Here is a 72089-nt window from a genome sequence, read left to right on the forward strand (position 1 = left end):
TTGGGATTCTAAGCTTTTATATCTGGAGTCACTCAGGAAAAATTGCCATCTCAAATTTTCAAGAATGGGTACCTACAGAAAGAATCTACCCATAGTAACAAATCTACATGAGCAAACCTAGCGTCTTTGTTGTTAATTCCTTAGACACAAAGAAAATTCACTGTCTTACAGGAGCAGGCCATCACACCAGCCCACATAGCTTAAGAGTGACTGAGAAATACCAACTACACCTCACAGAGGAGAGTGCATGCTTCACAGTCCTGGATTACTCCCTTTGATGAAATATCTTTCTTTGCATCTAGAGAAAGTGAGGGGAAAGCAAGGAGATAGGTTTTGCAGTTGTGGTAACAATTTCATACTTTAACTCTTTTTTGCTAGACAGTAGATGCATTTGCTGTGTTGAGGCCACTACGTAGCCATATAAATGTAAAGATTCTTTATCACCTTTGACTTGGGTCAAAGGTAGTGACCCAAGTGACAAGTTACAAACAAGTGACCTACAACTGAATGGCTCTGCTTTACATTAACAAACCTTTGAAACACACAAATACCTCACACCTTCATTTCCTTTCACTAACTGTGAATTCCTTACTGTAAGCATTTGCATTCACAGTGGCATTTATTTATGATAACAAAAGTGTCACAGAAGATTAAAAATTTTCTGCCTGGAGATGCTTAGAGAGATAGCAGCAGAGTTATCTTTACTTAAGAGAAGTTCTAAGAATCCATTAGGAAAAAAGAAACAACAATCTAAAAAAAACTCAAACATTTTCCAATAATGAAAGGAAACAATTGTTCCTTAGTTACACATGCCTTTCTTATGAAAGAATAATGAGATTGTTTCCTCTTATTTCCTAGGCAACAATTGCATAAATAGAAATAAATACCATAGAATTTTTGTGAATAAGCCTTAAAAAAATAGATTAAATATGAGTATAATCTATATCATAAATCAAGCTGGTGTAAAACTTAAGTGTAAAATCTGAAGGAAATAATAAGATGTTAGTACTTGATAAGATGCAGCTGAGAGCAAACTGTACCACCTTAGCAACTTAAAGGGAAAAGAAAGGGTTTTTCTTTCCATTCAGTCTCCTTCAAATACACTTGCTGCAGAAAGTAGGACTTGTTAACCTTATAACACTGACATTTAAAAGGTAGAGCTAATTATAAACAAGGTGAGCAAACCCTACCAAGCAAATGGGTTTAAGTGGAATACTTATAAGGTCTTTCTCTTTTTTTTTTTTTAAAAAAAAAGAAGAGCTAAATATGTGCTAGACATCTTTAATGAGGCAGCACAAGCAGAAATTATCTGAAAAGACATTCAACCAGAGATAACACTATTCAATTTCTGTTTGGTTCATAATTTCACTCACAGTAGCAAACACTTATTCTGTTTAATTAAAAGGAATATTCATATAAAGAACACGAGGTTCTTTACTATGAATTTAAATGTAACAGTCTAAGAAAGCAGTTAAGATTAAGAATGGATTGTAATTCTAAATGAAATTATGTGCAATCCCTATACTTCAGAAAGTTCAATAGCTGTACAGACATAACAAGCGCTGAATTCAAGATATCAGATCTCTGCTAATGTAATCTGTTCAGATCAATTGATAGGATGGCAGTAACTGTCTGTGTATAAGAAGCCTAAAATTATACGTACTGGAGTTGCAAAAACCTTTAGCTACATGTGTAGTTATATGATTCCTTCTACCACAAGACAGCATGCAGTGTTGGTTTGTTTGGGTTTTTTTTTTTAAACTACCAGGATAAGCCTGGGTAATGTTAAGAACAAAAATGTTCCACCATACTTTGGAGCATTGATACCAGTTTCTCATATTTCACTAAAATTAGCTGTAAAACTTTAATTTCTTGTTTTCTTCCAAGCACATTAAGATCAAAAAGGTGACTGGGAACAGTCAGATGGAATTATTGAGAATTAATTGTGCTTGGCCAACCTGACTGCCTTCTACTAGCCATCCAACAGTTGTGATGAGTAATAGCATGGATGATGGAAGAGCTGTGGATGTTGTTTATCTTTGCTTTAGTAAGGTCTTTGATGTGCTTTTCTATACCAGCCTTATAGCTAAATTAGAAAAATATAGACTAAAAAAAACAGACATTGAGTACAGTTGAAAATCACCTGGATAGCCTTGCTGAAAAGTTCACCATCAGGATCAGTAGTACAAAGTCCACCTAGTGGCCAGTAACTAGTGACATCCCTCAGGGACAAGCATTGGAACCAATAATGTTGAATGTTTTAATAATTACCTGGATTATAGAACAGAAAGCACTCTCAGCAAGTTTGCAAACAACTCTAAACTGGGAAGAACAGCAAAATACATTGGACATAAGGGCTTCAATTGAGAAGGACCTCAATAAGGTAGAGAATCTCATCAAATTCAACAAAATCAAAATCAAAGCCCTGCACCTGGGATGGGACAACCTTCTGCACAGGCTTACAGGAATGCCTGATCAAGGAGTACCTTTGCTGAAAAAGACCTTTGGTTCCTAGTGGACAAATTTAACATGAATCAGCAATGGGCCCTAGAAGACCAACATAATCCTGGACTAATAGAAGTGCAACCAGTTGTTCCAAGAGAGAGATCCTTCACCTCTGCTTGGTATTTGTGAGACCACACCTGAAGCACTGTGCAGTTTTGGGCTCTCCAGTACAAGAAAGTCATTGTCATAATGGAACAAATTCAGTACAAGACAACCAGAGTGGTCCAAAGTCTGAAGCACTTGACATATGAGGGTGAGTTGAGAGATCTGAGTTTGTTAAGCCCAGAGAAAAGATATGTCAGGGGATATATTGCAGGATACAGCTATTTAATGGCAGGCAGTAGACAGACTCTTCTGAAAGACGCACAGTAGAAAAAACAGAGGTGCCAGGGACAAAATGGAACAGAGGAAATCAGACACCAGGAAAAGTGGTGGTCAGGTAGAGATGAATAGCAGTCTAGAGAGGCTGATGGACCTCCATCCTTAGAGTTATTCAGATCTCAGATGGGAAATCTTGTCTAGCTGACCCTTTTTTCAGGGTCTAGACCAGCCAGCCTCCAGAGGATCCTCCAAACTACATGATGACTATGATTCTGTGATTCTAGCTCTGCAGACTCAGCAAACATCATAGAGGTAAATGAGGTACCTCCTCTGCAGGCGTCCCACATGCCTTGGTGTTTCCACCTAAAAGGTCTACAGAACTTTCTTCTAAAATTCTTTTTGGTTTTACTTTTAGAAATCTATGCTGTCTACTGAAATGAACACCAGATCCTCTTTAGTATGCTGTCTGATCATATGTTATATATCTTCTTACTGCTGGCTCCTAACTCCATTAAGATGAAGGGTACCAATTCATCACTCCATCATAAGAACGAGGAAGACTAACATGAAAAGCTTCAGACATGCTCCCAAAATCACACAAGAAAGCCTGAGGAGACCTGGGAATTCCACATGTGCTTCTTGAAACTTAGGGAAATCCTACACTTTAAGGTATTGGTTTTCCTTGGTGCTGAAGGAAGAGGATTTCATTCTACAAAGGTAAAGCAGCTTTTGAAAAATCCACAGCTCTCTCAAATTACCCAACAAAAGTAATATGGTGGTAGATTACTGCTGGTGACAGCATGTGACTGCCACGGGCAGGGTGCAGGGCTAGAAAATGGGAGGTAGGAATAAAAGTAATGCACAAGTAAGGTCTAAGAAATGACATATGACACTGCAAATGTGCAAAGTCCCCGTACCATGCTTCTAGAGAGTCTAGACTCATTCTAAGAGTTATATATTGAATCAGCCAACCAGTCAAGGGTGCCATTAATTGAATGCAACTCTTCTAAAACTAGAAGCCATGGTATTTGATTCTACCTTTTAAAGGGATGAGTTGGCCTAGCAAAATGCACATACATCCCCATGGACAAGGCCACATCTCTTTCACTACACAAGATAATGTGGAAATCTCCTTAACTTGTAACACAATAAGCTTCTAGCTGTTAACTAGCAGTGATAAATGTTTTGAGTGCATTACCTGGGATGTATTATCTTCACCTTTTGATTCCCACAATAAATTAAAAACTGGAACCATTTGAATTGTATGTGTGCGGGGAGAAAGCTCAAAATCAGCAAAGTGTGACTTTGTTCTAAAGTTGAATATGTAGGTAGTTCTCATCTTAAAGTTTTATGGGCTTGCAAAGATTAGATAATATGTCAGAACAGTTAAGAGGGGATTGGGAATCCTATTTGCAGTTCTTCTCCAGCAGGCTTACTTCTCAGGCTGACCTGCTAATAAAGGTAAGCCCTGGACCACGGAGAGAACTACTGAAGCAGAGCAAGGTGTAATGGCCAGATGCCATGTTAATACCAGTTGTGAATTACATATTATTTAGGCTAAGCTGTAACATAGAAAAGGATATTTCCAGTCCTGGCTAAATGAGAAGAGAGAGAAGGAAATTGCTGACTTAATCCTGACTTGGTATGCTGAAGGAATGTTTCTCTTACTCTGAACAATAAGGAAAAAAACACATTTCTCATGTAAAATTATTGGTATGAAAATGCAGACTAAGATCTCAATAAATATCAGGGTGATACATCAAAGATTGGTGAATTATTTCAACGAGGTGTTTTAGTAGGAATTCAAGTAAAGCAAGACAGAGACAAGAAATTGTGGCAAGTGGAACCAGGATAATTAGGACAAAGCTTAAGAGATGTATTCTCATTTAAATACCTGCAGTGTCCATTATATACCATATAAACCACATGTACCAAGTATACATGATGTTAAGGTTAGTCAACACTGTGAGGACTTGCAATGTGTCTCAGCATTTATAGAGGCCTGTCCAGCTTGTGGCTGGAAACAAATGAAACATCATATAATGAGGCAATTCACCTTAGCATACCTCACACCCAGGAAACATGAGGGTCCTCTAAAAGTATGGTCTTTGTGTTATACTGTGTTAGTAAACTTGCAAGATTCTGTCCATTTACAAAAAAGAATTGCTTAGAGCTGGTTTTTGGTTTTTTTTTTAAGTCTGGTGCAAAGCATGCAAGATAGCAGAAAAGCCATAGGATAAAGATTTGAAACAGTGCACAAAGCAGCAAAAGCTATAAAATCCTAGTTAATATACATGAGAAAATAATTAGTATGCACTGAAGCCTTGGGAAGAAAGCAGATGCACAAGCATTTTTACTGTAGATAAATGCAGTGTGACTGCTGCTGAATGTAAAATACAGAAGATAACTTTTTTGTTCTTATTCTTAGTCATGCTTGATGATCTTGCAGCAGTTTGGGATGGTAATTAGTAGCAAACTCGTGGAAATTAATGTTTTACCTAGTCCATTTAATCTCATTTCCAGGATGTGACTGTACGGGATGGAATCAAGTATCCCTGTGGCACCTCTGTTGTCTGAAGGCTACTACTGCCATATGCTGAGAGAAAATGCAGATATAATGATTGTCTGTATCTAGGATATGAGAAAATTGTGGGAATGGCATGGAGACATTCTGTATTAAAGACCAGTAGCTAGTCCTGGCAGTCACCATCATCACTATAAAAGCTAATAATAATTTCCTCTGCATTCCCTGCTTTCTTTGCATTTACTGCTTCATTGAACATGTTGCTCATTAGCACTCTTTTGTGGGTGGCTCTTGAAGTCTTCCAGTTTTTTGAAAGGCGGTGTTTAAGAGACGGGTGAATGTTGCACTTGGGGAAATGATCTAGTGGTCAATAGGGCTGGGACAAAGGCTGGACTCAATAATCTTAAAGATCTCTTCCAGTTGAAACGATTCTATGATTCTATGATTCTGTAAATCACTCTAGCACCATAAAAACCTATGGAGAAGGCAATTTCCATTTTTATTCCCAGAAAATTAATGTCCAGACTACACCATGAATAGGTATTTTGAGTAGGTGCTGACATCTTGGTACTTGAGCTTACTATAGATATTCAAAATATCTGGGGACAAATATAAACATTCCCATTTCTCTTAACTGTAACTATTGCATCTATAACTAAAAAGTGGTTAAGCCACTGTAGTTTTCTTCTCAGCTGGCACTTACAGAACACGCTAAGCTGAAGAAGGATTTAGATCATTTCAGGATTTGAAGTGCAAGAAATCCATTGTGTGCTGTAGTAGAGGGAAATTTTAAAAGTAGATATAGATCCAGGGAAATTTTAAAAGTAGATATAGATCCATGGATGCAGCCTATGACACAATGAAATTCTCAAGAACTATCTAAGGATGACTTTTCTGACATGTATCATAAAAGGGAATTAAAGGTTTGTCCTCTTATTTGTAGTTTTTGAAGAGAAACTAAAGAGAAAGCATACTTAGGGCCAGACTGTAGCCAATGCTTCCAATTAGAGTGACTGATTTTTTTATCATTTGCAAGTACTTATGTTTGAACCTCAAATCAAGTCTTGAGGTGGCTTTCTTTGACTCTTTTCTGATGAGGCTGTCCAGCATCTAATACACCAAGAGCTCAGCTTTCCTCCTTCATGACTGATGGCAGAACACTGGAAGAAAAGTACAAACCATCAAAGACAAAGGGCTTCTGACTGCAGAAAAGAAAGTGATAAAAGGCAGTTCTGTGACAAGTTGTATAAATCTGACCATATTTGTAATTTCTTAGCAGCCCTGGCAAGGGGAGCAGCATCAGAATCTAAACAGAGGATATTGACCAGTCTTCCTGTGTAAAGATTTGCCAGTGCCACACACAGTCCTGCTGAAAATCATCTCAGAAACTCAATCACCCATCTTACCAAAAGCATCCTTTTCTCCACAGTAGTCCAAACCTTCCTTCTTTCTCTCCTTGTCATTAAGTGAACATTACAAGCCCATTCAGTACTTTGTATTGTTCTCAAAGCCACATTTTTGCTACTTATACAGCAGAAGCAGCACAAGTAGCCACATGTTCATCAACCATCTTAATTTACACTCCCTCCAAAAACAGCATATATCTGAAACCTCATCAGGTTCTACAGTACATTACACATCACTTCTGACATCAAAATTGAAGCAAAGCTCAGCAAGACTCATCAATTTTCAGAAAATACTAAATAGCATAGTGTGAGATTTCTAAGGCTTGTTTAAAGGGTTTTTAAAAACATGCATATAGAGGCCTTTAGCATATTTCATCATGAGTAACTAAAGGCAAAATGCAGTTGTCAAAATCAGAGAACAAAGGACATCTTTGGGATACATTAATATCTTGTGAGAAACATTTCACTAGCACACAGCCTATTACAGTCTTATCTTTCTGATATTTCAGGCCAAATTGTACCATAAAGGAGCTCAACTCTACTGTCATTTTCTGTGCCTCTTCAAGTATCAGGAGAAATCTGTCCTGCTGCTCTAGAGTATAAAGAATTTTCCAATACTTTGAAATAAAAGCTGGGGGGAAGGAAAAAAAAGGGCTATCTCATTGTGTTTGTGCGCATATTGTAAAGAAGAATCTGCAATTTTGATTCAAGTTATTGCCTGTCAGAATCAGATGCAACTGGAAGTCCAGAAGCTCTTCCAAATGTTACCTGCTTCACATTTGCTCTTTAGAAAAAAAACCCAAAAAACAACAAAACGCACAGCAAACCTACCTTAAAATATCAATGGAACAAGAAGATGTAGAGCACACATATTTAAAATTAGTGACTCTGCAGAGTCAGCATTCATTCCTCACATCTACACTTTAATTTGGGAGGTATCTATTTTCCTTTGGATTTAGAGTTACTTTTAGACTCTTAAAACACCGAAGGAGAACATTGAGAAGAAATTTCTGCCTGTTGTAGATGTTCCAATCAGATTCAGTCATAAGGACAAAGGATGCCTCTTCTGACATCCCTCAATTCTTTCCCAACATCTGATGCATGATGTCTCCCCAAAAAGGATGTTTTTCTCTTCAACTATACTCCTGAGTGCTGCCATTCCAAAGCACAACCCATTCGGTACAATTTGGATTAGCATTTAAGGTAACAGTCATTTCAGAGTTACACCCATATATGTGAAGTGTCATTCTAAGATGATGGACAAAATTCCCATCTAGCATCTAACAATTTATTTTGCAAAAAAAATTGTTTTATAAGCCCATAATCTCTAGGTATCCTTGAAAGTTAAGGTGGGAGGATACATACATTCATGTACTTCTATAGACATATATCAATTGGATGTAACCTCTCTTGTTTGAAATGATCTGTTAAATTAAAGATTTTAGTTTTGTTCTATGAAATTAGGTTCATAGAAGAAAAGGCTAGGAAGTAGCTACAGTTCATTTGGGCCAGACAGAATATTCTTCACTTTGGTCTGGGATTGTGTAACCAATTTACGTTGATTGTGCAACTTACACTTCACAGATGTAAGCTGCTCTAAAACCCCTGACGTTAAAAGAAATCTTTTGACCAACTTTAGTACCTTTGAATCCAGTTCATACTCTCCACTATAATCTGTATTTCTCCTTCAGATCAATAAAATGCAAAACAAAATATTCGCTATTGTAGTGTAATCCATCCTGCTCTGGGTCTATCGCAGACATATGAGATGACTTTTATTGAAGCTCACAATGAATAAATGAGACTTTCTGCAAGTTTTATATGTTCATCAATGTTCATTACTTTTCAATTGATTTTCTAAGGTCTGATATATTCTTCTACCTACATTTAATATATACCCTTACTTTAGTTTCTTTGGGTGCAATTGAAAGTCTCCTGTGTCTGATTCCAGGCTGAAAGTTCCCTATTTTTTTAAAAGATTAAATAGTGCTAATTGCATCCTTTGCTAATGAAGGGTGGATATATATATCTAACCTCATATAATAAGGTTATAGGTATATTACCTTATAACTCATTGAAAATGTATAGGCCAATGAATGTGTTTACTGAATTGAATATCTCTAGCAATAAAAAAATTCAAATTAATACTAAAAAATATTAACAGAAACCAGAACTTGAATCCAACCTTAGGGCTGCATTTCAGAAATCCCTTTTTATGAATTATGTGCATTGAATCAAGGAGTGAAAATGGCAGCACTATGAGTCACACAGATAATTTAAATTATCTTCAACTTTCAAAGCCGAACACTCAAAATAGCTATCTGACATGCTTTTCAGATCAACGTTTAGTTACAAGAATTATTGATTAATTATTTTGAAAGATACACTGGTTTCCACATTTTCATCCACTCACTAAACAGTTTGTAGAGGCCACTGGTAAAATAGGATGTCAGTAAAGACAATGATGGGTTTCCACATGAAGTAAGTGAACCTTTTGGAAGAGTGTGTGTTGTGGCCTGCAGACAATAAGACAGTCATGACAAGTCTCCAAATATGCAGCTCAAAAACATTCCTGCCACAAGTTGAAATATCTGTAAGCATCTTAAAAACTCCCAATGCTGCTGCTTGCCAAGGATTCTGTTTCAGTCATTTGTCCTCCTGGGAGTGCAGAGTTCACTTGAGAAAACTACCTGTAACTCATCAAGCTCCTTACCCAGCTGTACATTGCTGCTCCTGGTCTTCCTTTCATTTGGCTGCAACTAAGTTAAAATCTGTAAGATGCTTGGGATGTGGTTTCACCCTGACCCTAGGCCTTATCTCATCCTGAACAAGAGCACTGCTGAAATCTCTGGAATTAGCTGCTGTGACATCCCAAGTGCAAAGCAGCACTGATGCTAAAATGTGGGCACTGAAGGTGACTGAACACGTGGCCTCTGCTTGATGGGGAATGAACCTCTGGCAGTAAATGAAGATTTACACTAATCATGAGACTACAAGCAAGAAAGACATTACGAGGTTGAGCCAAAACCACTGGGAGCAATGCAGAAGCTGGAGGTACTGTTCAATCAGAATTTAAGCAACTGCTGCAGAAATTACTGGGAGAGCCTCCTGGGCCTATTAGGAGGATAGGCTACATCAGTATAGCTGATACTTGTTTCAAGCTCTCTGATTTTTGCTTTTTAACATTTTCAAGGGCTTCTGATTCATCTGGCCTGAAAAGGAGATAATATTTGTGACTAGTAATAGCAGCAATGGGGACAATATCTGTTCTCTTAAGTAAGGGGTCCCAATACATGGACTGAGCGTGTGACAGTGTGGTGCATTGGCTGCACCAGTGCAGCTGGTGCTCACTACAGATGTCTGTTGCTGAAATGGTTTGGGATGAGAATACTTCCCGACCACTTCATTGTGTAGTGGATCACATCAATGACTCAAGTGTATCATGCAGTCCTGGAACATGTATAAGAAGTATTAGAACAACTGAGGATGTGAACATGGGTAAGTTGAGCAGGCACTAGAAGACAAAGCCAAAGGCATATTTCATTGCACCCTTGAAGATAAAATCAGCCTCAATATATTACAGAAGACTAGACATTTTGTATATTTTGTCTTTTAGCCTAAAAATAATATTTCTCTCCAGATGGTAACTAATTAATACCAAGTAAACACCAACAAAGGTAGCTAAAATAGTTTTTGGAGCAGCCAGTCCACACACAAGTCACCTTTTTCAATCACAGAATCACAGAATCTTGAGGGTTGGAAGGGACTCAAAAGATCATGTAGTCCAACTCCCTGCAAGAACAGGACCTCCTAGAGCAGATCACACAGAAACTCATCCAGGTGGGTTTTGAATGTTCATAGAGAATGAGACTCAAGAACCCATCTAGGCAGCCTGTTCCAGTGCTCCATCACCCTCACAGTGAGGAAGTTCTTCCTTGTATTTCTTTGGAACCTCTAATGTTCCAGCTTATATCCATTGCCCCTTGACCTATCATTGGACATCATTAAGAAGAGTCCATCCTCCTGACACCTGCCCTTTACATACTTGTAAACATTAATGAGGTTACTCCTCAGTCTCTTCTCCAAACTAAAGAGGCCCAGCTCCATCAGCCTTTCATCATAAGAGAGATGCTCCACTCTATCATCTTTGTGACCCTGCACTGAACTTTCTCCAGTAGTTCCCCTGTCCTTCTTAAACTGAGAGGCCTAGAACTGGACATAATGTTCTAGATGTTCACAAGGGCAGAGTAGAGAGGGAGGAGAACCTCTCTTGACCTACTGCCCATACCCTTTCTAATACATTCCAAGATGCCATTGGCCTTCTTGGCCACGAGGGCACATTGCTGGCTCATGCTCATCCTGCTGTCCATTTGCACTCCCAGGTTCCTTTCCCCTACACTACTTTCTAACAGTTCATTCCCCAGCCTGTACTGGTACATGGTGTTACTCTTTCCCATATGCAAGACTCTACACTTGCCCTTGATTAATTACATTAGATTTCTCCAGCACTGCTCTATTACGAGAGTAAATCTTACTGTGATCTTAATTATGAAACTTTGACTGGAAACTCCACAGTACAAAGGAACTGGAAATTTTCAGGGGCTCACCTTTGGTGTTGGCTCAATGCTAGCACATTGGAGTCCTAGTTTCGGTTGGAATTCCTAGCTTTACAAGGAACTATAAAAATAGTAATTTCAGTAATAATAGTACCCTTATTGTGATTGACCTCAATCCAAGTATACAAGTCCCAAAGATACCAGAGGAAAATTTGAACATTTCTTTTTAAACAGTGCTGTTTTGTCCTGAAAATAGACTTACACAGATACTAAAAATACATTCAGCACAAGTCTGTGGCATAATGGTCAATAGTTTCTAGCATTGCTTTGGGAATCATTTTAGCTATGCTATTGACTCCTTAAAAGTGAAACAGATTTAATTTTACTTCATTTTGCTTCGAAATATTTTTCAATAAACGTATGGGGGGAGGTTTGTTTTTGGGTTTTTCCTGCCCTTTTTTTTTTAAAAAAAAACATTGCTGTTTCAGGTTTTGCTGCCAAATAATGCTGAACTCATTGAGGCTGTTTGCCAGAGTTAAGGTCACTGCAGCTTTAGTTTGACAAAGAACACCATTTTTCTGTTTCTGTGTTAATCTTGGCCTGAAAAGACCACACATTACCCTTCCCAACTGAACAGTTTAGCCTTTGTTCCTTTGTTTGGGTTGTACTATTAATCTGCTAGGTCGATAGCAAAAAATGTGTGAACTGCAAGTGTGCCAGATGATTGGCAGGCAATTAGCAGCTTCTAGAGAACCGTGCTTTGAATTCCACATATATGTGACTGCATTAGGAAGCAGAGGCTGCTGATCTGCCTTTTTTTGTAAACTTTTCTGCAATACTAAAAATGGGATCTTTAAAAGAACTAGTGTAACTAGTCTCAGGAGCTTCAGCTGCAGGAGACCCACAAAATTGAATCAGAGATAAGAAAGGCTTTATTGTAAGCAAAGAATTAAGCTGAATCTATTCAGATCTCATAAAAAATAAAGCTTGCAAAGCAGCATTACCTTTAAACTTTACCTGATAAGCAGGAAAAATTCCTCATTAAAATATGAATTTGAGAAAACATTCTCTGATTGCCTTTTTTTTTTTTTTTGTGGGAAAGATGTATAGTCCCTGAATAATGAAACGTTTACACTTTCTAGTTTTTTTGTGAGATTCTCATTTATTCTTCCTGTTCTTAATTTTGTACTAAGATGGCCACATACTTTCTCTTCTGTTAAGCTGTGCTAAAAAATAATAGTATGAACAGCATCCTAGAATGATATCCCTGTACTGTTCATTGATATATATTCTGATTTCAAAGGCATATATGTGTGTTTGATGGTATCCCACTTCTCTTTATATAGAATAAGTGTAGGATATTAGTTACATATCCTTCCCTGCCAACATTATAATGTATTTTATTTCCTGAGCACAATTTTCTTGTGCAAAATGCTTCATTGTTTTCAGTGTGTGAGTATAGGTCATTTATTACAGATGCATGTATACCAAACCACTGATCACTTAGTGACATTTCAGTTATTTTTAGAAAGATTGGGACTTGATCAGCCACCATCAGGATAGTGACTTTTACTTATTCACACTTTATGCACATAAATTTTCACCAACACAAGCCGAGAGACAATGTGACAGCAGATGGCCAAAACCCCTCAAATTGCCCAGAGGTGCTGAACTGCACAACCTTCTGATCTAGAGAGTTGTTACCCACAGACATGCACAGGCCTGAATATAACTGCAGGAAGAGAGCAATAATTTGTAAGAAAATTGAAATGGCTCCTTCCCAGCCTCCCTTTCCACATCTGCTGCAAAGATTTTGTATACAGACTGAACAGTCAAAAGCTTCAGGATTTAGCTTTTTTTCCATGAGACTCAAGAATCACAAGCTGCAAATAGCATCAAATGCACTTTGCCAGGATGAAGGCATGAGCTGATAGTTTGGATTTGCACCTTTGGTTCCCAAGAGAACTGTCATTTTAAAACTCGGGGCCTAAACCAACATGTTGTCACACTCTTACAGCTTTAAAAACAGCTGTGAAATTAAGCATGTTAGAATTTCAAGTTGTTTGGTAGGGAGTATAATGTCATTGCACTTAAGTCAGGTAAGGGTTGATTTCAAACAAATGGAGTGCAATCTGTTCAAACTTACACTTCTCAGAATACCTTTGCCCATTTCTTTTGCAAGTTCCATGATCTTTGCTGTTAAAAGGTTTATGTGTTACAAAAATCAGAATAATTCAGTTTTTCTTTTAATTCAACAGCTGCAAAGCTTTTCAGAATTTCTGTAGTGAAAATTATTTTCTTCAGTTAGAAGTTCCTATTTCATTACATGAATCCCTTTTGGCTTCCCCTCAAGCAAATTTTATTGATGTAATAATTTCAGTTGCTTCCAATTAGGCCTTGGAAATTAGATATTCTAAACATTTCTATTAAAAATTCTTGATAGTACTTTAACAAGCACTTTGTCATACAGCTTTACAGCAGGCATGCTCACTTCAAAAGAAGATAACCAGGACAAATCCTGAAATAAATGTTTCTTTTCTTGTAGCACCAAGGGAAGAAATAGGAACGAGTTTGTGTGTTAACGAAAGAGGGGATATATTTCTCAGTTGCTATTAATTTAGCTTTTTCTCATTTTCATTACTGAACCATTGGCTGATAGAGTTCAAATTAGACATACTTCTCCCAGTTCCTTTATTCCAAGACAAACATAATGTTCAGCCTTGCTTTCCTATTCTCTTAACTTGCAAGTGGCTCAGATGTTTTAGCTTTTTTTTCCCTGTTGACGTGAAAAATAGATAAGTAATTGAAATGGCAAAAAAAGAAACCAAAACCTAAACTAGACATAGCAGCTAAGAAATTACTTTAAAAGAGTTGAAGTTTCACAACCTGAATACATTTAAGTATTTCAAATAATTCAAATATAAAATCCTCTGAGAAAAAAGCATGACTTGATCCCAATGAAAAGACTTAAAGATAATAGCTCTGATTCTGTATCCTGTGATTGCTTTTAGAACAGCAACCTGGAGACAAAGGTGTGTATTTAGGCCCATAGCAGCTCTGAGTCACTCAGAAAATATTCCTCTTATTTAGGAAGGCATTTATGAATCCATTCATCATTGTTATATACCAAGGCTTGTCTGCTACTGCAGAAATTCTTTTGTACCCTGCTGTACCATTACGATTTATCTCAGTTACAGCTAGTTTCATATTCACCAAGAGACACGGCTGTCTGCATCTAATCTTGAAGAGTGGCAGGAGTGGGATCATCCCAAATCCCACTGTGTCCTGCCCAGCTTAAGCTTTGTTGCACAGTGAGCCACATCTCCCTTCAAGACAGGGTTTTCGTTATGGGTCACAGTACAGTACAGAGAGGCACTCAGAAGGTACATAGTGACCAAAGGCACCTACAAGGGCAAAAGCATCGTGAGAAGCTTACAGTGGTGGGAATGTGTTCAGGGTTTGAGCTGACAAAAGCCTACAAGTCTGGTTTGCAGTCCAGCATCTCTCCAGAGAACTGAAACTAACTCCACAGATCTTTTAGGAGTCTTGTAGTGTTTGTCTGGAAGCTTGGCTGTGGGTTTGTTTCCTTCTGCAGGCAGGAAGGTCACTCACTTGTCCCAGGTGTTTCCCACCGTGATGTGGGACAATGGGCTCCCTGTGCTCTTGTTCTTATTGTTCACTTTACCCTGAACTCCAAAACCTTATCCATGTCAAGTGTGCCTAGTTGACCACAGAAAAGAGCAGTCTCTTTTCAGAAGAGGCTTAGATCCTACCCAGAGTGCAAAAGGTAAGCAGATAACACCTCTCTCTGTTGCCTCATTGTACAATGTCTTCAGTGTAATATGACATATATGGTACCACTATGGTGACCCCCAATCAATACATGAAAGTTCTGCTGCCTGCCTCAATACTCAAACTTCAGGTGTTTCAGTCATATCACTTTATAGTATCTTTGACAGAAAGGTGAGGTTGTGAAGTTGTGAGTTGCCTTCAAAACTGCCTGGACACTTTCCTGTTCAGCAGGGGGTTGGACTGGATGATCTCTAGAGGTCCCTTCCAACCCCTACCATTCTGTGATTCTGTGTGAAAGGTGCCAAATGGTTGCCTTCCCTCTCAGAGGTACAGGGGAGGAGGCTGCAAGGCAGAGGATCTGAAATGCAGTCAGGAACCAAGCCCTACTCAGGATACTGCTCCTGCAACATGGAAGTCAGCATTCATCTGTCCTAGGACACACAGCTTCCACCAAGATGAGCCCATCACCAGTGATAACATGCCCCTGGCTCCTGTCTATCATCAACATCTGCTGCTTAGATGTGTGCATTTAGATAGTCTCTTGCATTGGCAGGCCTACCATATTCATTCATTTATGTATCAAATCTTAGAGTTCAACAGTATGATATCATGAAAAAGGCAAAAGAAAACGGAATGAGAAAAGAAGGTAGGAGAAGTAAAATAAGCAATAGCAGATAGCACATATTGTTGACTATACCTGTTGTGATTTTGCTATTGCCATTCAAAACTTAGTTGAATACCTATATTCCACTCACTAACAATTCATACATTCCTCATAGAAATTATGGACTTCTGTATACCAATTAAATCAGTTGCTCTAGGAGCAGACAACGGCCTACTGGACTGCAGATCCATTTGGTTTATTGTGGGTGAACTATGTACAATAAAACACGCTCTTAATGAGACACTGAACTACTGTTTCCCACCTGGTTGCCTGCATCCAGTGTTTCTCCTCCTTACAAATCAAAAAACTCGCCATAAGTATTAATTGAACAAAAGAAAAATAAAAAACTCAGCCTGGCTTTTTAAGGTTCCTGGAAGATTTAAAGTCCTCTTCAAAGCAATTGGTTGTTGGAAACACCCAAGAGTATTGTCTTCCATCAAGAGACTGCCATGAAATCACTAACACAGCAGAAAATTCTATATCTCCAAAATCCTACCACACCTATACATTTAACACAGAAACATTGACTTAGTATGTACTCCTTCAAGGTATAGAAGTAAGAAAGCACTACCACTCCCTGTCCACAGACAAAATGCCAAAATATTAATTTTAAAGAAGATTCTGTAAAGTCACGTTGAATTTTGCTTTGTCTATGTTCACCTAAATTTGTACACAGCATCACTTGCAGGCCTCAAACCATTTGTTTCTACTGAGGGCTGTGAGGCTTGCTCATGTTCAAATTGTATTTTGGTAGGAACAAACTCCTACTCGTACATCAGCTTCCACACATTTTCTCTTGTTCACAACATGCCGTAGACATCCAGACACCCTTCATCTGGTTCAGCAGCAGAGTGTAGGCCTATATTTATGATGGATACCAAGCACACAGCGAGATGGTGCTCAAGACTGTCAAGTCTGCAGGAACATCTTTCGTACACTAAAGGCATGCCAACTCACACCAGGCCAATGCTTCTATCATTCAGCATGTTTGGATAGACAAGGTTTGAATAAGGTACCCTCACTCTATGCTTAATTTCTTCCCCTAGTAAGCCAGTGGGCCCCTCTGCCCTTGTGCCAACATGCAGGCACATAGACAACCTAAAATGTTGGCATTAAGCCGAGGTCAAACCCACTACATCCAGAATTTTAATGCAGATCTCAAGAAATACGCCTTCCATCACCTCTGGCTTGCTCCCTCACTCCCCAGTGGCTGCAGATTCATAGTTCTCTGTGAACTTTTTCCCTCATTGTACTTGCACTTCAAAAGAATATAAATCTTCAGATGCTCCTGCATCTATCTGCACCCCCATCATACATGTTCCCCGCTCCTCTTCCTTTACCTGATTTCCACTCTGTGCAGCCCACTCATGCCTGCACTTGCTCACTGCAATAGTCCACTGCAGCCAAGGCTTCTACCCTCCATTCTCCAATTGTTTTCTATTGCCAGCCTCTTCTTCAGGCTGCTTGCTGCTTGCTGACATGAGAGGTACACAGTGATGCAGAGGAGGTCAGTACATTATCAGACAGTATAAACACCACAGTATTGTGTCTTTAGTGTTTTAAACATGCTTTTCCATCTGTGTAACACCACATTTCAGGTTCAAAACCAGTATCCTCTTTTTTTTTTCCCCAGGGTGAAAAGCAATCCAGCTTTCAGAATAAAAATGGAAAAAAGTATTAGTTATGGGAAACATGAAAAAGAAACTCATATAATGAATAAATTTCCCCACTGGTACAAGGTACTCAGTATAGATTCGCATTTCAACATACAGCCTTGTTATTTACCACATTAAGATTAATTTGGATTTCTGATGTTAGAATGCTTACATTTTTATAAAGGCAGTATGGTCTCTGTGACACTCAGACACCTACTCTATTCTACTTGTCCTATACCAGGTGAAATGGAGGGGTTACTTCTCCCTCTTTCCTCCTGTATATTTTGATATGGCTCCTTTAGTATGCTAACTGACTTCCTGATGTGTTCATCAGCCTAAGCAGATTGCTCACTCCTTCTCAGCCTGTCCGAAAGAAAATCATGCTGTTTCAGCTGCAACCATATTCTACTCAGAGCAAAACAGGCACATTTGGTTAGTGTAACAATTCTTTTATTTCAGTTATTTTTTCACATAAAACTTTATGTAAGCTACAAAAATCGTGAAATGCAGAAATGGTATTAAAACTGCAAACTTAAAAGCTTTGATAAAAAAACATGTGTCTTTCCCTGCTAACAATGACCATTTAAAACAAAACATATTTTGATGGTTTCATTTAAAAAACATACCATACACTTCTCAAAAATAAATAAAGAACAACATCAGAAAAACCAATACCATCAACAACATGAAGCATTTAGTTGTCTTTTTTTTTTTCCTTTTAAAGACAGAAATGAAATTTCTAGGCACAGTTTTAGGCATTATAGAGGACACAGAGGCAATAGGTTAGTGTGCACTGCGCTGTACAAAAATACAGTCTGAATAAATTACATTGCTAGCCATAAGATTAGACTTCACTTACCAGTCAGTTCATTGCATGTTTAATAATATACAGTTACATGCTAATCCATATATATCATTTATATTTCAAACACATAGGTCTCTCTATATTTGTTTTTAAAATTTACAAAAGCTAAACGAAGTTGTGCAAGAAATCCAGAAGAGGTGCTAGGTACTTGTCAGCACCGGACGGTATACTTTAAGCTTAAAAAATACAAATAACTAGCCCTGCTTGCAAGTTTGCTATGTATATATTTATTCATATATATTTGGAAGGAAACCAATGGAGTTGTTGTGTGACAGAACTATCCTGCCAGTGAGATAAAGCCAAACAACTGGAATAATGGTGGCATGACACAAGCACAACATACAAAATGATTAATTTGTCGTATGTACACTAAAGACAGAGATATGTATCCTTTCTGTGACTAGAGAAAAAAGAACAGTCAGCATAATGTTGTATATACTTTTTGTTCAGTGCTGAGAAACAGAACACTTGCCAAAACTGGCAATGGTAAGGAGGGGAAATAACAGAAACGGCAGTAGCAACATAAAACTAAAGGTAAGTACCTAAACCCATATACTGGATGCCCAAACAGAAAGAAACTGAGGAGTTCAAGAGCTGGATCCTAACAGATTGCATTATCTTCAAGAGGAAAAGCAGGTGTTGAGATTCAAAATCAGATCTTTGACTCAAAAATTAATGAAGAACCTTGTCTTTAGGCATTCATATTTGTAAATTTTTTGTCTGAACATCCTCCATATCAACAGCAGGTGACTTTCAGAGCACATGCCATTAGTTTGCATATGCCTTAGGCCTGACAGCTTCACTCATACTCTACATATAGAAAAAGGATGTGATAAATTAGTGGATATGATATGGGTTCAGAACTGTACCCTCTTGTCAGCAGAGGTGACGTGCTATGAAATGTCAGCAACACCATTCTCCTAGAAAGGTACAGACATCTCCTCACAGTGGGCTTCTCAAAACTAACCTAATTTCCATGCCAAACTACAGTGTTCTCCATGCTGCTAAATAAAAGCAGAACTACACAGTTGTTCAGAAACATACAAAGTTAACTATATACTGAATATCTGCCTGTAACTCAGTCTCAGGAAAAGAAAAAAGCAGAGGTACAAATGCTCCCTGGTGCCAGTGAAACAAGTAGATATACTTTTTCCTCCCATCCTTTTTGTTCTCCAGGCATTGTCATACAATATCTTCTAAATCAAGCTACCATTTTCTCTGTCTACTCTAATTAATCAGCATTGTTTCTGAAAAGACTGCTGATATGGAATATTTTGCCATAGTAGTAAAGATTTAACTCCAGAGAGCCCCAGAGTTTTATAAACCATCTCTGTACATCAGCACTACTTTCACAACAACCTCCTAAAGGCAGCCCTGTGGTCCCATGGTTGCTGCAGAACCTCTGTGCCCTGCAAACAGTGGCAGAAGCGTAGATGAGGTCTTTACACTGAGTAATTCAGCAGCCTTTTCCGTGGAAACAGCAAAACCATTTGTGTAGAGGTGGATGTGCAACCCCAGCATATCTGCTTCTGCAGAGGTCCACATAGAATATATTTTAAATTTCTCCATTAAAAAAAATAGTTCTTTCTAAAGATTAGAATTGTATAAAAATATGTTCATAATTAAGTGAAAATATCCAAATAAGCAAATTTTAAACAAAAATAAAAGTGATGAGGATTAAGTTCTCCCTATTATATCTTGAGTTTCATTTCATGAGTACAGTCTCTGGATGTTTTAAGTGGGAAACATACTAATCAAAAAGTAATTAGATGTACATAATCATCAGCCATTCCATTATAAACTCAGCTTTTAAAAACAAGATATTACCTCCTGAAGTGCTAACGTTTTAATATGGACATGACGTGGTCTCAGCTGTATTCTTGACGATCAGAGACACGACTTAACTAGATTTTTAAAAAATGGCAGTTTTCTCTTTGTAACAGCCTTATAAAAGAATGTCCAGTAAGCAGCAGATTACACATGGATTAGCAAGCAGTTTTGTTCAGTTCTACCTTAACGTGAACTTTTAAGCGTTTCCCCATAACACAGAGTCTGTACAAGGGCACACACGGGAGACAAACCATTTCATGTTTATTTTGTAACACCAATCAAAATTGGGGGCATCAATCCAAGACTTTTAAGAATGTGTACAAAGTTAGTATTTTCACCACTGCATCACAGCTCATATCACAATTTTCAGATGAATCATCACTCTCTGCATTTATATTTGTATTATATATATTCATTTATACTAACAAATACTTTTCAAAAATATAACTGAACCTGTTCCATATGCATTCTTTTAATTGAGATGTTCAGGAGGTAAATGAGTACTTAGGACAACTGCAGTTCATTCACACATTTTAGATGCCTCAGGAACAGACAAGGTCTTTTTCTGCTTCCCCTCATCTCCACCCTCCCAGCAAAATACTCACAGCTGAGACAACTTCCAGCTACACAGTCAGAAGCACATGTCTCCGAGTTTGGACTTCCTTCAAAAATCTGCTACAGCTGGCACAGTGATGTCGATTACCAATTCATGAAATCCTGTGTGGTTGGTGGCTTGGGGTTTTTTGGTTCTTTTTTTTTTAAAAAAAAAAAATTTTAATTATTCTCCCAGAAGACTGTTGAATGCAGATATTAGACAAGTCATTAACCAGTTACATTCACTGCCCTCAACATAGTCACTTGCAACTAATTCCTTTTTTGAGCAAGTAACAAGGGGCCATCACAGCCTATTGTACAAGATGCCATTGCCTGCTTATCAGACATCTGAATCCTCTATCATACAGGGAAACTTCTAGATGGAGTCTACACCAGCTGCTCCCCTGAAGGCAATAGCAGATGCTGGCATTGCATTCTCATTCCAATCTCACAATGATCGCTGTAGATCCTTTTGCTTGTTGTCAGGAAAAAATGAAGCTTATGTAGCAGCAGCTTGCAGCATCTGCCTATGTAAGATCAGCACTCCTAGTGTTTGCAGTTAAATGGTTGTAAAGGCTGGTTCCAGTGTTCACACCCAAAAGGCAAAGGTTATTTTATCAACAGAGCAGACTGTTTGGTGCCCCACAAGTGTTCTAAAAAAACCGTGAGTTAGAAAAGACAGGGTAATCCTTCTGTTATTTTTCTTTTCATGAAATGATTCTAGTAATAGTCTTCATAGTTCTTAGGGTTCAGGCAATAAAGAATGGCACCCCCAAACGAAAATATAGTTGCACCCCAAGCCAGGCCATAGCCCCAGTTGAACTCATGGTATATTTTCAAGCTGACCGTTTCGATGAACTTGATTGGGTAAAGGACTAAGCTGCACACCTGAAGAACAACTGAAAGGAAAAAACCGTACATGTCAGAAGAAGCCTTAATTCATTTCCATAAAACAAGGAAAACATAATATAACTGAAATTCACATTTAAAATGCTCTTGTGCATTTTTAGCTTCCAAGTGCTCATCTTAAAAAAAAAAAAAAAATCACCTTAATTTCATTCACAGGGAATAGAGCAATTCTTCTATATTCCCTTGCTGATAAACAAACATTATTGTATAACGACAGTCCTTCAGATGTCCATACAATAAAATAGTAAAAGCAATCTTTTCTCATTTCTTTTCTGTCTCTCCTTTGTATTTTAGTTTACAGTCATTATTCCTTCCATAATAACAAAACTAAGATCACTTGTTCTACAGCTACTATAAATAAATAAAAATGAGAAGCAATAACAAAATGAATATTAAGAAATATAGCTCCAAATCAAACCATTTACTTAGCCTAGAAATACTTCATTGTAGTAGGTTATACATATTTATGTTCAGTAGAGACTCACTGAATTACATATTTCATATGCATTACTGTGTACTGTAATCAGAATTAATTACATTGTTACGCAGAATACCAAGGAATCTATAAAGTTTGATCAGTCACTAAACTTCCAACTGGCAAAACATTGCCTTGCATTATGAATTTAGGGGGTGGGTCAGCAATGCTTTGTGATGAAAAAAGCCACTAATAAAACAGATCAAACCCAAAGGCAGAAAAAAGCTTGAAAAATTCAGTACTTTCTAAAGCAGTCTCTGAGGGTGCCTGATCTCCTGCAGCTTGATCCACACGTCTGCAATGGAATTCAGCGAATCTGTTAATTATTGTGCTACATCAAAAAAAACCATATACAGTAACCTGAAAATGAAAATACGTAGATGAAGAATCCCACATTTTCACAAGAACATTTCAGTTTCATCACCAATCATCCTCTTTCATATTCAGGAGCACTGTTAACAGAAAATTAGGACAACAGTTTCCAAAGTAGGCAGGTGAAAATTAGACTCAGTTTGAAGACAAGAACAAGCAGTTGGATGTAGTGATTCCTTAGGCCTCTAGTTCTGCCATCCACAAAAGACCAAACATCACAGGAATGTACAAAACATCATCTTTGCTCCTCAAATATATGATATGGCTTTATTGCAATGCTTCCTTCCCGCATTTAACACTAGTAATTTTTAAAGACTTCAGCACGTGACTGTCTCTGCAAACTACCTTGGCCCCCTGATTATAGGCTGGGCATATCCACACAGTTACACATGTGCTGGAGTATTTGTAGGCCTGAGACGTACTCTGATGACATTTCAATGGTATGTAAAGCAATGCCATAATAACTACTTTCTTTAATGTTGACTGGGTCATTTTTTTCTACAGTTTACTAGGTATTGTAAGAAAAATGAACACTATTCAGAGAATTGTCACAAAGCCAGCACCAATATAAAATGCCAGTGGAGAACAGAAAGGAAGACTACCTTGGACTACAAAAATCCTTCTAAAATTAGACCAAGAAATTACAGGAAAATCTGTCATTTGCCTTTTCATTCCCACACAAACTCTAATGCTGTCAAATCGACACCTTTCATTAGCCCTGGAGACTAATACTTGCTTGTCCTCTGGAGGGAACTGGTATGGGCAGATGATTTCCGATGTTCATTACACTCTCAGTGATAACACTTCACCAAACATCCATTGGAAATATCTCCCCCCTGCTTAGCCTACAGACTAGCCTTTGGAGTTTTACTTGAGACTGACAATCAATTATGTTTGGAGAGTGGATTTTCTTATGTGGATACCAAAACCCATAGGGGTTTTTTAATCCTAAAGTTATTGAGGTGTTACTTTGTGTTATTCCATTTTAATGTAATTTATGTCTGCCAGCTCACAAAACTCTGTGCAACACCAGAGAAATTTTGACAGGGAACACTAAGGGAAGCACCTACTTTTATGAAAAGATTATGCATCCCACTTCTGTATAATGAGAATATCATTATACCCAAAGCCACTTGAACATATGCTCAGATTTCAGACATATCTTTAAGACTATTCAAAGTCAAAAAGGATTTCCTAAGATGAATGGAAATAAGGAAGTTTTTTAGTGGCTTCCTGAACTGAGGCTGCAGCATCTCTTCTGAGTCAATACAGAAACTGCTGCGAGTGTGTATCTCTGTGTCAAGGGATAACCAAGGAAGCTCTCCACCTTCCCTCAATTTAACACATGAAGTATGTTGAATTTTAATCTACAGACTGGATTTGTCAAAACAAAACAAAGAAGTGATTCTTTTGGAAGAGGAACATGTTGCTAAAGCAGCAACACTCAAAACAGGCATTATAGATACTGTTATAGTGGAAATTCCTGCTTTTGCTGCTACTGGTACAGCTACACTATTGCAAAACTCAAATTAAGTGCTGGTAGCAACTGGCCAGTGGAAACACTGCATAACACTGTTATCACTTTGCACTATTTTTGCCTCCTGTCATTGTTTCTTCCTGTAGAGTAGGAGGGGACCTGTGTAGGCAAGAAACAACTGTTAGTGAAGTTATGGAAAATGAACAGCATGGCCCAAATAGATGATAAAACCAATGGCTGCAACTACTGATCTGCTTCAAATGAATTTAAAGTAACTCCATGCTGTTGATCTGCTCATGGGAAGCTTATGGGAAGTGTATGTACTACCTTTCCTCAGAAGCACCAGTCTTTTCCCATAGAAAAAGGCTGCAAAGGAAATCTTAAAAAAAAAAAATCCACTTCAAAATGCTTCTCCAAAAAGACTAGTCACCTCAAACTAGACTATTCACTTCAAGTTTAGACCTATTTTTACGAAGAACATTATGATGCTGGTAAGACAATTGCAGAGGAATGGGAATACTAGTTTTGTTCTACTTACATGAAATATATGCAATTATACATACCCTATTAAACACAGAGAAATCACAATAAATGCTTTAAAACTAGGAAATTATGTTTTCAATCAGCTTTTTTTTTCTTGCTCAAATGTTTAACTATAACAGTTCTGCTGTCAAAATAAATTCCTACGCTGTAGCTTTCTAATTGGTCTACATTCATGAGAATAGCAGTGCTGGCTACAAAGTTCTATATTTCTATTCTTTACACCATTCTTTTTGCTGATTCACATACGTAAGGCATACCATTACTAGCCAATGAGCGTTGCAGTTTCAAAGATTAACACACATGCAACTGCACTCTAGGAAGTTGCTTGTACTTACTACAACCTGTGCAATTAATCTGGAAGCAGTATGAAGAGAAAGGGGGTCTATGTGGATTTTTAAAATATTGCTAGCTCAAGAAGAGGCCATCCTGCTACACTGATCTTTAAAAAAAGATCTGCCAGAAGCTTCCCCTGTAGCTGATAGGGCTAATGCCAATCAGTTCTAAGATGGACTCTGCATCTGACCAGGGCCTGGCCAATTAGTGACTGAGGTAACACCTCTGTGAATAATGTATTTGAGAAGAAGAAGTTGCTGCAGCAGCAACAGGGAGTGAGAATGTGAAAACTTCTCCACAGACATCAAGGTCAGTGGAAGAGAGAGGAGGTGCTTTGGCCCTGGAAGAAAGACTCCCCTGTGACCTGTGGTGAGGATCATGGTGAAGCAGCTGTGCCCCTGCAGTCCATGGAGGCCACTGGGGAGCAGAGACCCACTTGCAGCCCATGGAGGACCCCACGATGGAGCAGGTGGATGCCTGAAGGAGGCTGTGACTCCGTGGGAAGCCCACACTGGAGCAAGGTCCTGGCAGGACCTGGGAGTCTGTGGAGAGAGAGGAGCCCAGGCCAGAGCAGGTTTGCTGTCAGGACTTGTGATTCTGTGAGGGACTCAGGCTGGAGCAGTCAGTCCCTGAAGGACTGTTCTCCTGGTGGGTGACCCACAATGGGGAAGGGTGTGAGGAGCTGCCCCTGTGGGAGGCCCCATTCTGGAGCAGTTGGTGAGCAGTTGTAGCCCATGGGAAGGACTCATGTTGGAGAAGTTTGTGAGGGACTGTCTCCCGTGGGAGGGACCCCACAGTGTAACCGTGGGAAGTGTGATGAAGCCTCCCCCTGAGAAGAAGCAGTAGCCAAGTCCATCTGTAATGAACTGACCATAACCTCCATCCCCTGTGCCTCTAAGGGAAAGAAAGGAGAGCCCTGGGAAGAAGGAGGGGTGGGGGGAGGTGTTTTTAAGATCTAGTTTTATTTCTGATCTCCCTGCTCTGTTTTGATGGTTCATTAATAAATCAAACCTTGTCTCCTCAAGTTGAGTCTGTTTTGCCCATGACGCTAATTGCTGAGCGATCTCCTTGTCCTTATCTCAACTCATAAGCCTCTCATTATATTTCTCTTTTCCCTGTCCAATTTAGGAGGTGGAGTGATAGAATGACTTGGTGTGCATCTGGCACCCTGCCAGGGCTAAACCACCACAATTGGAAGACCAGAAATTTCAGCAGGAGAATCAGGTGGCCAAACAGGGAGTTGCTCAATGAATGTTCAAGAAAGTGACACACGTGAGTCAGAAATAAGGACAGGCAATGACAGGAGTTTAAAATCACTGTTTTGATTAGATATAAAATTGGGAAGGCTGAAGCCCAGCTGTAGTACAACATTAAGCTAGGAAATGGCAAAAAGGTAGTAAAAAAGAATTTTCACAGGTGCATTAGTTGCAAAATTAAACTGGGAAAACACTCTCATGCAATGATGGACAAGAATGCCAGTCTAGCAACAGATGATGCACCGTAAGGCCTTCTCCAAGTCCCCTAATTGACATGGTTTGAAAAGATGTCAGCAGTTCAGGAACAAGTTAGAGATGACTTAAGAGTTGTATTTATAACTGTGGGGACAGACAGGATTGACCCAAAGATGATGAAAGACTTGCCCAAGGTGATTGTGAGTCCTCTATCATCTATGAGAAATCACTACGATCAGGAGATATTTAGATAACTGGGAAAAAGGTTAATGTTGTGTCCATCTTTAAAACGGACAGAAGTGAAAAATCCACAGAATTACAGGTTGCTCACTTGAAAACCCAGGAAATGTTAACAGAGTACAACCTCTGGAAGTCCACCTCCAAGAAGAAAGTGCGGAATAAAGTGGCAATCATTAGTGAATATGGATTCACTGAGCGACAGGGGTCCAGAGAGTAGCCAAGATAATCAGAATTCTGGAGCAAATCATCCTTAAGAAGAGGATGAGGGAGCTAGGTTTATTGAGACTCACGAATCATATAACCATTATGGTTGGAAAAGACATTTAAGATCCTTGAGTCCAAGCACTAATGTAACGCTGCCAAGCTCATCACTAAAACTAAACCATATCCCTCAGCAGAAAAGCCTCCTAAGGAGCCATTTCAAACAAGCATACAGTTACCTAGGATGTACCTGCAACAATGACAGAAAAAAATCTTCTTTGTAGTGTTAGGCAAGCTAAGATAATGGCAACAGACAACAAATCTCAGGTTCGATGACCCAGTATGAGTATCAAGAAACAAAAATATATGCTAAGAAGTATAGTATAGCACCAGGACAACATGCTTAGAGAGGCTGCAGAATCTGTATCTCTGGAATTCTTCAAGACTGGTTCAAAGCTGCAGCTGACTGATGAGTAGTATTAGTGATTCTCCTGTCTCATCAAGATGGTTGAACTGCAAGACCTACACAGTATCTTTTCTTTCATGCTATGACTCTTTTTTCCACTCTGTAACAACTTGCACTACATTCTACTGAAGTCAGTCCTACTTTTTCAGACCATTCCATCCATTTCTCAAAATCAAATTATGTCCTCCAACATACTTGCATGGGTTTTTTTCTAGCTTTGCTGTAAAATTTGACATGAAGACTTTTACTCTATCTTCCATGTCATTATGAAAATAGACAATAGCACAGAAATCAGGATGCAATCCAGCCAGGTTGTGCCCTGACTCTATCAGAACAGAAAGACACATCCTCCAAATATTATCTGGTGTCCTTTTTTTTACTCTCTCACACATAATACTTTCACTTAGCAACTGTTTCCCTAGTGTACATGCAAAAGCATTCTGTTAAATGGGTTAAAAGCTTACTAACCTCAACAGGTTATTACTTTAAACATTGTTAAAATTGTTAAAACAGACCCAGAAGGAAAACATCTCCTAAATAACCCCATTTTGTTTGCTTTAATGGACTTTCAGCAATTTCTACGTCTAAATTAAGACTTGGTTAGTGCTCAGTTATCTGGTAACCATAGCATGAGACTTACACTGACAAGCGTGTAAGCTTGTGCTCTGAGGATGCAGCTTTCAGGGCCAGTTTGGTTCATAACCACTAAGACAGCCCAACAAGTACACAAGCTAGTGAACACTGCTAAAGCAGAAATGCTGGGAAGAGATGTATGAACTAAGGTGGCTCCATGCATATATCCTGCAGCTGCTTCTCTGTATGTTCTACATTTTTCCATTACCTGAGGCATTCCTGTTCCTCTCCCCATTACACAGAGCTGACAGTATGTATTTTGAACACATTCAGCATCACTTGCTGGCTTATTGTCTGTATCTAGATTGATTTTTTTTTTGTCCCCTTGCTTTCTCATCTCTTGTAGTCCTAGTCACTCAATCTTCGTCACCTATAGAGTCACTATATGAAACCTGAAGCAAGAAAAAAAGAATAAAAAGTGAATAAAAATAAATCAAAACTAGAAGGAAAAAAATGCTTCGAAGCAACTGTTTGGACTCTAAAGCGCCTGGAAACCACTTTTCCATTTTGTCGTTTCTCTAACAGTTTTCTACCTGACACCCAAATAGATCATTAAATGTCTCTGGCTAACTCATCCTGTGTCCTTCTTCCAGAGGCAGCTGATAGAGTCCTAGCCAGAGGCATGCAGAACATTTGGTCTTTTCAGCAGGTCAAAGATCTTTTGTGAAATCCACAGGTGAAGGAGAGCTGCAAAAGGCCCAAACTCCACTGTGCTATAATCTTAACTTTCTCCTCTTCAGTATGGAATTACTTCCATAATTATTTCAAAACATAGCAGTCCGTATTCATCTATAAAAACAGCTGACATCAAAGATAAAATCTGTAGGAAACGACAATAATAGTGTCAACACCAAACCCAAAACAATTCTCCTCAGATTTACCAGATAAGGAAGAAGAATGGGATGGGCTGTCACTGCTTCACCATCTTTCATTCTTATAGGCTTCAGGTCATGGATATTTCAAATGCATATGTGCATGAAAGGGCAAACGGAAAGAGGTGACCACCACTCATGAGTAAAAGCATCAATATACTTTCCTTTTTGAGAAAGTAAACTCCCTTACTCTCAGTCTTCCGTAGTAAGGACTAGAATGAAAATTATGCAGAAGAGAATAGATTAAGCTTTAAACCAAAGAGCAGGATTTGGGGAAACTTTTCTTGGGGAAAGTTGTTTCTTTTTTTTTTTTTTAGTTATATACTAAACTCTATAACTTAGTTATATACTAAATGGACAAAACAGTAAATAGGTAGCGTACAGCTGAATAATTACTACATTACTACACAATGTATGAGAAAGTAAGTCAACAGACAAATAAGAAACTACTACAGAAATTCAATAATCCCATTTCCTTCAAAGTTAACTGCCCAACATGCTTTACAATCTCAGAATTAACACTAAATTTTAACATAATGGCACCAGTGCCTTTATTCACTCAACAAAGCAAGCAATGTCACACATAGAACAAAAAGATATGCTTTCCACTCAGGAAATCTGATCCTAGGTTGCATTAACTTTCTAAAGCAAATGAAACATAACCTGCCAATATCTCTTGAGGCAGCTCAATCACGGTAATGTTAACAGCAGGGGGCAGCAGGAGCCTTCCGTGGAGCTTGGTTTCATTCAAAAACCCTGCAAATTCCGTGCTCTTATCGTTTCATATCCTTGTCAGGGGCCTTTTTTTAATACATTCCAAAGACTAGTCTTTGTCATCCTCTTCATTATGGACTATCAGAAGGGGCTTAAGCTGCTGGCACATGTGTGGATATGAGTGAAAGGATGAAGGCAAACCATGTTTGGTGAATCTCGGGAGAAACAGAAATATCCGTGCTGATTAAGCCCCAAAACAGAAGAATGCACAAAAGGAGATGATTTGTTATTGTAATTAGACCTCACTGGACTTGTCTTACGGACAATTCAGAGTCGTAGGTCTCCCTTAAGATTTTTTGGTAGTTTATAGAAAACTGATCCATTTTCATGCTTTTAATACCAAAAAGGGAGTATAGTGAGACAGCTTGTTAAATTAATAACAAAGTGAGCAAGCTGACACAATGAAATTAATTCCTCACAGCACAGAAGCGTACATAAACACCTTGTAACATAATCCTATTTATTTTCACATACAGGGCTTTAAGGGTTCATATTTTGGCATTAATTTTCCTGGTTTTCAATTGTAAAAGAAAGAAAATTAACAGAAAAGGCTTTTCATGAAGAACAAAAACAGGGACATCAAGCAGCACAAAGTAACAGATTAAAAATGATACTTTGAGATTTACCCTCTGTAGCTCCGTTGCATGTACTTCACAAAACAATAAATACAATGCTAACAAATGACTGCTTATGAACTAACAATAGTGCAACGGCAAAGAAATGCTGTGCAAGAAGCACAGGATACCCATCCTGAAAAACCTCACTGGAGTTAACAGTGAAGTAAACCAAATGCCTCTGAATTAGTATGCAGAACAAGGCATGTCTTCCTTCACAAAATTGAAGCTGCTCTCATGAAATTTTCATAATGGTGCTGGTAATCTGCTTACCTGCAGCAAAGAGCATGACTGCAACTGGTCTGTAGAACCGCCTCCGAGATCCCACGCAGATAGAGATCAACCCAACCAGGAAAGCTATGAGAATAATGGCAGCACCACCCAACAGCAAAGCAAGAGTAGCTATCTGCCAGTCTAGGGGGAAAAAGAGAGAGGGATAAAAAATAGTAATACAATTTCAGTAAAACAAGCTCATAGGACTGACAGAAATAGCAGAATATGAAGAACACAGAGGCTGCATCAAGGCTCAGGTTAAAAAAAAAAAAACAAAACAACGGTGCTCTGGATTTCTTCTTTCCTAATTAGTAAAACACCTTTATGAAACACATGTAACTCAGGAGCCAACTGCCACAACCTTCTACACTTTTTCAAGGCTTAGTTAGCCTCCTTGGGATTTTGTCTTGAGTAAGACTGCATAATTTTGTCCTGTTTTTTTGTCCAATTTAGAATGAGAAATTGTGGCTGTGTCAGGATTAGCTAGCATGTGTTACCTGACCTCAACCTGTCATAACTTTCTCACGGAAGAGAGTGAAAGTCAAACCTCTGCTTGAGCTGATTAGGATGACCTAGGAAGGGAAATACATGGAGGCTCATCATATACACCCACCATTAGGAAGTATCAAGGCCACAAAATAGGAATAACAAAACTAAGATAAAGGAAGAAGACGCTCAAAGGAGTAAGAAAAAGAATTTCAACACTAACAAAAAAAAAAAGGTGGAAGTCAAGCCTTTATAAAGGCATTAACAACCATTAAGATGCAAATCAAGTCAAATTTGAAGTCCATTTTAAAACATTAGTTATCCTAAAGAGTCAGGTTTTCTTTCCCCAAAAGCAACTTCTGGATTTGGCCCAGTATATTCTCTAGTTATTTTCATATGTAAATGGATGTAGTTATAAACAACATCCTCGCAGTCTTACATCACAAAATCCAAAATTCACTTGCAAGATGACAATCATCATAGGTCTATACAACATCCAAGATCTAACTGTAGGACTTTAGAACATCAAGGGCTTTGCACTGACACTCTTTGCAGAAGAGCACATAAAACCTTGTCTCTCTCCAAAAACATCCAGATGCATTAATTACTTAAAAAAAATATATATTATTTCCAAAATAAATGTAATGATCTTAAGGTTACTAAAAAAATAAGAATAGCAATAAAAATCCACATTCCCTATTTGAAAAGAGCAAAGGTCAGTATTTTAAAAACCAGTACATCCAGTATCAAGAGAGATTTAATCTGCCGAAGATACCGGCAGTGCAGCTATGAGGTTTGGGAATGGAAGGCTGGTAGCTGTTATCACCAAGAAGCCTTCATATATTAAAAAAGATGAAGAAGATTGAAAGAAGAAAATAAATGGAAGAGCTATAAAATCATTGCTAAAAAAGAAATTTATTTTAAAGGTGTGTTTGTGCAAGTGCACACATTTATTTTCATTCTTTTTAGAAAAGCAGCCATGCTTACTAATACTTTAATTACTAACCACTCAACCTTCCAAGCTATTTTATTCCTTCCTTTCTTATAGAACAAAAACCCAAGGCTGGGAACAAACTCTCATTCTCCTTCTGTTAGCGCACAATCTCTAACATCAGTTTGTTGTGTGTCCCATTGCTTTACTATTACTGGGATGGAAGTATAATTTTAGTTATGGATGGGAGTGTTATAAAGAATGTTTTTTAACGTTGACATGATCCTTCAAGAAACATCAAGTGGTTAGTGTCCTGATGATTTAGAAAGTATTCTTCCAATATCAGACTGCATTACAGATATAAAATATAGAAATAAATAAACAGAATGCATCGCTTTGGAACAACATGAAAGGAATCCTTGCACTAGAAAATTACATAGATAGAAAGACTTGACACATAAATCCATATCGCCCCAAAGTTAAAAGCCATACAAAATCGATGAGATAAATCAAACTGACAGATGGGAAAATTCAGAAACTAAGATTTCTGAAAGCCACTCCAAACAACAAAATACTAAATGTTATCTTTGCATTGATCAGGTGCCAAAGTCTAATACAAGCAGAAAGTGTGCAACACTGGAGTAACGACTAAATGGAAAAAAAAGTGGAGTATCCTATTGCTTTCCAAAACCACACTCGTAAGAGCCACCAGACAAGTGGAAATCACTAAGGTAAAGATGATGTAAAAGTGGAGTTAGAATATAGTTTAATTTCCAGGACAGATATAATCTATGGATTTTGGAAAGGTTAAAAAATAAACAAAATACCTTACTAGCACTTATGTGGGAGGTAGAAGGACAAATGAGTGTTGGAAGACACCCACACTCCCAACTGAAAAAGAACTTAGTTAAACAAAATTAATTTCTTGAGTAAGAAAACCTACTCAGGGATGCTGTCAGTAGGACAAAGCCAAGACTTTTAATGTTCCTCACTGCTAGCTGAGGGTCAAATACTGAATGCTGTGCTCAAAGCCACAAACTGTGGAGTTGCCTTTTATTTTAGCTTCAGCCTCCATTCCTACAACACTAATAGCCTTTGCCTTGAGCAGCAGCTGAGAGGTTTACTGGTAACATCGTAAAGGTCAGACGCTAGTGGACAAGGAATACTGAACTTAATTTTCCTATACTACCTACCATGGAAACTACATGTTTAAATCTCCTTGCCGCCTTACAAAAACCTTAACCTTCAATTCTGAAAGCCATTTGATCTGCTGACAAAGTTTATGTTGGACTAAGGAAGCAAAATCTTCTGGACAAGCCTTCTACTTAACGGTAATTATTTTTTAAAGAAAAAAAATCCAGGCCACTGAACTTTATAGAAAAGAAACATCCAAAGAAAATTGAATCACTACCTCTGAAGAAAAAACACCCTGTAAGTTAGATAGCTACAACAATATAAGCACATACAGCAAACATTTTTCCACAATAAAAACCTGTACCGTTCCTTGGACTACTCAGGAGTGATTTAAAACACTCAGCATCAAAATGGGAACAGCAGATTGCTCCGTTACATAGTGTAACTGGTACACAGAACATAAACATCATAAACCTAGTTTAGAGTATCCAAAATACGCTTGCACAGTTTCTAGGCACGCACTGATCTTGCAAATAAGTTACTATACTCAGTTCAGGAGCTTTGGCAGTTCAGTGAGACTGCTTGTTCTCAGAGACAGAAATATGCATAAACATGAGCAAAATGGGACTTTATAGAATATTATTATTAGTTTATTGGATCACTTTAAGTTTGCACATCAGTATTTTTCACTGTGCATAGCTACAGTTTATCTACACTACATATCTGTTATCTAAGAAAAATGTTAAAACATACACAAATCTTAAAAAACTTTAGATTTTAAAAAGCATTGCCATCTCACAGTCATTTCTAAGTTGCTTTGTTGCTTTATAACTGTATAGCCAACAGAAAGCATAACTTTGATTTTTTTTCAGTGTTCCATCATTTTAGCAGTATGTTAATAATTATGCTGATTATGTCACCTATCCCATACAAACAACTAGAAAACACAGTTTTGGACAACACTTAAGTAACTTGACACAAATTTTGTAAGATAAGCCTCACTTATCAAATACTATTTTTAGGTCTGAAAATCCAAATATGTTTTTACTACACAAGAAGCATCACAGTGTCTATAACCACGGGGAATATGTACTGCAGCTCTGACAGTGATGACAGCATTTGCATAATTTTTATGATAACAATCTGCTTATTAGTTTAGGGATGTGTATTTCGGTATTTGGAAATATATATAAATCCGAACCTAGGTACTTAAAATATATTTTGAAAACATGTATTACGTAAAATTTATTACAATTTCTGTATTCAATAAAACAAAACAACACCTCAAACCATGATGACAATGTTTCTTTTCAGTTACTTTCTAATACATAAGTTTGTGCCTTTTTTGCAAGGACAGTTTGGTCTCATCGGTCTTTGGAAAGTCTCCCTGTTTCTTAATGATACGGCAGCGGAGTGTTAATTGCATATTGAAATGTGTGACTCCCTCTCTTACCCCCAAATGAAGTGATCTAAAGCTTTAACCTGTATATTCGTAAGAGCAGCTCTGCCTTCTTGGGCAAAACAGTACTTCAGTACTAGGATAAAATCAGGAAAATCCATAGAAGAATGATAAAACATCTCAAAGCTCTGAAATGTTTATTTTGACAACTAGATCATTTTTAAACACAAGAAAGAGCAATACAAAAGCATTGTCACAGACTTGTTCACAGTAAGTTCCCACAAAATTAATATACACATGGTATTCTACAGTAAGAGATACACACAAAAACATACCGTGGAATATCTGAAACATCTGTGTAAAGGGCTCTTTCAAATAATATAACTGAAACCATTTCTTAAAAAAGCATCAAGCATTCCTTTCATAAACCAAGTCCTCTCCTCAGAGAGGCTGAAGCAAAAAAAAATGCATGCAGCTACTACAGGAGTAAGGCAATGACTGCTCTTTTTCTACCACTAAGCAAAACTTTGTTAAGAAACAAAGCACAACACTGTTAAGTAAGTTTTTCTGACTCATTGCAAAGCTTCCACTTATCATGTACCTGCCTTCAGCCAGTAAATACTCTTAGAAATTCTAATATAGCATTTAAATTCAAGAATAATGAACTTGAAAGAATGTGTCAAGTAAAGAATAGAAGGCTGAGGCTCCCATGTGTAAGAAATTAAATATAACCTCCTGAATGTAATAACAATCAACTATGATAAATAAGACAGCTAGAGACATTCCTAACTGCTTCATATTCAAAACTACTTCTAAGTTTATAAACACTCATCAGCTTAACCACCAAATAGCCAACAAAAGCTTAAAAAGTGATTATTTAAAAACAGAAAGGTAGAATCTAGTTTCTAAAAGTGCATTCGTCACACGATCAGTACGTTTTCCTCTTTCAGTACAATCACATTTAATTAAATGGAAACAATACGGTAAAGTAAGTACTGTAGTGTCCATTAAGTTCTCACATAAAACTATTCTATGGAGAAGTCTGTCCTTTAGAACCTCACCCAAGAAAAAATTATGGTTTATAAGGAACTGCTCCAATGAATTTCTGCTCTGGATAAAGGGGATATTGACTGAAGCTGGGAAGCCCCAGTGTCTGTAAGTTACTCAGTCCATGCTTTTCTAGTCTTGTACAGCCAGCATTACAAGTACATTCTTTTGTGACTCTGTAGTGTACAGTTCCATACACTGTTGAGAGAAGCACTTTCTGGCAGGATCCACTGCAAAATTCCAGTACATTACTCTAGGCCCAGCTTTCTACAGTGGAGCCTTGTGCAAAAAATTGCACTGGAAGGCTGTGCTGCCATTTAGCAGGATCTCGACTGGCTTGAGAGTTGGGCAGAGAGGAACCTCATGAGCTTCAACAAGGACAAGTGCATAGTTCTGCACCTGGAGAGGAGCAACCCCATGCACCAGTATAGGCTGGGGGTCGACCTGCTGGAGAGCAGCTCTGCAGAGACAGATCTGGGACTTCTGTTGGGTAGCAAACTAAACATGAGCCAGCAATGTATCCTCGTGGCCATGAAGGGCAATGGCATCCTGGGATGCATCAACAAGAGCATGTCCAGCAGGTCAAGGGAGGTTCTTCTCCCCCTCTACTCTGTGCTGGTAAGGCCTCATCTGCAGTCCTGTGTCCAGTTCTGGGCTCCATGACTGAAGAGAGACAGGAAACTACTGGAGAGTCCAGCAGAGGGGTACCAAGATGTTCAGGGGTCTGGAACATCTTCCTTACGAGGAAAAGCTGAGAGATTTGGAGCCATTTACCCTGGAGAAGAGAGGGTACCTTATCAATGCTTATAAATACATAAAGGGTGGGTGTCAAGAGGATGAGTCTTTTTTCTGTAGCGCCCAGTGACAGGACAAAGTGTAATGGGCACAAATTGGAACACAGGAAGTTTCACTTGAACATGAGGAGAAACTTCTTTCCTGTGAGGGTGAGGGAGCCCTGGCACAGGCTGCCGCAGGATGGTGTAGTCTCCTTCTCTGGAGGTTTTCTAAACCTGCATGGATGCATTTCTGAGTGACCTGATACAGGTGGATCTGCTTTAGCAAAGCATTGGACTGGACAATCGCTAGAGGTTCAGTAAGTATTTTCTGCTCGTTGACAATTTGTATAATATGCTTATTACTGCTAGTTGCTGCACAGACATACTCTGGCTTCTACATTTTGTTTTTATTCTGTGGATTGAGAATAAGATCTCCAAAGTATAAAAATGACTTGCACATGTGGATCCTCAAGTAATTTAGACACCTAAAAAGTGTCACCAGAGTCACAGGAACCATTGACATACAGCTGAATGCATAATTTCCTTAAAATAGAATCCAAGAACTCTACACTAAGGCTTTCTTCTGAAAACCATTAATTTGAGCATATGAAATAATGGTGTGAGGTCAGAGGTATGTTAAAAATAAACTGTAGAAGCAACAGAACTATTTTCTGCTTGCTCTTCGACGGGAGATTTCCATACTAGGATATTCCCTTAGAAATTTTTCTTGAACCACACACAGCGGCCCTTGATAACCCAAGTTTTGCATAATACAGTTGGACTTCAAAGTGAGGCTTTCTTATAGCTCTAATTCACCAGGATTTTGCCAAACAGGAATTTGAGCATTTTATGCTGGGTGCCAAAACCCATAACTGCCTCCTAAGGATAATTTAGAGGCTCCACATAAGGCATCAGTCACTTTCCATTTACTGTACAAGATACTTGCAGGATGATTTAGTGTTCCCAATGCCAAGTGGAGAGTCATTTACAGTCAAAGAGAAGCATCAGAGAGGCATGTCTAAAAAAGATCTAACTTAGGGAAACCTGGGTACACCCATGTCTTGCTGAGATGCAGAATGTTAATGGCAGCTGGCTAATGAAGTAGGAAAGGCAGGCGCCTCCTTAGCTGCAATATACCATGAGCTAGAGGGCTTCCCAGAAGCTGCAAGGTCTTGGCTTTCCAGCTCCAGCCTTGTATCCATTTCACAGAATTTCCTAACCACTAGGGTAGACCAAAACTGCTCTCCTTGTCTGTCTGCTAGACACAAGTTGAAAAAAATAGCATGAGATCTATGAGATCTCTGAACAAACAGATACGAGGGAATCCAAATCAGCGTCTTGTTTTGAAATGCCTCTTGCCTAACTGGTTCCTTCCAGCTTTCCAGTGACATGCAAAAATGCATTACTGTAAGGCAGCCCAGAGGCAGGGCTCTCTCATCCTTGAGGGAAAATGTCCTTACCAGTCACCTACAGAACTGCATTCCTCTCGCCTGGGCTCCTTCTCTGGTTTTCCTTTTCTCCATGGCAAAAAACAATCATGATCAGAGGGGAAGAGGGCAGCTCTGTTACAAGCAAGATAACAGCCCTCTGGTAGGATGGTCTGGGCATCAGATGCTCGAGCATCTACCCTTCTTATCCTGGGGACATGCTTGCTAGGTCAGGGGAATAATTAGGCAGCCCTTGTGCAGGCTCTGCTCACCTTCTGATGACAAGCAGAGCTCCCCTGTCTTTCACTCAAAGATGCCACTGGGCATGTAGGGGACAGTTTGGTTCCCAGAGAAGTGAGCAGCATACAAAACAGAAATGGTATCAGTTTCTCAGGATGGTCTCTACAACAGTTTTGCAAGAAAATACAGACTGCATTGATCTGCTTGATATCTCTGCTTCAGTTGCTGTGTTCATCAGATTATGTGCGTCCCTGAGACTGCTGGACTAAAACTTCCTCTCTGCTTCGACACCACTGCAAGTTTTATTTCCCCTCACTACAGGAGATCCGATTGAACAACAAAAGTGGCAAAAATACAGTAAACAACTCTGCTGTTGTGCAAAGGAGATAGATTTTGCAAGTCAAGATCATCTAATGCCTGGGGCGGGGGGTTAGAGATGTATAAGCAACTTGAAACATAGCAGGTGCATGCTCATCTGCTCACTGACACACATCTCTCCTGAAGATGAAAGCTTAAATTCTTTATTAGTACAAAATATATATACTTTGGGGGAAAGGGGAGGGGGTTGTAAAGCTGCTCTCTGAGACATGGCTTGCCTTTATTTCTAAAATCATGGACTAAAATCCTTTAAATGCAGTGCATCTTGAAATAAAGAGTTAAGTGGTGCCATTATAGAGATCTTTTTATTATTTAAAGGCAACATGCATTCCACATCACTTTTACCAACAGAGGACTTCAAGACGAGAACAGCGTTACAGAAAGCCATGTAATCTATAATTCATCCACAGAATAGTACAACATGTACTCAGGCATTTCTCCTGTTGGTTACATGGCATTCTTCTGAGATTAGCTCACTACTATGCCATTTTCATTATTAGATATCTGTTCATTCAATAAAAAAGCCAAAACACACACACCCACAACTCTAAGAACCTCAGAAAAACCTGGAAATCTTAGAATTATGTCATTAGGAGGAAAGTGTAGGAGATGTGTTATGCAAGCTTTTCAACGGAAACTCACCTTTTCTGACCTCTTGTATGTATACTACTACATTTTAGCAATCTGAAGAAGGAATCAGTACACTTCATACTGGAATGGGAATGTAATTATTTCCCATAGTTATCGAAGTTCTCAAAGCAAAGTGGCAATTTTTTGCAATTTTCAATATTAATTCCATTGTTCCTCATGAAAAATAATTAGCATTAAAAATAGTTCAAGGAGTACTTCAAAATGATGGTCTTTACATTACAGAACTGGAAGAAATAAAAACACACAAAGCAATATAGCTAGACAGACTTTATCCCACACCTTGAATCTTATGTGGTCATCTTTGGCCACAAATCAGTAGCAGAGGCAAGGTTACTTTCTATGTGGTTCTAAATATAAAAATCTCATAAAATATTTAAACCACTTACATTATCCCTAACACAAGGTATATCTTTTAACTTGCTGGTGCAAGATTTCTTTATTTAATAAACAAAACTTAAAGCAATAGGTTATATTACTGATTTCAAAATTGCAGTGAACAGCAGCAGTAACAATAACTTGCTAAGGCTTGAAATCTTCTTTTTAAGAGTATTATCAGTAATATAGTATATGATGGTCTTGATCTGATCAGATAAACTTGCACAAACTTCATGCATTGCACACAAATGTGCTGTGTGACCGTGCCTCTTTGCTGGTTAGAAAAGGGTAGCTAAAGTGATAGCCTCCATCGTACTAAAAGGTCCAGACTACAGAACAGGAGCCTTGGTTCTGCTGCTCTCACAGAGCACCGCCTTGTGAAGTCTAAGGCTGAAGTAGATGATCTATTAGTAAAAGAGGGAACACATCTTAAAATATTCCATCTGGGGCTTCTTTGAGGGGCCCTTAATAAATTCAAGGCATTTTGAATACATTGGAGGTGCTAAGTGGACATCAGGCATAATCATAGTACTGGTCATTGCAGAATCACAGAAAAATTTAGGTTGGGCAGAACCTAGGAGGTCATCCAGCCCAGCCCCTCATGGAAAGCGGGGCCAATCTCCACATCAGACTCAACTTCAGAGTTAGATCAGCTTGCTCAGGGTCTCAGATGCCAAGTTTCTAGTAGAATGGGGTTTTTTTATTTTATTTATTTGATCTCCAGATGAAGTGTTTGGGATGATTATTAAAGACAGTAATATATAAAATGACAGATTACAGTTTTTAAAACCAGAAGGAATGTCTTGTTAATTCCTCCTTACCTTGTGTGAGCCACTTTCTTCAGACTTAGTAAAACTGTACTTCTTGATCTTATTTTGTAACAAACTATCAGCCTTGCTGAGCTTATTACAAATATGTGTCAACATCAACTCTGAGAAACGATCCAGGACTTCTAATGAGGATGCTGCTTTTCAGCTAGCAATTCCCCATTGGAACAGCTCCTTAAATTCAAAACAAGCAGATACCATCCAAAACTATTGAGCCATGTCAATTCACATATCTGCATCTAATGTATAATTAAGGTTAAGCCACTTCAAGTGATACTGAATGAGCAGCTTCTGATGCTTTTTTTTAAAAACAAATTAAAACTAGACTCAAGTTGTTTTACTACACTATGCTGTAAGTTAAGCTTACCTTCACAGTTTGTTCACTTCTAAATTTAAACACATACAGAGATCCTGTTGCACTTATTTCCTTGATAAATTTTGTCTTTCCAACACTCATGGAGAATTCTTGAAGAGTAGAAGACTCAAGAAAACTGAACATTGCAAAACCAAATATACATGTTGTAAGTAACAAGGCCACATACTGCCATTCACCAGAACAAGTCCAGTTAATCAGTATGAAACCATTCAAACTTATTTCTATATAGGCTATTTTCACAACAAACTGAAGTGCTGCAAAGGAACTATTGTTTTCTATGAATAGCATATATATGTACTGAAGCCAAAACACAGAGTGTTTACCTGGGGATCAGATTCTATGGAATCATTTATGTCTTCCACAACATATTTGTGAGTCTTTGATTTAAAGAACTGTAATAGTTGCAGTCTATTGCACTCATTCAAATTTACTAATATTAATTCTGCAGAAAGAAGATAACTACCTGTACAGGTACAGACATACCAGGCAGTTGTATGTAAGATGTATTTAATTTTAGGCAGATGCTGTGATAGAAATAAATATTCATATATAACTCTTAACTCTTGATAAATCTTTAAATGAACAATCACAAATTAGATATAATCCACTTCAAATGAGATCTAAAATAAAAAAAAAAAGTTTAAAGACACCAAAGAAACACTCCAAACCATGTAAGGTTGTTTGGGTTTTTCTTTTGTTTAGCATACAAGTTTAAAATACAGCCGACTTAAAGACAACTTGTGCATTAGCCAAGTTAAGCTTTGATCATCGGAAATAATTTTATGCCTGCACAGCTGGTGAAACTGTAAAGCAGTATTGTTAGATTTTATCGTGAAGCTTTCCATACTGGCAACTTTGTTGGTTTTTCAGCTCCTCAAGTTGCTATTAGTGGGACTTTTAGAATTTCATCAAGGCAAGAGGGAGACAAGGGATATGCAAGATTTCTAGCTCCTGATTAGAGGAAAAAAAAAAATGAACAGGTGATTTAAAGAGACCCTAAAGACTGCAAAAGAAGAAAAGTAATTTAAAATTATGTATTTTATTATCTTCAGATTTCTAAAAATTAATTTGGCTCATTATTTTATATTCTTGAACCGTCAATATTGTGAAGTACTTAAAAGCAGTATTAGAGCAATGGATTGCTTGCAAGCTCTAAAAAAAACAAAAAGTCCTCAAAAGAGTGAATGAATGAATGCAAGCACACATACTCCAAGCACTAGCAACTCTCAAGTAAAACCGAGGGATTATTTCCTGCTGTAACAGCCAATGTAATCACACTCTGTACATTCCTTCTACTCTCCATTAAGTTGCCCTTTTGACAGCAGTCAGGGGTTCTATATCTAATTACAACAAAGGTTTTTAATTAAACCTCAAATATGCTTTAACAGCTTCTAGCATGAGCTCACCCTTGATGATGCCACTTGATGTGCTCTCCTTCAAAGGATGATGAAGTAAATCCCTTAAAACCACAGGTGAAGATGCCTTTTTCCTGTGTGTACTACTGCTTTTCACAGCTAGCTAGCTACAAAGCTGCTTGCACCAGCATCAAGCTAAAAGAGTCCCCGTGGGAGCTCTCCCCTATCTCCAAAATACACTGCTTGCTGGATTCTCCATGAAGGAGAAAAGAGCACTTAATATTTTAAGGTGAGAACACAAAACAGTCTTAAGTATGAGACCAATCCAACTTGGTGAAGTTACTGGAAGCCTTCATATTGATTTTAATGGGAATTGCAACACAGTAGCAGAAGGCAACGAGAGAATAGTACAGTTTCTCCTATTTCAGGTCTCCTCAGAGTGCAGCACTGTGTGCCAAACATGACGAAGGCGAAAGGTTTATGCCCCTCACCACAAACAGAACAATCATTTACTTCTTCCCCAGTAGCTTGTGAAATCTAGCTCCACTAGACTGGAATGTATCTGAGGAAAGTGAGTTATGCTCATTCAAGGAATTTGAATAAACGTAGACAGGTAAGAATTTTTGCACAGGAAAGAAAAAAAGCACAAAGAGAGGACGAATTTTCAATACACAGTATTCAAAGCTACATTTCATTCCTAGCCATCCTCATCCATTCATCTTTCACCTTCCCATGAACAGACAGGTGACCAATAAAGCAATAAAATAGTGTCCTTTTATTCTATTCCATAAGCTGTCCTGCTTTTCTTAATGTCCTACTGTGTGTGTGTGTGTGTCTGTGTCTGTGCACGCGCATGAACACACGCATGCATGGCAAGGAGACAGATTGAGGGGGAGCTTAATAAAGTGTGTGCAGAGGTTGGGGCAGGGGGGGATTTGAAGCAGGTTCTCATTCAAGCTATCTGAAAAGTGTTTCTGCAATCAAGGGGATATTATTTCAGGAGACAGGGAGAAGGGGCAAAGGATTCACGTTGCTAAGGAGACACGTAGAAGCTGACATTCCTACATAAATTTCCATTTATACTGGGGAAGGAAAAGAAAGCTCTCCGAAGTTTGTGTAGATACCCTGGTAACTGATTGAAACCGACATTTCTTTACAATTCGTTTTGGCCTTACGATACCTAAAACAAAACCCCATACAACATTCAAACCCTCAAATATTACTCCACACAATGACAGAAACAAAACAAGTACAGCAGCAGAAGAACCTGTGCAATTTCTGCTCAAGCAAAGATCAGCTATTTCCCAGAACCTACACAAGGATTTCAGAGAAGCGAGGAAAAAAGCAAAGCATCTAAAATACACAGACAGCCGCTTGCCTTCTTTCCCAAAACAAACATCTTGTCCCTGTATGATTTACCCAACCGGAGAGCACAGCGCAAGTGTGTGTGTGTGTGTGGAGGACAGGGATGGGGACGAAAAAGTAGGAGGGGTGGAGGAAGGGAATGGGGGGGGGGGGAAAGAGGCTGGCTTTATTTGTCAACGTTTCTAGTGGGACTCCAGAAGTTGCTATCAGGCATAAAGTGAATAAAGCAACCCATGAAAACCGAAACAATTATGGTAATAGAAAAGGATTTACTGAAAAATTTTCAACAGCCAGCTTGTTTATATCACTCACAGCCCGTTTTTTAAGCACTCCAAGCAAGAGTGAAATGACATTTAAAAAAAAAAAAAAAAACACAAAAAACCCCCAAAGATCTAGAAAGCTGAATAATGAATAAGAAAAAAATCAAAACAGGGAGTCTGGCAAGAAGGTAAAGGAGCATGAGAGGCGATGAGAGGATCACTACCTGGCTAGAGAAAGACATGCAAGTATACCCAGCGAGACAGAAAGACAAGAGTCCAGGCGTCTGCACTTGGGACAAAATAACAATTGGGTTTGCTTTTGGAAGTCCTGACTTTCCAAGATCAGTGACTTCAGGGGACGGGCTGGAGATGGAGGATTATAAAATACTTAATCCCCAACCGCTTCTCATTGTATGAGAACTGCTATATATATTTAAAAAAAAAATAATCAAAACCAGTTCAAACTCGGGATGTCTTGGGAAAACACAAAGGCAGATACGAAATCAGTGACCCTTTTCACTGACAGAAGCCAACTCCACATCTCTCCAGCACCCTAGGTCATCTCGCAGGCAAAAGGACGAAGCGAGCACGGACTCTTAGTGCTCGTCCTTCCAGCACATGCTATTTACAGAGACCGCCGCCGCCTTCGCCCCAACCCGTCAGCCAGGGAGATGCGGGACCGGGGCAGCGCAGTCCAGGGAGGGCAAGCACAGGTCTGGGGAGGCAGGGAGGAGGATAAGAAAGATGGGGCTGGATGATGAGGACCAGGACCGCGAAAGGTGCGGAGGGTGGGAAGATAAAGGTGCCAGGGACTTTAGCCAGTGGCGGCTCCCGGAACAGGGAGCCAAGGCGGGAGCAGCGGAGGCAGCGGGCGAGGCAGGGAGCCCATACGGGCGGCAGGCGGCGGTGGGCAGGGCCCCGGGCACCTCTGCGGGTCGAGGGAAAAGGAGAGAACGGCCCCGAGAACGGGCTGGCCCCGAGAACGGGCTGGGAAAGAGTCCCGGAGGAAACAAGGGTGGAAGCGGCTCGGGGGATGTTAGCGGGGCAGGCAAGGCACAGGGTGTGTGCGGCGGTCAGTCTCAGTTCCCGGAGTGTGATGGGACGAGCGGGAGGCGGCTGAGGTGCGGGGGGAAGAAGGCAGAAAGGGTCGAAGGAGGGACGGGGCGGGGGCCGGGCAGAGGGCTGCCGTGCGGTCGCGGTGCCGCCGGCAGAAGGGAGCGGAGAGGAGTCGAGGGGGCCGGGGCAGGCCCCGGGGCAGCCGTATCTCACCGCTGTGCAGTGTCGACTCGCAGAGCCAGCTGTCCAGGTTGCCGGGCTTGCGGCAGGACTCCCAGAGGGAGAGGTAGTACTGGTGGTCCGCCGTCACCCAGGCGGGGCTCAGCACGGCTCCCAGGTCCAGGCACAGCGCCAAGAAGATGCACACCAGCCCCACCAGCTTCAGCGGGGTCAACACCGAAACGCGCACCTCCTCCATGCCGCTGCCGGCCGAAGCCATGGGGCCCGGGTGGAAGAAGGCGGAGGAAGAGGAGGAGGACGCGCTGCTGCCGGCCCCGAGGGGAACAGGAGCGAGCGCCCAGCTCCGCGCAGAAGGGGCGGGAGGAAGGAGAAACAGCGAGACCAGCGCTGACTAACGGCGAGGAAACGCTTTCGCAGGCGGCGGCTAGCGCCGCTCCCTCCCTCCTTCTCCACGCTCCCGCCCCGGTGTATCAGGTGCAGCAGCTCCTCCTAGTTCCCCCGACACCGCCCGGCACGGCACGGCACAGCCCAATCCGACCCAGCTCGCAGTGCTCCTCCCCCTGGCCGCCCCTGCCGGAGGAGGCGGCAGCCGTGGCGGGGCCCAGCCCGGACGGCGCTCCACTGGGGAAGGCGCGGGAGGCACCGCGCTGGGGGCTCGGCGGGCCAGGGGCGGAGCCCAGGCGCTGACGGCTCCTCTCCGCCCCGCCCCGATGAAGTTTGGGCAACTTTCCTCCCCGCAGGCGGCGCCGGCAGGCGGGCGGTCCGTTACGTCGCAGCGCCGTGTCGCGCTGGGGCGCGCCGCGGAGCGTGGGAAGGGGCCCGGTCTGCCCGGCGGGCCCGTGATCCCGCGGGCCTTCACCCCACGGGGAAGCGGCGGGTGTGCTGGCCGAGCCGGGCCGTGGCGGGGAGAGAGGGCACTAGGGGCTGAGCGACGAGAAACCGAGAGAAACGAACGGCCGCCTCGGATGCAGGATTAGCGGTGTCTGACCTTGATTCCCTTTCCGAAGTGACCTTTAAATCCCAAGTTATTAGGGGAAGATTTAAAATATAATTCAGTGTCTCATTGTACATGTGTGGCCCTGCTTGTGATCCCCGCTTCCTTCTGCCATCAGCGGCGTTTCTGATCCCAAATTAAATCTTGTGGAAGAATAAGTAGTTTGCCCAGTTTTCATTTAATCTCTGTTAGTTTTGCTTAATTAGCATTACAATGCTGACTGTGCAAATATTTTTATTAGTTATTAAACATGGGTACTAGTATTAGTTCACTAAAGCAGCTTTCCCCCATAAGACAGAAACACATGCAGACATGAAGACAATATAACAACTATTAAGGATTTTTTTAAAAAGGGAGGAAGAGTCAGCCCATAGATTTTAACACAAATGCTGATACCTATATTTAAGGCAGAACTATAAAAAGGGAAAAGAAAAATCGAGCCAGGAAAGCCATCATTTAGTGAGTAAACAGAAAAAAACCTGTTCCATACATGCTAATTATTCTATCCTAATATATAGAAAAATATTATATATTAATATTATTTAGCTTTTTTTATCTTGAAGCTCAAGTTTTCTAAGATCCTGATATTTCTTTTTTTAACTATAGGAATGTTCTTAGAAGTTCCAAAAAATGCAGGATTAAATCCTAAGGGTTTACATAACTTTATTCCAAGGTTCATTTCACTCTTTATAGTCCTTTAAGGCTGAAACGGAAAGAAAGAAGATTATTTACACTATAGGCTTGTCAGAGAACAAACAGTCTTGCTGTTGTAGGTGTTCTCAAGAGTTAGCGCTTGAGGTGTAGTCCTGGTTTCCCAGTTGTATTATGCTGGAGAACACTTATATTTATTGCAACAATTTCTCCTTTCTTTAAGCATTTAGGTGCCTCCTCTGTTAAAAACACAACAACCAAAGCTCAATACCATGATACCATAGTAGATGTATCAGAGTGTATATAGAAACTGTGTGCTGTTAGCACTGGTTAGGTAAGGTATATTTCTAAGGGCTATTAGCCACAGGTATCTGTGAATCAACTAACACCAGTCTGTCATTAATCTTCAAGAAGAGAGGCATTTCTTTGACCTATTACTGTTTAAATTTGGAAGGAAATTAGATGTTTGGGATTTTATGTTTTGGGGTGTTTTTTTCTTTTTTAATGTCTGCTAGTTATGTACTAGACATTAATATCTTAGCCAGTTAGTTCAAGTCAGTCTTCCATTGCCTCTCAATTGTAAAATGTTAATTATTGGAAGAATTAATTTAAAACAATGAGAAAGGATTTACAAATTGGTAAAGAGCCTTAAGGTGTCCAGCTGAACACACTATCTCAAAGATGTATGAAATGCAGAATCATGGTTCTGTTTTAGAGTTTCATAAAATGAAGGAGAAAATGTCAACACTTTACTGGTATACATGAAAACTTGGGATATTATATATACAGAAATAGCACAGGCGCCTATAGTTAATGTTGCCAACACTTTCTGTACAAGACTCAATTTGGTTTTACTTTATTAAACCTTTTCTGTTTGGGTGGGAGTTGCCTCTGCAATATACCTGCCTTGGATTGATTTAAGTTCGAGCTAAATTTCAGTTATATGTACTCTGAAAAATAGATATTTTCACCGTCTACAAAAAAAAAACCAGTGTTGTTATTTCTCAGTGAGAAGCAGGAGGTTAACATAAAGCCCCCTCAAAACACAAACCCAGCCACATCCTGTACACTGCACTGCAGTTTGCTATTCTCAAGAGATGTGTTTTCATCTTAAATTCTCCAAAGATTTAATCTGTAGTGAGTGTGTGGCATCCATTTATATCTGTATCTGAATGGCTGGTGGTATGTCAGCAAACGGCTACTTGGTCATACTCCAGCCTCTGCCTTCTGGCCACACATTGCTCCTGAAGTACCTGGGAAAGAAAAAGAACAGGGAGATGGTTTACTTAAGGAGAAACAGCCTATGGGGTGGGACTGCCTGGTCCTAAGGCAACATCAGACATCAAGGATTCAAGGGTTAGGAAGGAAGCCTGGGTGTCATAAAGGAAAGGAGGCGTCAGAGACAGTGTAAGTGTATAAGCAAAGATTAAGTGAATTGAAGCAAAGTGGGAAAAAACATGAAGGAAGAAACCAAAATAGCAGAGTTCATAACAAAATAACAAGCACCATTGCCTCAGAAATTTGGTTTTGACTTAAGGAATGCTGTGACCGTCTTTTTTCCTTTAGTGAATGGATATCAGATCAAATGGAATATTCTCTTCCCTGACTCTCTGGAGGTCAGTCCATGGAGGGAACAGCTACCAAAACCGTTAGTTCAAATGATAAGGGTCTCCTCTCTGTCACTAGGAAGACCTGACCTTTGATGATGATATAAGTTACAGGCCAGTGTAATTTCATGCAATGTGCATTTTCACTGTACAAGTTATTCATTTTTTAAACATCTGAATGACTTACCTGGAATCAGGTTTGGAGCTCGATGTGAACAATTGAAATCAATTACAAGGATGTTTTTAACATGTAAGGTGTTACAAGCTTGTTAAATATTCTCAAATATCAGGTGCAAAGCACCCAAATTTTGCTTACCATCAGCGTGCAGTTTCAGTTAATCTTGATCTCAGTCTGTACTTGAAATCCTTCTTAAAAAACAGGAAAAAACCATATCATCTCGAAATCTGACAGAGATAGTCATTGCTGTTTATGAGGCTCCATATGCTAAAGTCACAAAGACCACGGAAGTATGCCAAGAGAATTAATATTGTATTCAATTAAAAGTCAGTATGGGAGTAAAAAGCAGTAAATAAATTAAAAAGCTTCTAAGATGTACTGACTGCCTGCTTCCTTTCCTTGGAGAGACAGCAATTCTCTGGAAAAATAGCTCATCCCCATGTATTAAGTTAGTATGGCTGCATTAACATTATTCAGTACATATGTTGAAACAGCTGAATTAAATCAGTCTAAATCTTGTCATTTCCAGACTTCGAAGTGCTACACTTTGGAACAACAACATCTTTTAAAATACAAAATGTTATTCTACATATAACTTAAAATAGAGTAATTATAATTTAAAGCATTTCCAATGAGTAGTATTTTTCTGAGAGACTTGAGGATGCTATAGGAATGAATGTTGTAATAGATGGTTTCTAAAGTGACACCCCATTTCTCAACAGAGGTGGTTTTCTTTTTTTTAATTAGGATATATCACTACAGTATCAGCATTTACCCTTTCTCTGTTGTTTTTTTTCTCCAGTTTGTGTTTTTACTGTTATAACTCCCTCTCTCCTTTTTCTTTCTGATGTCTCATTTTCTTTTGTGTCTCTCTCTTTTCCATTGTACGTCTACATCCACAGACCATAGATTCAAAGAATAATTTAATCTGGAAAGAGACTTTCACTGATCATCTAACCCAACATGCTGCTCAAAACCAGGTTGCCAGGGCCATGTCCACTTGAGGCTTTAATATCTCCAAGGATGGAAATTCCACAGCTTCTCTGGACCCCAGGGGCATGATGTTTGAATACCCTTCTGATAATAAGCCTTCTAATATCTAATCAGAATTTACTGTGTTCCAACTTTTCCCTATTGCCTTGCATCCCATCATTGTGTACCTCTGTGAAAAGTCTGGCACTCCTATTTTTGTATCATGAAATAAGTAAGATCTTTAGCCTTTACTTGTCTGGGCTTAACAAACCCATGTGTCTCAGGTTCTTCTCAAACATCAAGTGCTCTGTCTGTTCTCATTGCCCTGTGCTGAGCTCACTCCAGCATGTCAATATCTTTTCTGCACTGGAGAGCTAAAACTATGGACCAAGGACTCTAAAAATGATCTTGCAAGTGCTGAATAGAGGTGGCAGATCACCCTCCTGGATCTGCTGGTTATATTCTTGCTAAGACAGCCCAGGATGCAGTTGGCTTTCTTTGCTGCAAGGGCTTAGTGCTGCTTCTTGTTTGACTTGCTGCCCACCTTGATCACCAGGTCATTTTATATAGAGCTGCTTACTAGCTGGTCACACCCCAGCCTGTACTGGTGCATGGGATAATCCCTCTCAAGATGTAAGATTTGCATTTGCATGCTTGATCTTTTTGAGGATCCTGCCACACTGTTACTCTTCCCTCCAGTGCATTCACTGCTCCCTCTCCACCTCTGTTTTCTGTGAAGTTATGGAGAGTACTCCTTATGCTGTCATAAGTCACAGCTGCAATGACTGTATGCCTACTCAAGGGTCTTTCCAAGTCAAAGAGTTGAAGAGATTGACTTGAAAATGATAGACACTGCATAAGGAAAACTGAGGGAGACAAGCCTTTTCCCCCCATAGTCACAAACAAGACCTATGTGCCAGCAGTAACAAGCAGTCGAAGCCCAATCCCGTATGTACTATGCTGCCTGTGACCTCTGTTGCAAATTCTTTCTTTGCAGAGTCAATAGGAAGAGCTGTTTGGCAGGGATCCCCTGAGGAGGTTTTGTCCCTGCAACCTTTAAAAAAGTATCCATGCAAGAAAGATGTTGATTTCTGTGATATTTCTTCCATTATGTATAGTATGTTAAGACTAGAGCCTGAGATAATAGCAGTAGTACCGAGGCAGCAGTTCAGTTATCTTTCCCTAAAGTGGGTTAGGGTCTGAATTATGCATGGGTTGAGGTCACTGCTGCTAGCATGCTTGATTTTAAAGCAGATTCTAAAGCCAAATAGCACCCAAACTGGGAAGAACATCACCTCCTAAAAGCTACTGCATTTTCCTTAACCACGGTGAACCTGCCAGTATGCAGCACAAGAAAACCTTTAGTTTCTCAGTAGTGGTATAGTACTGTCTGTGTCACAAAGTGCACAGTCACTGAGAAAAAAATAAGGCAGATACTGAAAAAGCATGGAAAAAGTTTGCCTTAGTAGGAACAGAAAATAGTGTTACTTCCATAAATTAGCATAAATATTTGTTCCATAACATTAGCATTAAATTGCAAGAAAACAAATGTCACGTGAAGACCATGGTGAAGCTGAGTATGACATATTAAAATTAAAAAGTTAAGTATGAGCTACTCTTTGCAACAGGTGGTGAATATACCAAGGGAAAATGTATGGTTAAGCTAGTGACACACAGAAAATACAATATGACTGATTTGTCTAAACTAAGATGAACATCGTTACTGCAAATTTTAATATATTCTGGTGGATTTTTTTTTCTATAGAGGCTGGGATTGTAAAAATGTTATCTCCTGATATATTGTCATCTCATATGGTCAAATGAGCTACTGCAAAACCTCCCAGACATCATATCTGAGAAAGTGCATTTGTTCTGCTTGTTGATGCCTATTGGAATTTCTTTCACAATGTTTTGAATCTTTCCCCAAATTGTTGTCATTTGTACATCTGACTGAGTGCATTTCCTCACTCATATATTTTAACACTTCTCATATGCCCTCGAGCATCAACAGAAATATATTTTTCATTGACTGGATTGATGTTGCTGTTTTTTTCATAGTATTTGTAACGTGACATTTGTTTTTGTTTTGGTTTGTGTTTTTTGTTGTTTTTTTTTTTTCCCTCCTGGTACTCCACTTAAAATTGCAAGTATTTAGAGAGAGCAAGCTGGTTTGTTTTATTCTGCTGTATTAAGAGAATGCCTCTAACTGCAATGTTAGATCTAATCTAATTAAAATTAATGACAAAAATCCACATTTGAAAAAAGGGATATATGGCAGTTTACAAAACAAAGCAAGAAGTCGGGATTCACACCATATCTATACACCATAGTTGCTTCTGCTAACACAAAGGCCACCTAGACAGCCGTTCCTACCCAGCATCCATGCTATGGACCTAGCTCCCCTGATAGTGGGAAGAACAGCCAAAGCTTGAAGTTTCACTGGTATTACAGGCATGAAACCAGTCCAAGGTTTGTGTTCTCTCAGGGTGTTACCTTCCTGTGGTCCATTTGGCATGCTGAATACCAGGCACAAGACATCCTCTATCAGCAGTCCTGCAGATACCTCTTCCTTAGCTCCAGCCCTTTTGTCTCCTTACATTTCCTCTCTGTATTGCCCTTAAGTAGAAATGCAGATGGGGAAGGGCAGCTAATGCTGCCTTTTTGTTTTAGTAGTCTAGCAAGATTATTGCCTTTTTTTTTATGATATGGGAGAATTGCAGTAATACTGTTTGCACTGCTTGCAAGCAAATTATTCAGATCTTTCTCTGACTGAGGGAAAGGACAGTCTCACAGATATTTTTCTAGAAACCTGTGATGTTTTTTTTTTTATACCCTGAGAATCTATAATGTGTTTTAGACTCACACTATTTCTTCTTATCTTCTATTGGATTAACTTCATGCATGTTTAACATTTAAAAAAACTGAGACCTACCAGTTCCTTTTCCACCTGCACCGTCCTCCACATTGTACACTTACCACATGTTTTTAACCAAGAAGTGGTTCTCTAGAGCTCCAGCTGCTTTGTTGTTTGTATTAAGACTGTCAGTGAAAGATTTTCATTTGGCTTCACTCAGTGATCGTAAAAATAAAAGTAAAGGGAAGCTTGCAAGCCAGAAATGCAGCCAAGAAAGGCTTTCAGTGAGCAGTCTTAAGAAACTGAAACAAATTAAGAGTATCAAATACAAATCTTCAGAAAATAAGGAATATTTTTAGAAGACTAAGAAAACAGTAGATATTAATTAGGTCATTTCTCTAGATCTATTTTCAAGAATTTTGTTCATCAAAATCCTTCATTTTCATAAAGAAACAATACACACAAGATCAAGTTTCAAAATCACTTCAAAACCAGAAAACTGGATTCAGATTTGAGCCAAAATATTAGTTTGAGCCAAATCTCTCATGAAAAATTACTGTTTCAGTTTCTTTAAATGTGTGCTAGCTGGTTAGGGAAATTGCTCATTATCCTAGTTCACTTTATCTGGGCAATGAAAATCAACTGGTATGATCACTGAAAAAACAGTGAGTCACTTTTCCTAAGTCTTTTCACCACAGCCCTGTGTTTCTTCCTTCACTGGATGTCTCCACATTAAGAAACATGGACAATGAAGGAGTCTGTCATGGTCTATTGAGAGATGTCAAGGCATCTTTGATGTCCTCAAGAACCTTGTTTACCTGAAGTAAAACATTGGTTGTGAAACAAGGGATCAAAGAGCTGGTGAAGCATGTGAAATTACTAGACACGATAGTACAATACGACTTACAAAAATTAAATTTGTCTTTCAAAAGACAAAAATAGCTCACACTGAATGTCCAGTGTATTCAATCTGCCTTTACTGGAGCACAAAGCACGGACCAGTCAATTACTGATTGAGAGAAAAGCCATATGTCAAATGCAGTCTATGATAGATTGAAGAAAAATCACTTTGACTAGCATGAAACTTAAATCCAGTCCCAAATTCTTTGCATATCCCAAACTTTTATTGATTTGAGTAGATGAGTATATTAGGAACACAGACTAGATGCAGAACACTGGTAATAAATATCACAAAGTTTTTTGCAGTATCATTTCATTCCACTTTCTCCCCTTTGCAGCCACCTGAAACATTTCTGTTTTGGTATTGCTTTTTAAAAAAATAATAAATAAAATATTGAAGTATTTTTACATTTCAGGAGTACTGGAGTGTGCTGAGATTTTTCATTTTCCTTTATCACTGTGTGGATTTATCCCCACAGCTTTGTGTCCTTCTGGGACCACATTGGGATGATAGCCAACTGCTGGCACCAGCACTGCTGGTTTTGCCCTGCTACTGGAGTCTTGGCTGTAGGCAGCATATGCAGAGGCATACTAAGAACAGATAGATGTCTCTGGTACGCTGTGCGTTTTAAGATGAACCATTATAGACCGTCTGCACTGTACATCCTTCCATCTCCAAAATGGGATTTTGAAATATCCTGTATTTTGAGTAGGATTCAATTGTTTGATGAGCCCTATCAGTGTGAAGAATGAGGGAACTAATTCACAAGTTGATGCAGCTTGAAGGTACAAAGAGCACTAGGAAGCTGTGGAGCCATGTGCTAGGTGTTTGTGCCTTCACATGAAGACAACTAACTGGAGGTTGGCAGTACAGGTAGGCAGTGCAGATCTGGGATCTGAGAAGAGTATAGATTCCTTGGCCACGTTTCATCTTATGTCTGCCTCTCTACAAATGGCATTTGCAATAAAAAAACTGGACTAAAACCAGTGGTACTATACCAAAAAACAAGTTAATTCTCCACATGGTAAAAGATGAATGTGAAACAGGAATTGGTTGGAAGAGTTGTTTTCTTTTTAGCCTACATCAACTGTTGTCCCACTACCCTGCCTTCCCCCTGAAATAGTATGCCTGACAGGGAAGTTCTGTGTGTGAAGATCAATGATTTTACAGCAGTGTTGGATCAGCCTGTCATCTATAGCAATTCACTTTACATTGTTTTGGTAGAGGGCAGTGACATAAAGGTATACTAGTACAAAAGAAAAAAATATCTGGCCTCTTCTTTGTTCTATAGCACCAATTCCTTTTCTGGAGGGAGTATTCATGCACTTTAGGCTAGACATGTCTTTGGTGCCCAGGCAGACAAAGGCAGATATTTCCCTCTGTGCTTCATCTGGCAGAGAACAGGGCTTGAATCAGCCTTACAGACAGCCAGAAGGAAGTTAGCAAAGAGCAGAAACTTTGAAACATTGCAGATTTTGGCCTGACTATTACCAATGAAAATAGAAATTAATTGCAAAGTATTTACCCATAATTCTCCACTCCTTGCTATTTTAAGGGAGTTTCTCTGTTTCATTGTCTACAACCACCCAAAGTTTTAAATTTATGGGTGTTTTGGGGTTGGTATTTTTTTGTTTGATTATGGAAATTACGACATCCTTGATGGTTGGGATCAGATCCAAACTATCTGTGCCATAATTATTTTCAAACTTTGCTGAGTTGTGTGACAACTTTAAATTAATGCAAGTATTTCTGTTTAGCATACAAGCATCAGTTTGTGCTGTCTATGAATGTTTGTGTGGTCATGATAAACTAGCATGTTGTTGTGGTTTAAGCTGAGCCAGCAACAAAGAATCTCACAACTGCTCACTCCTCCTGACTCCAGTAGGATTGGGAACAGCAAATACAACAAAAAAATTATGCGTCTAGACAAGGACAGAGAGGGGTCACTCACCAATTATGGTCACGAGCGGGCAAAAAGACTTCAATTTAATTTGTTACCAATCCAATTGGGGTAGGATAATGAGAAATAAACCCAAATATTACCACCTTCCCCCTACCTTTTCCTTCTTTCTGGGCTCAACTTTACTCACTAGTTTTTCTACCTCCTACCCCTGAGCTGTGAAGAGGACAGTGAATAGGGATTTCAGTCAGTTCATTACATGCTTCTGCTGGTTCTTTATCCCCAGGGTGAAGACTCTTCACACTCTTCTCCTGCTCCACTGTGGAGTCCCTCTCATGGGAGACAGTCCTCCATTAACCTTTCAGAGATGAGTCTTTCCCATAGGCTGTGGTTCTCCATGAACTCCTTCAGTGGGGTGCAGTCTTTCAGGAAAAGAGTACCACAGCACAGGCTTCTATATGATGTGTGGAAAGCTTCTTTGGGTGCAGCTGCCTGCTCTGGTGTGCACTCCTGCATGGGCTGTGGGTGGATGTCTGCTCCAGTGATACCTACTGTGGGATGCAGGGGACAGCCCACTGTCTCACCACGGGATGCAGATGGATTTCTGCTCTGGCAGAACTCCTCCCCTCTATCTTCACTGCCCTTGGTGTCTGCAAAGTTGTTTGCCTGCCATGTCTCCTCCCTCCAATGCAGATTTTACCGCCTTAAATATGTTATCATAGAGACATTACCACTGTGGCTGATTGACTCAGAAATGGCTAGCAGTGGGTCTGACCCAAAAGGAGTCAAAGGAGTCACCCCTGTAGTCACTCCACTACCAAAACCCCATCACACAAATGCAATGCACAACTCCATATTGCCTTAGAGTCTTTGGCTTCATAACTATGCAAATTAAGGTTTGTCGTACTGAATTTGCCTCCTCTTCCTGTGGCAAGAAAAAAGCAAGAAGAATGTGAATTTTAAAATATAATAGTGAAATGTAAGCTTTTTTCCAAATTGATTTCTTAATTAAAATTAATGAATTCTGTGGCAAGAATAGTACTTCCCAGTGTAGGGATGACACAAAGGATTGTTGTGAGAATTAGAAATAGCCATGCAATTTGGGGACAATAATTTCTGTCAAATATTCATCGGCCTTCCCATCTCTAAGTGCTTTAAAATTATGACTCTGACTTCCTCTCTGTGCATTGGTTTATTTCTCATATTAATGAGCCATATGCATTTGTTCTTGCATTTGGTGGGTGTTACATTTGCATTTGGGAACTTTAAAAGACAAAGTAATGTGTAGCGGGAGTGTAATAAGGTTTTCTGAAAGCTTCTGGATCAGGTTGTACCGTCATACTTTGGAGGCTGGGAGCTCTGCCATTTCCTTTCTTCTGTGTGTTTTTTTCTTCAGAAAGAGAGTACAGTGAAATTTTAAAAAAAACCACAAGAGCCTTTCAGATCCCTTTGCACTGCCAGCTATAAGTAGAGATGATAAAAACCTGGGGAGGTAGTAGAGAGAAATGCAATGGAAAGTTAAGAAGGCTGGTGTGGAAGCTGAAGAAGGGTAGGGATTAAATGTCAATGATCCTGAACAGAAATTGTAAAAATAATTTTTAAAAAAGAACACTTGGATTACCTACAGAATGATGAAAAGACTGATTATGTACAAGGAGGTATTCAGAATGTGCAAGAAGCAGCAGTGAGGTTAACCTATTAAACTTCCAATCTAAACAATTCTATGATTCTGAAACTGCTGAAATATCAGTGCAATACAGTGGGATTTGTAGTCCCAATGACAATGTTAAGAGTAATCGGTTGTGGAAACTCAGATGCACTCATGTACTACTGAATTCAAAGGTTTGGACACCTGATAGTCTACGTGCCGTTACTCATGTGGAAAAGACAGATCACAGGTAAGGAGGTAAAAAATTGATCCTCATTCAATAGGAATACTGTATTAAAAAGCACATTTAAAGAATGGAAGGAGTAAAAAGAAACATGGATTTTATTTTTTATGTGGTTCATAGTGTGATCAAACCGTGAGTATAGGGCTTTCAGAAGAATATAGGTTGGGACAGATAATAGATGTAAGGCATCCTAAGTTGTCAGAGTAAAGTCTAATACCGATGAAAGTTATAACTCAATTCAAAGGATTAAAAAACAGTATTGAAAAAACAGCATTTGAATGTGTATACCAGCCTCAGAAAAGATATCACATCCAATAACAGCAATGCTGTAAATATGAGAATGACAAAACTGAGTGAAGCAAGGAAACTAATCTCATACCATAACAATGAAGAGCCATAAAGTGGGAGGACAAAGAATATTTATAGGAGGAATATTTATAGGAGGAAAGACATTGAAAACTGCAAAAGGCATGGGAAGACACTAGCCTACAGCTAAATAATATATATGTTGAGCAAAAGAGGCAGAATGAAAGAGATGAAATATCATCCAATAATTCATCCAGGTCACCTAGAAACCCATTGAACAGTCTTGAATAAAATGCTATCACTAAGAGTTTATTCCATATTTCTTGATCTAATATCAGAATAAAGAAGGATGACAAAATTACATCTGTGTTTAGGTAACTGGTTCAATTTGATTTTAAAAATAAAATTTCAATCAGGACAGCTGTTAAAAATACCAGCACAGAAGGAAGATAATGTGCAAAAAACACATGTGACTATTCACTAGTCTGTTAACATATTTAGGGTTTTTTTAAAAATATTTTTTTTGTTAAGCTTTCAGAATACTAGGCAGTGGGATATTATCTACAGCCATATAAATTCTTCAGATATCCATGAAAGAAACTAAAAGACTGTATAAAGCAAGCTATCCAGGTGATATATTTGCACATCTTTCAAGGCTCTGAAAGAGTAAGTACAGAACAGAGGTGAATGCTACCATCACTGTCTTTTACTTTAAACTGCCTTGATGTTTAGAATAAAGGTGCTTAGAATAGCAGTTTAATGCAAAGAAATTAAAAATCTTTAAATAAAAATGGAAAATTCTTATTTTAAGGCATTTATATATCTGAGGACTTTAAAAACAAAGTTAAAAAGCACGTGAAATTAAAAAGAAATTCTAAAATTCAAGAGTATTCAGGTCCTTGCGAGATAATCTAATATATTGATAGGGTGAAGGGCAAGAAGGAATCTGTTCCAAAAATAAAAAGTTTCTTTCTTAGGGGAATGAACAACAGCTATGCATTATTTCCATTAACTTCTTATGAGAATAAGGCCAAGAAACAAGGATCAATCTCTTACCAGAAGAGTCATCTCATTGTTTGAAGCAGTCAAAGAAGACAAAAAGGGAGAAAAATAGTAGCAATTGAGGAATATTAGTTTTAGCATTCTGTATGTTGCATATGCCAAATTTCTGGAAGGTACATTTATGCTCTCTTTCTGTATGCTGAATAGATCAATATAATGAATATTTTATTTACTTTTGGAGGAACTATGAAGTCTAAATGCAATTTTTACCCATTTTATATCTCAAGCCTCGTATAATTTCTGACAATAGCCATGTGGAGGAAGATGAATTGGTAGATTCCAAAATACTGTAATTAAACAATATACATTTTATACAGCCAGAGAAGAGGATAATGCAGCAGAAACATTTAATTAGAATTACTTTATATTATATTAATAACTTGGTTGACTAATTATTTCTTACATTTCTTAAAATTTCACTGCTACATTATCCATATTCTGCTCTATTATCCATTTGATCAGTGTCAGAAGTACAGTGACAGTATGCCATGCTGATTTGTTGGTCCAAAGTCTTTCCACAGCAGATTGTGGTGCACTATTCCTAAGAGATGGATGTTGACTCTGGTCTAAAAAGAGACTCACAAAAATCCTCAGTAATTACATATTTCGTCTACTGACTATATATTCTAAGAAACTCATGTTTGTTATTTACTGCTACCTGCATACTGAATAATTACACTCAATAAATTGTTTCCTGCTATGCCTTTTTCAGATGGTTGGAAAAGATTAGTCACAGCAGAAGGTACCTTCATCCTTTTAAAAAAACAATCTATTTTTTTCCCCAGAAACATAGGTATTCATTTGGATGAGGCAACTACCTGATGGTCTCTTTCGAGTTACAATGGTTTTTTTTAATCATCTTTTCACATACATTTTAGTTACGGAAAACAGTGTAAATAAAGTGAAAATGTCTTATTTCATGGTTTTACTTTGCCTTCAAACATATGTGTACATACACATATAAAAAACATATATCATCCATGTAATATGCTTAAATATAATCTGCCTGTAAATACATATTTAAACCACATATATTTTAAGTGGAGGAAGAAAAGAGTAACAGTCAGAAATCTACCTTCTGTCTGGGTAGAACCTCAGATGTATGCATAACGTAGAGAAAGTGAATAACATTGATCGTTGTTGTTCCTTTAATTTACTTTATTGTGGTGCAGAATGAAACATTTAGTTTAAACACTGGTAAAATGTAATGTCGTTACTTGAGCCGGTAGATTGTAATATAGCAACATGTATCCAGCAGCAGGACAGGCTGAAGGTTCCTGTTTAACTACATGTCAAATTTTGGTAATTGTATTCACAGGAAATGAGATTTAGTGTAACTCTATTAACCTTCATAATAGCTCAGGATAAATAAATTACAAGATATAGGTCTGTATGTAAATGGAAAAACTTTTAATGACTGACTACAAATTATATAACTTTGTATATTAATATGGAGTTCATAAACAAGTAGTATCAGATACCTTAGGCAATTCGAAATGCCTAAGCTTGATTCAAAAAGAAAGCAAACTTTTGATTTCTTGCAAATGGGGTTAGCATTGGCTTACTAGTATCTCTGCTTATTGTGAAGGTGTGGAATGAAAAGTATATTCCACTGAGCAAGGTGAGAGGATGTTTGGTGCCTTAAATCAATCGTTATTAATATATTTTGTTTTAAGCATCTTGGTACTGTAGTCCCACTGTGATAAGTTTAGCCACATGAAGTACAGCTATCAGCAGGAATCCTGGTATTGCTGTCTTCTCTCAGACTTTGTCTGTCAGCCGAATATCTTTTACAATAGTTGATCTAATAGTTTTAGACTTGAGCATTGTGTATAGATTGCTATCAAATTGTTACAACAAAGAAATAGATTACAGTACTTAGCTGTGATATTTGGCATAGAAAAAATGGGTTGTCAATTTTGTTAAACATCAGTCTGAAATAGTTACAATGCTCAGACCAGAGTCATTTTTAAATGCTTTTCTCCATGTTAGAATTCAGTAAGTCAAAGATATAACAAGAAGTACTTTGATCAGAGGTAAAGCGGATTGCAACACTGACACATCAGCACTTGCTTTTTTACTGGCAGTAGTTTTGTGCAAATAAGAGGATATGCATATGTTTTTATGCATCATGGTAGTTATATATACTACCAATGGTAGGATTATTAATATATCTTTTAAGGTTTGTAATGTTCTAAATCTTTAAACAGCTTCACACATCTGCTGCTTAATTAAAATCAACCACTTACCAAGATTTCATTGTTTTGTTCCCCAGCATTAACGATTTCTTCAGACATTTACCTTGTCTAAAGCCAAGGCTGGACAATGCTATACTCATCTTCAGTACTGTGCAGTTTTGGGTTTTTTTTTTATGTTGACTGGACACCTGACATCTGCAGCTTATCTGGATTCTTTTTATCCAGGTGGCATCAGTCCACCCGGTAATTAAATGCTTAATGCCTCTGGAAGCAAATTAATTCCTTATCTCCAGATAGGTCATTCATGTAGTAGAAAAGGTTTAAAAATATTACTTATTTAAATTCTTTCTTGTAGATACATACAATTAGATTCATGGTAATTAGGGACCTAAGTCTGCTTAAGCTAATTTTAGTTGCAAAACCCCAATTAACGTCAGTGGACAGAATGCCAAGTCCTGGTGGCTTTGCTAGTGTCTATGTATACACATAGAGGAATTGCTTCATCCATCATTGACACTTAGCTGTCACTGCCTGTCTAGAAGAGACATCATCACCAGTAAAATGTCATTTTATTATTTGCTTTTCAGGACAATCCCCAGACTTCTTGCTGGATTTGTGTTTGCTGTTTTATTTTCAGTGTTATAATGTCCTTAAACACACATCTTCCAATTTGGGGTATGCTGCTTTCTCAGTAAAAAATGCAATAAAATTAATCTTTTCTGGAAAAAGAATGCTATTTCCTTGCAGTGGATAAAAATAAATACAAATAAAGTAACCATGTCTGATTATATGAAGCCTAACACTGGCAGAGAAGGACTCTTTTCTATTCCCTGTAGAATGTGCGTAAATGAAGTCAAAACGATATGCTCTGAGCTTTGTCTACATATTGGGGTTCTCCTTAAAGCATGGGAGAAACAATTCTCCACTATTCCTCCGAGCAGCTTTACAATTACAGACTTAGTCTGCAAGAGGAAAAACAGATTTAGAGAATGCCCCTAGGTGAGGTTTAACAAGGCCAAGTGCCAAGTCCTGCACTTGGGCCAAAACAACACCACAACACCCCACAACAATGCTACAGGCTTGAGGCAGAAAAGGACCTGAGGGTGTTAATCAACAGTCATCTGAACATGAGACAGAAGTATGCCCAGGTGGCCAAGAAGGCCAATGGCATCCTGGCTTGTGTCAGAAATAGTGTGACCAGCAGGGCCAAGGAAGTGATTGTCCCCTTGTTCTTTGAGCTGGTGTGGCCGCACCTTGAATACTGTGTTCAGTTTTGGGCCCCTCACTACAAGAAGGACATTGATGTTATGGAGCATGTCCAGAGAAGGACAATTAAGCTGATGAAGAGTCTGGAAAACAGGCCTTATGAGGAGTGGCTGAGGGAGCCGGGACTGTTTAGCCTAAAGGAAGCTGAGAGGAGATATGATCACTCTTTACAGCTTCCTGGTAGTGAGGTGTAGGTCAGTCTCTTCTCCGCAGTAATGAATTATAGGACACAAGGAAATGGGTTCAAGTTTACTAGGGAAGGTTTAGATTGGACATTAGGAGGAACATTTTTTACCAAGAGGGTTGTTAAGCATTGGAGCGAGCTGCCCAGGGAGGTGGTCAAGTCACCATCCCTACAGATATTAAAAAGACTTATAGATGAGGTGCTGAGATCTATTGTTAAGTTTAGTGATGGGCTTGGAAGTTAGGTTAGTGGTTAGACTTGATGATCTTGAAGGTCTTTTCCAATCATAATGATTCAATGATGTTATGTGTGAAGGAGGCATACATCCACTCTTCCCTGCCCCTGCCAGAGATAGCTTTTTGATGGAGGGACAATTCAGAGCATCTTCCAACAGCAGGATGAGGAGATGTGCCTCTCACATATAATCCACAGTGTTGTCCTCTTAGGCAAGCAGACACACCAGCTGCAGAGAAGTGGCTCTTAGGAAAGCATCCAGCAGCACATGGGTTGCAGGGTCAAACCTCTCACAGCAGCAGTCAAGACATTCAGTCCTTAGAAAGGAAGATCTCTTTTAAAAATAGAATTGTGACCAAAATGCAGAGATGTTTCTCTATAATCACTTGTCTGTTATCTCAGTTTTCATGTTGCAACTTTTCTTGGGTTTTTTTTGTTTTGGTTTTTTTTTGAGTTTGAACCTTGCTGTGTAATAATTACCCTTCATCTGAAAATTAGAAAGGAGCTTTTAAGCTCTCAACCTCAGCTCCACAGGTATTATTACTTACTATTCAGATGTATATTTTCAATTCTTTTTTCTTTTAAATTTTCCTTCTCTGTAACCAAAGGAAGCACTCATGACTTCATTTTCTTCTCCACTAAATGAAGAGTAACACATTTAACACACTGCATGTGAGGTTATGCAGAGTCATTCCCATGACTTTGGACAACAGATGGTCTCTACGAAAATGTTATGACTTATCGGCACATTTTAGTCCCAACTATAATGAGTTTAAATAAAATAGTGTGATATAAGCCTGGGACTCTAAAGGAGAGACAGCAGAGTATAAACAACCACACTGACTGTTGACATCAGGCAATTCTCATAATCAGTCACTGAGATGGGAATTTGCAACGTTCTTCAACAGAAAACCTTCATTTCCAGTCTATCATTTAAAGGATTTCTTGCAAAAGTTTGAACTCACATCACAGTGAAAACTAGTCATATAAGATACTTTTTATTTCCTGATTTGATGTATATTGTGATTTGCTATTTACAACACATATTTCAAAGGCATGGTTCAAGATTTGAATTAAAGGTTGGTTAGATATTTTCTAATTCCTACTTTTGTGAAATGTAGTCATTACAGGTAGCAGTCAAATGGATTTGAGGGCTTATTGTGTTTTTGTGCTAATAGATGTAATTCAGAAATATAGTCTTTGGTACAAATACATAATTGAGATTTCTAGTATTTTATCTGCCAGAGTATTTTGAAAGCATCCTCTCAGGTTTAACAAAAACTAAATGTATCTCTCACTTCAGCAGCAAATACATTATTCATAAAAGGTTGGGTTGGTTCCTATGTCTATTTTTTTTTTATTTGACTGCTTAGGAGATCTTTTTTAAAAGCCTTTTTTAAAAAATCAAGTACCTATCTAAGGCCCTTTTTTTAAAGTCTCATTTGAACTACAGCCATGGCAAAGATGATTATCATGTATTATGAAGCACTAGGTTTACATTACTTAGTTGTCTTTGAAACTATTTACCAGTTGCTTACATCTGAATGGAAAGCTAAAAGAATAACTGCTTACTTTCTTTTTTAGAAAAGAAATATTTCTTAGCAGACAAGCAATTAGATAATGGAAAAGTGCTTTGTACTGATAAACCTGAGTCACCACTACTAATGGTGTTCAAAAATAAGTTAGATACATTTCTTGTTGGCTTACTGTACAGGATCGTCATGCTCCACACAGGAGGTTGTACCACATGACCTGAGAGATTTTGTGCAGATGAATAATCAAAGGTTTTACAAGAATCAGAAATCATTATAGATAAGTGAGTTTTCTTTATTATTTTTCAACTGGAATATAGTGATGTACCACAAATACTATTTAAGGTAATCTCAGCATCTCTCGTTTGGCTAAGTAAAAACCTTACTAGTCTTTCTATATGAATTCACTGCTTTCACCTGTAAATAAAACATAAATTAAAGGGTCACAAACTGTGGTATATATATTCCATTAGTAGGACAGAGACAAATCAGAAATGGAAAATGGCCTGACATAAAAAGCTTCACCATACTGAATGCTGCCTGCTACAATCTATGTTTCTAATGGTGAGAGTTTGCAAAAAAGGTTTGCAAAGAGATGACACTTTAATATACTGGAGATTCCTACTGTTAACATCCACTGTAAAAAGTGCTATATTTGCTTATATCCTATACATTGTCCTATATCCTATATGGCAAGTGTATATATTTAAGGGAAAAATTGAGTGTTGGGGACTCAGTAAATTTTCTCTTTTTTTAACTTAGATTCTACATTAATGACTTGAAGACTTTCTGTTAGAAAAAATACAAAAATGACATTGAATGATAGCATTTCATTCTGATGATTTTGTCATGGGGTTTTGTGTTACAGTGATGTAAGAGTTACTGTCCTAAAATCTTACATATCTGCTTTTTTTTTCCTTAGGCTTTTGTATCTGTAAATTTTACAGGCTGGTACCATACTTAGTGAAAAGAGTTGTATGTACTAGCCTCATTAGGATGATTTGGGCATGCCTTTTTCTGTTGTAGCTAGCAGCAGGACAAGGGGTAATGGGATGAAGCTGGAACACAAAAAGTTCCATTTAAACATAAGAAAAAACTGTTTCACTGTGAGAGTGACAGAGCAGTGGCACAGGCTGCCCAGGGAGGATGTGGAGTCTCCTTCCTTGGAGGTCTTCAAGACCTGCCTGGATGTATTCCTGTGCCACCTGATCTAGGTGAACCTGCTTCTGAAGGGAAGTTGGACTAAAGGTCCCTTCCAACCCGTACTATTCTGTGATTCTGTGATTAGTTATTCTTTGCAGCCACTTGGTAAGCAAGAATTCAGACTTGAATTTCCATGTAAACATGTATCTTCAGATCAAGAGAATCCTTTTTAAATACTTACCTCTGGGACTGTGTGTTTACATAAGAGAAAGCTTGGCTACATTTGCAAAAGTATGAACTTTTTTATTTCCAGTATTTTATAAAGTAGCAATTTCTTGACTTTACCTGACAATGTTTTCTTATGTTCGTTTGTTGTGTATGGTAAGTTAAAACTCCATTTCCTCTTGTAGTAGATGGAACATGGGTGCACAGAAAAATAAGAGATATAGAGAGAAAAGTTTTCACTGGAAACAAGACTATATATTTAACTACTCAAGAAAAAAAATTAGAAGCTTTGATCAGTTTTAATTTTTAAATACAAGATTGTCTTTGCATTTTTATCTGCCTTTCTGACTTGTGGGAGAGTAGGAGATACACGAGAGTACATTCTCCTACACACAACTGTGGGCTGAGTTGTGCCATGCCAAGGAGACTTGCCCCATTTGAAGACATGGAAAATTCACTGGAACTTTGAAAGGCTTTCATTGCTGCTGCTTCACTATGTAAAAAAATTTTTGGTCTAAAATGTTATATCCACTGTTGGAACTGAGTAGTCGAGCTGGTACTGAAAGGAAACTCAAAGCAAAGTAAGACTGAATTTACCCAACAGGTAATCAGTTCTGGGGAAATCAGGAAATAATTTAATGTCAGCCACCAAAAGAGACTGGGAATCTTCTCACACTGGCTGCTAGCCCTGGGCAACAACTACCCATCAAACTTGTCTCTATCCCAGGTCCTACATACGCTACAAAGGCTTCACAGTCTGCCTCTCCTTTTGCAGCACTATCAGTACTACTTACTGAGGGAACACTGCTGTCTCAAACCATGATGCGGGCATAGAAGCCCCTTCCCTGTTTTCTAGATCAGCATCAGGTTAAGAAGTTACTCAAAGTAATTAAATCCCTCATCTGATAGATATTCTGTCCTTCCTGTGCACATACCTGCCATTTGCTTGCCCTTGGTTTGTACAGCATAGAAAACTGCACTGAGCAGCAGAATCAATGATGTTCAGTTGCTCATTAAACTTGGGGATTTTTAATGCACATATAACATTTTTATAGGCAAATGTATTATTTACATGGCTTTAAGAGTGAGCTATATTATTTGATCTAAACTATACACAATGCCTTGTAATACCTAGAATTGCAGACACTTAACAGCTCTATGGAATCTGCACTTAAACACGGTTGCTTCTGCTTTCCCTTCAATCTGAGGAATATTTTTTGATAGAAAATGCATATGATTTCTTCAGTAGGAGTGTCAGATCACCTAATGTCAGCCCTAAAAATCAGAGCCACAAAGTATAAAGCACAAAAACTTAAAACACAGTAGCTCAAAAAGCAAGCATTCAAAATAAACACTCCCCCCCTAAAAAAAAAACCCCACCATTCTGAATGCAATTCCAGAGTTAAAATGTAGTAAACTAGCTGTACTTTTAAGGATGAATATGAATGACTTTTTGCCAAATGTATCTAACATATTTCTTTTTTTTCACAGATTATACTGGGGTGAAATGAGAAGATCAAACAAAAACATTACTAACACACATATATGGAAGATTATCTGAATCCATATCTTTAGCTCCATATTTAGAATATAATTGACATTTTCAGATTTTCTTCACATGCATATATACAAACACACACATGCATGGGTGCACGTGCATATGCACACAATTAGTACCGATAAGTATTTAAGAATTTCTAAATTTGGATACAGAATTGCCATATAACAACACTTTGCAAGTTGTGTTTATAGAATTACATCTACAATGTAACCTGCAGCAGGACTGCTAATCAAGTAGGAAAAGAAACTATCTAATATTTGGTGATGAAAATTGCTCTAGAGTGACTGATTGTGCTAACCAATCTTCACCTAGTAAATCACCACTAAAAGATAGTCGATAATTACAGGATCTTTCCCTGTAACTGAGTAAGAAGAGGGATAAAAATAAACTCTCAGAGCAAAACTCTCCTCTTCAGTAAACACAGCAGTTTGCTTTGCTTCCAACACATTGGAAAGAAATTTGGATAAAGTGTCCAAGTTGTCTTAGCATTCAAAAATATAATTCTTGTGCTGATTGAGCTAACGGTGCTAAAATTGCCCATTAAAATAAATGTATTCAAGGATGCTCACAAGCTATCTACAAACAGGTTGCAGACTTAATAATTTCTTCAAGATTAACAAAACTTTCACAGCTTTTATAAAAAACTGGCCACATGTGGCTTTTTACAGTTTAAAAGAAAGGACTTCCTTTTCTTTCTCCACAGTTCACAAAATTCCCTGATAAAAGCAGTGGTCAGATGCCCGTTCCAGTAGGAAACAAGAGTTTTCATAAAGTATTATTATACAGATTATGATAAATAAATTTATATCGATGTCATTTTTGCTCAGTAAAGCAAATCCATAGTCTTCAGACACCATTGTCCTAAGAAAAAGAATAGCTGTATTGTTATTAAAAGTATTAGACACCAATACAGTGTAAATACCTATACAGACCAGATTAGAACCTCTTAGATAAGAGACAGAAGCACTGGGAGCTGTAACAGAGCAATAGTCTGACGGAGTTATGCCCGTGCTCTTTGTGAATGGTTTTTGTGAGCGTTACTCACAGCTCTGGGATCCTGTTACACCTTGTCTTTCACTTGGTATGGATAAATGACTCAGGCAGCTGGGAAGGCCTGGCAGAACCCCGTCCCAGTCCATGTCCCAGAGTCAGAAGTCCCAAACTGAGTCATGGCACTTGCTGTATCAGGGATGAAAGTGGAAGCAATTTCATACACAGCAGGTCAATGGCCTAGGCCGCTGTTGTGTTTTGGTTACTCTACAAGCTTCTTTTAGGCTTTTAATATCAACATAAATTCACTTTCAACACCTTCAGCAAGTTAGGGTTCAACTAGGCAAGGCTTTGGCCCTAATCTGTAAAAGTAGTTGCAATTTTGTGGGAAAAGGTAAGCTAAAGAGCCTAAATCAAACTATGCAAGAGCAGGAAATACATAAGTTCAGCTGAAACATTTAGTTGAGAAATGAACTTCCAGACTAATGATGGCATTCGGGGTGCACTGCAGGAGCCTTCTGAGAGAAGCTTTTTCACCATCATTAAATTAATGGGGGATGGAGAAGAGTGAAAATACCATGTTTACCCAAAACAAAACCTTCTAAACTATGGAACAGGCCCCCAGTAAGGAACTTATCATGCATATCCAATTAACCAGAGGATACTTAGATATTGCAGTGATGAGTGCCACAAAAACTCTAGGAAATAAAAAGCTCAGAAAAACCTGCAGACTGTATATGCCCAACTTTATGCAAAGTATAACTAGTAGATATTGGTATAGCTGTGGCTTTATTATACAGTCATTCATTACAATGAAGTGACAAAACTTCCAAAACTTATTTTTCTTAAACCAACTTCAAAGATTGCTATCACCCATAACATTAAAATACAGATAACTTTTTTTTTCCCTCTGGATGAATAGTTCACAGTGCACCTTTGTATTGCTTCATTAGCCCACTTATCTATCATTCCTGAAGATGACAGGAAGGTCATATATCTTATTCCCAGCTCCAGAACAAATGCTTCTCTGGCATCTTTGGACCTTTTCTGTCTCCTCTTGTGATTTTGAGCTCCTGAATTCCACTTTGAAGATACTACATTGCTATGTGAGTGGAAATTTCAAGTAGTCATGAGAGATATTTTCCACAAATGAACTATCTGTGGTAAAAATCTTGAATATGGTCCTCTTCAGCCATTTGAACATTATGAAGTATATTGAACATTAAAAGTCTATAGCACATGTCTGATTCTTTTAGATGAAAGTCCTATTTTAATAAGTGGGTGTAAAAAAATGTGCCAGCTTATTTCTAAGAAAACTATTCTTTTTGTGAAGATGAGAAATGTAAGGCATAGTCATTCTTTTCGTCCCTCTCCCCCCCACCCCGCCCCCTCTACTGGAGTTTAAAGCGTTTACTTTCCCTTCAAAAAGCAGCAGAATTGTTCAACTTGGGATGTGAGCAGTGATGCCTACTTTCCCTCTGTCCTTGTGGAACAAGACAAACATCATGTTTAAGAGCAATATCAGTGTTGACGAGACTTTTTCTTTTTATACTGCATTCTCAGCTGTCATCAGATACAAGATCCTGGTTCCTGCTTTTGGATGACAGCACTGACACTTTCTTGGAGGCACCTGCTCTTGAGTTTTTGTTGCTGCTCACTGTCCTTTGTCAAAGCTGCTGTTGAAAACTGTATCTATAGAAAATATGTTTTGCCAGCAATTTATAGTTAGTTTAATGCTCAGATTTGATTTCCTTAATAGTTCCTTTTCCCCCTTCTTCATCTAGCCTTTGACAATGCCTTAAAGGTCTGATTTTATCCTGCAAAGCCAAAACAATTTACATTTTGAGAGATTAAAACCCTAATTCTCTGAAGCCACTTCTCTCAGTGTATAAAATAAGAAGTGGTATATTTCCACCTGTGACAATCAATTACATACCTTTGTCAATTATCAAGTTGATTCTGTTGATATTGGCAACTAAGTCAAAAAGAACATTAAGCGAGGCATCATTGGATGCATTAAAATTAAAATTGTTAATGTGCAACAGATGGGCAATGTTGACTTGTTATTATTTTGTCAGCAGAAAAGAACATGAAAAGAGTTTTAAGAGTCTGCTTGACACAAAACAGAGATGAAAAAAACCACATAGCTAAGCCCAGGCCTTCCAAACGTATGTGTAACTTTACATATTTGTCCACATGCTTCAATTTATTTACATGGTCGGATTTTAACTCCAAGTCTCCAATGTTTTGTTGTATCATGTGTCATGTCTTTATATGATTGTATAAAATGTAATCTCAAGTAGATTTTTTCCTCTCTACATGCATGTCCCTTAGGATCATTGGGTAACTTTCTTTGCAGACAATAAAACAATTGCTGCAGAGCAGCTTAAAACCTACATGTCCTTAATGAAATCAAGACAAAAACCTATCTCTTATGACTGCTGAGAGTAGCTATTATTCAGGTGCTAAATCCAATCTTCTAGTTTTTATCTTATGCATCAGAGTTCATGAAAGAAACCTGGACTGCAACTGAGTTCCTTTGGTCTTTGTCAGGGAATTTACTTCAACCTTGGTCTTCCTTGCTCTCAGATTGCATTCTGTTTTCTGAACATAATAATTACCAGTACATAATTCCCAGTAAAAATTACCATTTTGCTTTTGAAATATTTCCTATTTTCTTGGTATATTGACAGATGAAAAGAATTTAAATACTGCAAATGTGGCAATTAATAAATATTCCATTTCTATTTAAAATCTTACTTAAGTTCTTCATTTTATAATGTCTGTATTTAAGTATATGGAATAAAAATTACTTTGAAAATTTAAAAGCTAAGTAAAATCTGAAATCTCTTCACCTTTTCTGTTCAAATTAAGAGTCCAAAGTCAGACTCCCATCTTCCTGTTTAAAAGAAGAAGCAAGAGGCTTTCAAAATCAGTGGTTTACTAGAATTTTCTGTCAAAAGTAACCAAGGCTTTCGTCCAAAGAGCTGCATCCCTTACAAAGACCTCACGTTCCTGCAGAGCTAGAAGCTTTTGCACAATACCTTCTAAATGTGACCGTTCCTAGACTTGACGGCTGAAAAGGCACCCCATATCAGGTTTATGATATAGTGATATCTACTGAAGAAAGTCTTGAACTGCCTTATGACCTTCTGGTCCCCATCTCCATGCAGCAGCAGAGCTTCTCCAGATGCACTGTTTGCAAAGTGATGGTGGTGTGCTGAGAACATACAAGTTCCGACACTGTAGCCAGGGAGCAGGTGGTGTGTTCCTAATAGCAGCACCATGTGCCAGCTCCAGTGACCATACCATAAATTCACAGCTTTAGATGGATTTGCATGGCATGGACTTTCACCCAGGGATTCCTGGAGCTGCTTCTCAACTATCCTGAAATTTACTTCCAACTGTTTTTCCGCTTAATGGATACATCTTTTAATCTTCTTTAATCTGGCTGGGTTGTGCAATGCTTCCCTCCAGTTTTAGGGTAGAGGCTTTCTGTAGTGCAGTCATTGCAAGAAGCTAGTCCAGTGAAGAAGCAACTGCTGCACCAATGAAACCTTCAGGTAAGCATCAGGAGATGGGAGACCTTTGATTTAAATGTGAGCACAGTTCTGGAGAGTTTCCCCAGCTCATGCTTTCAGTACAGAACAGGTAATGAAAACAATGCTGTTATGACTTCAAGGTATTTTCTAAGAGAATGAGATATAGTCACGAAATTATTTGCTTCTAATGAAAATGCCAGAGGAGTGAATGTGCTGTACTGTAACTGATACCTCTCCTGGTATGGCTCAGTAGTGTTCTCCAAACACAGGCTTTTGATGAAATGCAGCAGATGCCGATGGGCCTACTAGGTTGTGTAGCTCAGGTACGGATGGGAGCCAGCCAGGCCCACCCAGGCACACACACTGATTGATACCAGTGGGTGATATTTTTCTTCTGGCCAAGAGAAATTTTCCAAGCTCATACCAGCTTGAATAGTAGAAAAGCGCATTTAATGTGAGATATACCCTCTTGTATAACAAAACCATGGATCAAAGTGAGGCTGTTCAGGACACAAAGCTGAGCTATCCCAAATCAAGATAAGAAAGCTAAGGCTGCCGAAACAGGGAAGTAAAACATGTGCGTGTGGTTTGGACTGAATGTGTAGGTCATCTAAAACACACTTTCTTCCATGCCTTTTATTGGCAACTGGTTAGGAGAACATCAGACCTGTTTCAAATTCCCATTTGACTGGAAGAAGCTTAACTTTCCTACTTTTGCATATTGCCATGAGTCAATCGTGAGGGGTCAGAGTGTGGAGTTACTAGCCAGGTGTCCCTCGGACTCAGAAAAAAAGATAACTTTGCAATCTAACAATATTGATGTCCCCTACTTTGGAATGCAGCACCAACAGCGGATGCAATGCTCAGCTGATGTGTGAGGCTGTAAAGTGAATGAGGCTATGGCAGAGTTACCAGCTGCCATTTACTAATGAACAGAATGATTTACAGAGGAGCTCTGATGACTGCTCTGCAAACTTTGCCACTCACTGCCACTGTATGTAGCTCAGAGCATTCCAGCCTCAGAAGCAGGTGAAATGAAAAAGAAAAAACTGGATGGGCTTAAAGAGGAGAGTCCTTTGGTTCCCTATGTTTTTTACTGCATAAGAGAACAACAATGTGGGCAGGACCTGTTTGAAACCTGAGTGAGTGGTAGAAAGAGGAGAGCATGGTTAGAGGCTTTGCACTGGCTCTGGCCAGCTGCCTGTGGGGAGCTCAGCCTTTATGTCAGGAAGAGACCTGCTTCCAAGAAGTGGACTTGCAAACTTTTCTTCTGTGAGGCTGGGCAGAGG

General features: G+C 38.8%; 1 protein-coding gene across 1 annotated transcript; it reads right to left on the bottom strand.

Moving 5' to 3' along the window:
• Positions 1-17984: 17984 nt before the first annotated feature.
• Positions 17985-45180, bottom strand: TMEM47 (transmembrane protein 47). Its single transcript, XM_061999935.1, has 3 exons — positions 44642-45180; positions 30346-30486; positions 17985-21611 (listed from the first exon to the last, which is right to left on the bottom strand). The coding sequence occupies exons 1-3, from the start codon at positions 44865-44867 to the stop codon at positions 21433-21435; spliced, it is 546 nt and encodes a 181-aa protein (XP_061855919.1). The 5' UTR covers positions 44868-45180; the 3' UTR covers positions 17985-21432.
• Positions 45181-72089: the final 26909 nt, after the last annotated feature.

Source organism: Colius striatus, chromosome 1 (assembly GCF_028858725.1).
Source record: "Colius striatus isolate bColStr4 chromosome 1, bColStr4.1.hap1, whole genome shotgun sequence".
Taxonomy (NCBI): Eukaryota; Metazoa; Chordata; class Aves; order Coliiformes; family Coliidae; genus Colius; species Colius striatus.

Coding starts and splice junctions, on each gene's coding strand:
- TMEM47 (XM_061999935.1), bottom strand. CDS start 44,867: ATGGCTTCGGCCGGCAGCGGCATGGAGGAGGTGCGCGTTTCGGTGTTG. Junction 30,487..44,641: donor CGAGTCGACACTGCACAGCG/GTGAGATACGGC, acceptor TTTTCCCCCTAG/ACTGGCAGATAGCTACTCTT. Junction 21,612..30,345: donor AGTCATGCTCTTTGCTGCAG/GTAAGCAGATTA, acceptor TTTTCCTTTCAG/TTGTTCTTCAGGTGTGCAGC.